This window comes from Cryptomeria japonica, chromosome 6 (genome assembly GCF_030272615.1).
Source record: "Cryptomeria japonica chromosome 6, Sugi_1.0, whole genome shotgun sequence".
Classification (NCBI taxonomy): domain Eukaryota; kingdom Viridiplantae; phylum Streptophyta; class Pinopsida; order Cupressales; family Cupressaceae; genus Cryptomeria; species Cryptomeria japonica.
Window position 1 is genome coordinate 79,931,036 of NC_081410.1, and position 72,089 is coordinate 80,003,124.

Below are 72,089 nucleotides of genomic sequence, written 5' to 3' on the forward strand. Positions count from 1 at the left end.
GAGGGATAGAGAGGGAGAGACATAAATGAATGCAGGGACACATGTCTAGAGATAGAGGGAGAGGAAAGAAGATAGAGGGAGACAAATAGATATAGATATAGAGAGAGGTAGAGGGAGAGATAAAGATAGAGATAGGTAGGAAGATAGAGAGAGGGATATAAAGCAAAAGTGATAGAAAAATATAGAGGAAGAGGGAGAAGGAAAGATAGATGTATATGACAATATAGAGTGTAGAGACTAATAAGGATTCATTGCCAATATGCACATGTTATGTTTGTGATAGGGAGAGAGAAGATAGAAGGGGGAGAGATAATATATAAGAAATGGTATTTAATATAATATCTTAAAATATTTGATATAATAATAAGTATAAATTATGTTATATATTTTAAAAATAAATAAATATAATTGAATAATAATTTTATATAGAAATTAAATATATAACATTTAACTATATAATATTATTATATGAATTTTTTTTTTAAAAATGTAACATATTTATATCATATTATTTTATTTTATAAATTAATTTTAAATTAATATTTTATAAGAATTTTTTAAAACATAATAATTAACAATATGTTATTCTAATTTATTTCATTTTATTTTTTATTAACAATTAATTAATTAATTTTAATTATATAAAAAATAAAATATAAAATAAAAATATAAAAATTAAACCTTAATTATAATATGAGTGTAGTTCCTAAGTTTTCTTCACCAACTATTCAATAGTAAATAAAAAGCAAAATTAAATTAATTAAATACTCCCGTTTGTTTACTGTACATAGTTTAAGGAATATTTTTTAAAACCCTGTATTAATAGCTTAAAATGATGCAAGCGATTTAATATTGTTTTTCTAAAATTATTGGTAAAAGGAAAAAGCAGTAGAAAAATGGTGGGAAAAATCTGTAGTTTAAAATAGTGAAATGATGGACATTTAATATGATGTGGCTATAATGTCATAGTAATTAAAACTTTGATATAAGATTAAATTTTTCAATTTACACAGTTACCAAAACATGTTAATGCTGGAGGTGAAAACATTAATCCCTGCTTAAGGAAGGGACTAAAAACTCTTATTGAATGCAACTAGCAGAGTTAACATGTTGTATTGGTAAATTAGTATACAAAATGTGCAATCATTGACAAAGGCACTAAAATGTTTTACAAAATGCCTCAAAAAGATATCACCGCATGAAACGCTCTCACTGTTGGATGGCCCGGCTTATTGCACATTCCCTGTGTTTCAATATTATCTGCGTCACAAATCTACTTTTAATCCCACATTCGTTTCATTACTTGATTGGGTGACACTAGCCGTTTATATAAAGGAACCTATTTAGTATAAGCACTCATCTTTCCTATTTCATTTTTCACGTTAATATTATTTTTTTATATTAAAAGATATTTATCTAAAAATAACTATTTTTTAACGTTAATAATTTTAATTTTTAAGGGATTATTATTTAATTATTTTAATATTAATATATATAATTTCAAATTAATAATTTTAATTTTAATGGTTATTATTTATATTAAATATGCAATAATAAATATATATTTTAAAATGTTATTTATTTTAATTAAAAAATTTACTGCGTAGTTTATTTTAAAAGAAAAAAGTAAGTTTTATGAAAGTTATGGAAGAATTGATATTACTATAAGGTCGATTATACAATCTTACAAAAATATTATTGGATAATCTTTATGAAAATTATGAATCATATATGGTCAATTATATAGTCTTACAAAAAAAAAATGAAAAAAAAAAAGAACAAAAATAAATAAATATCTAATAATCAATGCATTGATCTTAGTCCATATTTCTTCTAGCGATTTCATTGAATTTACATGTCTACTCAGATAAGAAAATTATGTGGGCAAGAATGTGCAAAGTAAGGCAAGGTTCTTACATATTGTATTTTTTGTTCCAATCTATAGATATTTGGAAGAAAGAGAATTTAAGGTTTTGAAAAGTTTCTATGCTTTTTTATTTGTGAAGTTTAAATTCATACAACTAAATATTTCTTTATCATTCAATTTTAAAATTTAAATATCAATTTTACCATATCTAAGTGTATATATAAGGTTTTGTCTAAGGGGTTGAGCTTAACTAGTTAAAAACACTGGGTTCTCATTGTGGAGACCCAAGTTCAACTCCCAATAGGGACATCTACTGTGTCCCCACTGGTTCATAGCTATTTAGGCTTCGGCCAATTACCTATCAAAAAAAAAAGTGTATATATAAGGTTTTTATTAATCAATTTGTTCTACATTCAAAAAAGATTATTTTGTATGACTTTTAAAATGGTTGGACGATAAGACTATTAATTATCAATTCGTGAGACATATGACCATAAGAAAAATTATTGCACATACCTTTAATAATCACCATCACCTTTAAACAATCTTTATAGAGTTACATTCTTGACCTACTATGTGGTACAAACCTCTATATTTCAAGTAACCCAACTAAATGGACAAGAAAAATAGTGCTTAAGAATTTGTCTTTACAAAGCTAAATTCTTGGATGAGATAAAATTGTTCAAGCTCATTGGCTTCTACATCTTTCCATTTTCTTTATCTTCATTTCTTTATGGGTTATTACCTAGGTTATTCTCATATTTTATGGGATTTGTTTCCCCCCTTCCTACATAGAGTCCGGGCACAATTCTCATGCATTAGTCTTCAAATATTTTTTTCATTTTCATTTCTATTTCATCTTAATTTTATGTTTAAATGTTAACATGTTAATTAATACAAACATTGACCACATAGTTTCATACAAATATTGTTTCTATAGGCTATCATTTTGGAAATCACAACAATTATCCCACTAATCACCATATTCACAATTTATAAAATAAAATTAACTTAAGATTATTACCATCTATGAACAAGATGAAGTCAAAATGTAGGTTTTAAAATACTTGCATGCATGGTAATTACTACATATTTAATATAGTGATTATAAAAAAATTAAAATAGTGATTATACTGACACACACACATCTATATACATATACATACACACACACACATGTGTGTGTGTACATAATATGTATATATATGTGTACATAATATATATACATATACATATACATATACATATACATATACATATATCTGTGTGTGTATATATATGTATATATGTGTGTATATATATGTATATATGTGTGTATATATGTGTGTGTGTATACACACACACACACACACACACACACACACACACACATATATATATACATATACATATACATATACATATACATACATACATATACTTCCTCTTCTTTTTGTCTCAACAGGTAACACCTTCTCTATCTACCATAGAAATTGTCTTCCAAGGGACTATCATCAATGCACTAGTTTGTGACAAATATTGTTCCTAGCAAGGTAAAATGTTTTTACAGTTTTCCGTATATTATGATTAGTAACTCCAACAAAGTGAAATGTTTATATGTTTTTATGATATTGATCATTACTTCTTATGAAAATTTTGCAAATGCTTTTTAGGTTTGTGTACCTTTACAAGAAGTGTTTCACCAACTTTACAACTCCAAATCAATGTCTGAACTCACCAGTAAGATCTCCTCTTGTACTCAGGTACTATTGGCAATTCAAATGCCTAAATCATTTTGCATTCAAATCTCTCCCATGCAAACTACCTTCGCTAGAAAATTTCTTCAACTAGAAGACATATTCTACCAAATCGACAATACCTTCTCTATTCCTCATTCATACCTATTGTCCAAAGATTACCAGTGAATAGATTCACATTTTGTAAAAAGAAATTAGATACTTTTGTTTATGCTTTCATATGTTACCTACCCATTACAAGACTATCAAAGATTAGCAGTGAATAGATTCACATTTTGTTAAAAAGAAATTAGATACTTTTGTTTATGCTTTCAAATGTTACCTAGCCATTACAAGACTATCAAAGATTAGTAGTGAATAGATTCACATTTTGTAAAAAAGAAATTAGATACTTTTATTTATGCTTTCATATGTTACCGACCCATTACAAGACTATCATTTCCACATTTGTTTCGACAATATTGTAAAAAGAAGAGAACTATGGATTTACACCAACCACGTATATATGTGCTTATCCTACATTAATTTCAATCCCAAGGATCACATTTCTTTCACAATTTATAAACATTTCATGATGTTCCCATATTTTACATTCCAATCTTTAGAATTTTATTACGATTGTGAATGGATTGTAACTTGCAATTTTTTAATTCCAAATTGAAAATGATTAATGATTGCCACGAACATTTAAATAACACACATAATAACAATTTAACTTTACAACTTGTTGGACATTTCTAATAATATAAATTGAACAACTTTCAATTTGACCATCTTTACACAATGAATGATTTTTTCCAAACATTTAAAAATTGACACACCTAGCATTCAAAAGTATATTTATCTAATGAGTAGAAGTAAATAATGCCCACATTTGACAACTTCAATTTGTTTAATATGTAATTTCTCCCAAAAACTTCACTTGCCTTCTTGACGTAAAAACACTACAAATGACGCATCTAAGAGCATTCTATTTCTATTCTACATCATGATTTTTACAATTATGGTTGTTAATGGATTCTACTTTTTATGATAACAAAATCACAAGCTCTAAATTGCAATTTGTGAACTCCAAGGCCACAAGAACACAACTATTAAGTTTCACCCGAGAGATTTCCTTTTCAAACGGTAAAATGAAATGTAAGTGATTCAATTTCACCAGTGAGAAGCCTTTTGACTTTGCTAAGGAGATACAGCTTCACAATTATGTTCATTCGTTATACTAACAATGGAGGTCAGAGCTTCAGCTGTGGAGGACGTGAAAGCATTGGGACCTATTATGCAGCGCGCATACACAGAATTCAACCTCTCTGTTGGGATTCCTCCTTCTGTAGACTTTGAGACAGTAGAGATTGCTGAAGAAATTCTGCACCGGATTTTCCTGTCTCCAAAAAGCTGTGGAATTACTGCCTTGGACAAGGCCTCAGGCCGACCAATTGGAGCCGCTTTCCTCCACTTTGTAGGTTAGCCTTTAAAACTTTGCTCCTGGAGTTATTATTCATTTTTCTTAAATGTGAGATGTATTATGTTGTGTTTTAGAGCACCTTGAAGGATTTCAGTTTATCGTTGTGTAGGAGAGAGTCTTCAACAAATTGGACCTGTGTTTGTTGATCCTGCCCATAGCAAAAAAGGAGTAGGGAAGGCAATTATGAGTGCCTTGATAGAGAGGGCAAATGCTACAAATGCTAAATCCATCAGCCTTGTTCAGGTAATATGTCGTTGCTCTCCTATCATCCTGTTTCAATTACAGTTGCAGGACTTGACGATGTTAGGTTTATGAGTGTTTTTAAGATTTCCTAATTACATTCTGAAATTGGATACTTCTTTATTTTTTTCAAATGTAAATTATAAAACCCTATGATCGTCATTAGAATCCAATGCAATTAATGCACAATCAAGCTTAGAACATCTAGAAACCGTCTAAACCAAGTCTCAAGTGACTCGCTCACCATCTTTGTGATCTCCTATCAAGCTTAGATCCACCATCTTTAGAACACCTCTCGGATTAGAAGCCACCATTACTGGAATGTACTAAAATTAAATAAAACCATCACCTAGAGAATCATTCTTACAAACCACAGACAAATTTGAGGGGTGGTGCGCATTCGCAGGGTAGCCACTTGGAGCATACACAGTGGGGTTGAACTGTTAGAATAAGTCATAACAGAATTAGTATATGTGTCAAAGAGTTTTATTCAGAAACAATAAGTACCTGAAGATCTGTCCCACAGATCCTGTTAGCTGTCAAAGAGTCCGTTTACTTCTGTGTGCTGTCTATCAATTTCCAATTACCAGTTAGTCTTCAATTGTTTGCTGTCAGTTTGTTTAGTAGATAATTAAGAAATTTGTTTGTCTCAGCTACTGAATATATATGTATTTCTTGATCAATAAAAGATAGTATTGAATTCCTCTATTTTCTATGTGTTTGTTTATGCTCTGTTCTGTTACTCTGTTTTATGATTTGGTATCAGAGCCCTCTTTGAGGTTTCTAGAGTGCTGGCATATGCTAGACAGTAAAGGTGTCTTGCTGAGCAAAAAAGAGTGTTGAGAGAATAATAAAAGAGCTGCGAGAGAAAATATTTTCAAAGCTGCTAGTGCATGAAGAAGAGAGGCGTTGAAAACATACAATGCAACTTCAAAGTGCTACATAGAAGGGCAGTGCCATTTGGTTGGTAGTTCACCAAAAGGAGTAGTAGAAGGAATTCGGGAAGTTGTGGATGCTGTATGAGCTGCAATGAAATATTCAAAGGCGGCAAACATTAGAGCAAAGCTAATATAGTAAATTTGTTGTTGCTTAGTTTTTTCTTAATATGGCAAATCTCATAGATATTTATCTAATTGAATCAAATAAGTTAGATGCTTCCAATTATGTTAATTGGAAGTTCAAAATGCAGACTTTAACGGAAGGATACAATGTTTAGAGCATTATATATGGTACCGAGGCCAAACCTACAACACCACCTGAGTTCTGAGTGTTCTTAGATATATATGTTCTTCATTGAGAGGTTTGCACATGGAGCTTGATTGCGGTTTTTGGGTTGGATTATTTTTTTTGTTGGCATGAGTTTACTGATGTTATAGATACCTTAAAGGTATGGATGATTGGATAGTTTAGCATTTTCTGTGGTTGCTTTATACAATCATATGGGTTTTCTTAGTTGGATGTGAGCAAGTAGTTATGGTTGTTGTTCTCGGGTTTTTTGAGCATTTGTGTTTGATATTGTTCTTGGAAAAATTTTTGGATTTCAAGATTGTGTTTGGGTAACAGGTTTGAAGTTATATCGGTGTTTCTATAAAGCACGTGAGCACAATAGAGTTGTGGCAGTATTTTGTGGTTTGCATTAGACTCTTGACAACTAGAAGAATGTTGGGATTAAGGGGTCTCAACCTTTGAGTCCTAACATTGATAATTAATTTTATTAATTATTTTGGTGCATATTTAATTATCCTAATTTGATTATCTCCTAATTTGTCATATCTTTTGCATTCTCTTTGAAGAGGTGGCATAGTACATGTTAGGTGGAGTGTTTGGCAAGTTTTCTATCAAGTGTAGGAAAGCAAGTATGGTGTAATCCCTATTTTCAGGAAATGGGTGCCCACTTTAGAGTTCCTATTTTTAGGGGATTGAAGTCAAAGATTTCATATTAAAGATAAAAACAAATTTGACAATCTCCTATCTTTAAAAAAGAGACTTGTGCCGTTTTTTATTTCTGAATGGAAAAAGCAAACAAAGCAGTTTTTTGCTTTTATCTTTTCTTGGAGGCTAAGTTAAGGATTGAAATGTTTTCCTTGAAGATTTACACCAAAGGAAGAGGATAGCTTTGTTTGGATATGCAGGATGAAGTTAGAGCAATTGAAGATGTGCTTTATTCAGTCTTTTTGCTTTGTTGAAGATGGAGTTGCTTTCTTTGGCACCTAGCTTATATATTATTGAAGTATTATACATTGTAGACAGATGACAAGGTGATTATTACAAAGCTACTATTATGCTATAAGATTTTCTCCAGAGAAGAGAAAGATGTAGTCTCCATGTGAAGGCTATGAGCTTGCAAGTAATACATTGGTTTGATGCTTTGGAGTGTGGAGTTTTTTTTGCCTGAAAACGTTTTCTCCACATATATTGTTGTTTCTTCTGTTTTGTCTAATTCTTCTTTCTTTCATGCTTATGTTGTTGAAATTTACATAGATATTTGAGCTGAATTATGTTTCCTCAAAGGTATAATACAATAGGAAATTAACTATGTTTGTTTCCACTTTAAAGGCATAGCAGTATGTTCTTGTGTCATGACATTAAACATTTAATTAAAAGAAACAGAAGATACTGAAGGTTCATATTGATTCTTGGAGGTCTTCCTTGGATGCCCTTTTCCTTTCATTATTCTCAGTTGGAAAGATAACCCTCCTTGATTTAGTAAATTTGGTTTTCAATAGGGAGGGCCCCTAATAAGCAAGTCAGATATTTGGGTTGGATCTATACTAAAATTGAGAAGATCTTAAAGTGGAATAATCAATACTTGTCTTTGGAAGGTAGAGTTCAAACTTGCCAAAAAAAAATCTTATCTGATATGTCTCTGTTTGGTTATTTATTAGCTACCAACTCAACACCATTCGAAAAAGCATTAGAAACTTCTTATGGCCTGATGGGAAAAGCACAAAAAAAATATTGCAGTCAGCTGGAAATGATGCTGTCTTGATAAAAGTAGAGGTGGTCGAGGGTTAAAGGATTTAATATCTCAACGAATTGCCTTTGCTGTCAAATGGATTATTAAGTCCTTTTGTCGGAATAAACCCTGGAAGGTTCTGATCAGAAACAATGTTCAGTAGGCTGTCCCCAAGAAAGCTAAGCATTAGAGGGGACTGCATCCTCAGTATTTTAATTTTGGTGAGTTCTTTGTCACTCCATTTGGTTCTATGGTTTTTAGGAGTATTTGGAAGGTTTGGGAGTTGGTTAGAGGTTGTATTAAAGCTGATATTCAGATAAACCATGTCTCTAAAAAAGTGTGCAGCTTCAAGTTTAGAGGAATCTCCAATTGAAAAATAAGCCTTTGGCGTTGCTTCAAGGCTTGGTTTAGTATAGGGATCTGTGAGTTTAGCCATATCCTTGCTAATAACTAGTTCATAAGCTGGTATAGTATTAGTTCTAAATTTGATCTCCTCCAATCTCAAGGGAGGACATTTTCAACATTGCAAAAAGCTTGTCAAATTTTTCAGTTTCCTCTTCAGCTTAGTTTTAATTCAAAATTTTTTGAGAACCTTGAATGGTGGGATAAGACTGTTATTGAGAAAATTATACAAAAAAGGTTTATCAATCCCTTAACTCCCCCTTGGACCTCATTAGTCGCCTGAATAGCTGCTGGAATCTTTTCCTAAGTCAATCTTAGTGGTCAAAAGTCTTCAGAAATTGTTGGTCTCCTGTGATTGAGGCGAAAAAATCTTGTTTAGGTGGTTATTACCGTTAAGAGGCTTTCTATTGATTTAAATTTTCCTTAGAAATCGTAGTAACTGTGTGTTTGCCGAGAATGTTTGGAATCTTTGCTCTTGTGATATTGGTGGATGGGAAAGGTCTAGCAACTTTTCTTGCCATGAAGATTTGTTTGGTTATGTGGATGGTCTAAATGTTAACTACAGTATTTTTTGGCTTCTTTTTACTACCGAGATTCTTTGATCCTTGTGGAAAATGAGAATGAAGATATTTTCCAGGGAAAGAGGAGGCAGATTATTGAGTCCTCCAGGAGACTAATCCTATATAATATTTCCTATGCAGGTTACTTTTACTGTAGATATATCCAATGAGAAATTCAAATAATTGCTTGACACTGGGCAGACAAATATCAAGCAATCAGAGATCAAATTTGCGAAGTCCTGGTCTCATCCGAAAGAAGGTCATGGAGAATTTGTCAAAATGCACATGGAGTTTCAGAAAGGGCACTGTAACAACTATCATATGATATGTTGCTGAAGACATGGGTTTGAAAGAGAAAACTATCAAGCTTGTACCAGATGTTAAGCTTGAGGTGGTGGGATACAATGATAATTTGTCTGAGATCTGCCTTCCAATCGGCTTCTTTGATTGGGGGACAGAGGTAGTGAGAGCTGGAATATACAAACATGCATCAGTTTTTTGGTTGGAATTTACAACTGTGTAGCTGTTTTTGGCTCTTTGATCTCCGTTGCAGATGCAATGATGTATCTATGTAGCTATGGAACTATGCAACTTTGTAGCTGCTTTGTGATCTCTGTGGCAGACTGTGCCTTGTAGTTGGCTATCTATGGAAAACCTTAAAGTCGCAATGGGACAACGAATGAAATTGGGGAAAGAATGAGAGGAATGGTAGTATTTGGAAGTTTGATACCTTCATGAAAATAGAGGAAAGGACATGCCAACAAGGGAAACTCTACAATTCCGATGATTTACATTGACATAGAAAACTGGAAACATCCTCCCATACTTTGAAACTTCAGGGGACTATACGTAGATGCATGGGTGATGGGGATGAAAACACACAAAATTGGATAAGAGAGATGAAAAAAAAAAAAAAAAGTAGTCACTTTGGTCCATAACATAGATTATTAAAAAGGGGACATGTCAAAATCCAAAATTGAAACCAAGAGGGTTTTTGTTTGTTGATTTTGTCACCAAGAGGGGTTTCATCCTTTGGTCAAAAATGGGCATTAGATGATCAATCTTCAAGAAAAGGGTTTTTGGCAACAAACAAATGGATACTCTTCCTCAAGCTTAACTTTTTTTTAACCTCCTTTTTTCTATTTTTAGCCTTTTAGAAAAAGTCTCTAAAATTTCTTTTTTCTTTATTAATTTTAATATTTCATGTTGGTCCTTTTGTTGGCATTGTGTTGTCATTGATGTCAACCGGTATGAGAGATTGTTGGTATTGTTGTCATTGATGCCAACTGGTTTTGTGGTCATGGGATATCAACTGGCATGTTACAAGATGGAGTTAACTGGTGAGTAAGGACTGGAGACTGCTATGGAATGACAACCATCGAGTGATGTGTTGGTAGTGTATGGTTGCCAACCGCTAAGCATGTGACCAGTAAGAAAGCAAGGAGGATCCATAAAGAACGTGTAGACAACCGGTATGCAGTTGGATGTTTGGATGTGAAACAACAGGTTTCCCACCGGATAAAGATGGTGTCACAGGATGAAGAGAAGACTGACAGAGAATGTGCCCAACCGGATCATATATGCTTGATTGAAGATGTATCTGCTCAAAGTCAGCTAAGGCATATCTATGCAATGCCGGAAGCAGAATGAGTGACTAGGATCTACTCTCACCGGTAAGTGATCAAACTGAGCTTATCTCACAACATGCATGTAATGCATCAAAACCCTTTGAGATAAGACAGTCAGGGAAGTATAAGGCAATTGGTTGAAGGCATGTACCGGATGGCCATAGAGAAATATCAGAAGCCTCCAGTATGTGAAATCAGAGTTGTGCACCGGTCCAACAAGTGAAAGCATGATGAGCTACCGGGACAAAAGAAGAAGAGTAAGAAGTGATGGGTTTGTCACTCTGACAAACCAGTTGAGAGGAGAATCAGTCTAATGAAGATGAAGGTAAGGTTGAGCAGCTGCAAACATGGATGTTACCAGAAAAAAAAAAAGAGTTTGGTGTCATCGGTGTGCATGGTATGTTACCAGTATACAAGTAGGAGATATTGCCAGTATAGATGTCCACCAGTAAAGCTAACAAAGAGAGCAAAGAGTGCAGAAGTGAAAGGCTCCCATCAGATGAAGATGAGCATGCTGTGGATTGACAAGATTGGTGACCGGTTGTTAGATAACCAGCAGGGTTAGAAAACCGGTAGGTAAGCACCAGTAGTGTATGATATTGTAGTACCCCTACCCTAGTCTATTTTTAACCTTGGTCTAATCTTGATTAGTTTATCGTATTATTATGTTATAATCAGATGTTGATTTAACGCATAGCTATTGATGCGGTTTTCTCACTAGTTGTATGCAAGCTGGTAGTGTACCTAATTCGTGGTATTGATATCGGGCTAACGCTTTCATTAAGTTATTATATATGTATGCATGTATGTTCTTTGGTTGCAGGAAATTTCAGGTACAACGCCGCATGAGTGCGAGGTTCTTCTTCACCTGGATTGCAGGTTTGAGTGTACCTCTTTTAATCCTTAGAGTTGGATTAGGTGGTCGTAAGACCCTAGTTGACCTTAGTCGTGCTCAAGTGAGCATCGCCAGTCGTCGTCGGTGACCCCTTCTTGTTTGGGTTGCGAGTCGTCTGTTTGGTTGACTTTCTCAATTTGCGTGCCTGGTGTGTTTGGTTAATTGATTAATTAGTCCTTAGTAATTATCTTGATTAAATTTGCGTTTGTGCATTGAAGATAATGGGTTAAATTAATCTGGCTTCCGTTATGCGATTTCCGTTGTTATGAATTGCCTATTTTAAATTGGAAGTAAATTCGATCAAATGACTGATCTTGAATATTTAATGCATTTTATATATGCTGTCGAAAAAGAAAGTTTTGTTTTTATTATCGCAATAGATTGACTGTATTCTGTTGGATTATTAAATTAGAACGGCTAAATTTGATTAATTGAGAAAATTGATTTTTGGATTTGGAAAGCAAGTCAATTTGTTGTTGTAATTAGAAAAGAATTAATTTGGAGAATTATTTGTAAATAAAAGTTTTTATTCCAAAAATGGAATTTTTGGGGTCAACTCTTCCATATAACCCAAATTTGGGGAAAATTGGAGAGGATGGACAAATTTGGAAAATCTTTGGTTGAAGAGAATTTTGGAAGGAATTTGGGGGTTTTTGGAGAGGGGGCAGTTTTGCTGGATTTGGCAGGTGGGCTCTCCTTCAGCTATGCCAGGATTGCGTGTTAAGGTAGGATCCAACTCTCTCAATTTTAGTTTTTGTTTGAAATGGAAATGGGGGTTTTATCTTGGCTTTGGATTCTCCATTGAATGCCATGCTTTTGATGGATTTAGTAAATTAACCAGCTTGGCTGGAAGTGTTTTGAGGTATTGTTAATTCCTCTTTGTTTTTGGGCATTTGAAACCTTGGGTGGTTGTAAAAGAATGAAAAAAAACCATCAAGAAAACATTATTTTCATATCAAACCGAAATTGTTATTTCAAATTTTTGAGTGGGTCTATTGGCTGTTTTAATCCGAATTGTGTTAAAGAAAATATATATGTTTTTTTATTGAACTGTGCGTTCAACTTAGTTCGGACTGTGCGTATCGTGCTTTTCGGATCTGGGCGTTTGTTTTTATTAATTTGGACTGTGTTTTGGGGTTGGAGGCGGGGAGCAGAGCTCCCCCGCTTCTCCTCCCCTCTCCCCCGCTCGCCCTTGCTTCCCTTTCTCCCCGCGATGCCTGGTTCTCCGTTGGTGGGTGAGGCTGTGGCGGTTGCGGCTCACGGCGGTGGCCGCAGGGTGCCGTGGCACTTGCGGGCACCACCGTGGCGCCGCCCACGAAGCCCCCCAATGCCTGCGGCTAGGGTTAGGGTTAGGGCACGGCCCGCCCTACCCTTTTGCCTAATGCAGTTTTTTTTTTAAATTAGTTTTTTTGAAAACGTTTTTTTTAATGTATTTTTTTTTTATCATTTAAAAAAAAAAAGAAATGCAAATAACATTTGTAAATATCATTTTAATGATTAAGTTTATTTAGTTCTTAATTTTGATTAAGGTGGTATAATAGTTGCAAATGCTAGTTGATTTTGATCAACGTTATAATGGAGTTTATAGGCTAATTGTCATTCATCTTCATTTCGTGACTTTGCCCTTTTAAATTAAGTTCTACAACTGTGAATTTTCGCAAATGAATTGGGTAGATTATATTCTAATTGATGTGGTTAAATATCATCTTAGAACATATCATTTGGCTAATTGAGAAGTAGTGAAATATTTATCGTTGGGTGTCTGAATTGAATCGATGTGCTTTTGGAAATGATTAGCTTCTTTAGATTCTCTTTCTACATTTTTATTTCCGTAATCCGCATAATGTATCTGGAATTGAAATTATGAATCTGTAGAGATTGATTTTAGACCAGTATGTTAACAATGTTTTGTTGGAGATTAAATATCTTATTTTAATTGATTAATGGTTGTCTGAATTTGATTAATATGTATTTGGTTTAAGAACTCTTTATGACTTATATGTCTATTGATGCTTTGAACCTTATGAGTTAGAAAACCAAGATCAACCTATTCCTAGTTGAGGTAGATAACTATAATCTGATTGGATCTTGTAGAAAACTTGATCGATTTTAATGTCTAAATCAATTTGAGAAAATATTGTCTTTTCTGATTATTGCCTTGCGAGTTTAATTTCTATATTCGCCTTTAATCATGAAATGGCATGTTGCTTTGTTTAGTAGGACCCTGTCGTATGGATGATTTGGTGTTCCTGTTTCAGTCCTCGATTCCGAGTTGACTACTGTATTGTGGTAGTGTTGTTGTTGATCATATCCTTGTGTGTGAGTCGAATGATGATTCATGGTTGACCTTAGTTTGTTAGGTCTCTAGTTAGAGTACCGTCAGTAAGTGATTACCCTTGAGTCGTGTTTGACCTGATGATTGTGTCTCTCTTCTTGAACTCCGTTCGTCTGACCATGTGTATTCCTTGGTTTTGAGTTCGTCCGAGTATAGTCTAGTGTCGTATGGGAAAGTGGCTTTCGATTGGGGGCCGCGCCCAAAGTGGCTGCTGGGTAACCCATCGAAAGTGAGTCTAATAAGTGATAACCTAAGTAGATTAGAATGTAATCTCTAAATAAGATAAATGTGCCTCACACATGAGACGAGTGTTGTCATAGATTCGACATGCTGTGAGAAGGCCTGAAATGGCAAACCCTCTTCCTTGTCTTCACAAGAGGATGTGTGGGTCCACATGAGGCTTGGATGGGCCGGAAGCTCAGATTAGGTTGCCAGGGTGACCCAGTGTACGAGGCCGGGACCTATGAAGACTTGCCATGGTATCCATACCAGGTTGTGTGATGACACTTGTCCTTACGTTCGCTAGTGTGCTGTCGTTTTGTCCTGTTAGGAGTACCTTTGTGAGTCGTCCTTTGTCTCTGCCCTTGTGAGTGTCAGTCCCATGTTAGACCTTGGGTGGTGATGGCTCAGTTTTATGGATGCTCTCCTGGACTCTTGTTTTAGCTTTGATTATGTTCCGCTGGATCCTGTTCTTCGCAGGGATCGTTTATGTATTATTGACCGATGTGGTTGTTGGTATATTGCTTATGTATCGCCTTGATGGCTGGATTGAATGGTGTAACCTCTTGTACTCTTAATTTTATTATTTATCAGAGGGGGTCTTGCAGTTGAGCAGACCCGGAGATGTAGCCCTTTAGGGGTGAACTCCGAGATCATTATGGTGTTATGTGATGTATTCTCTTATGTTTCCTTTATTCAGCTTTATCATGTATGATTAACTTATGTTAGAATGGTTAATTGGATAAATGGAATTAACTTTAAATGCTTATATTCAGTTCCTTCTTGAATGCCATGTTGATCGAATGAGTAATTGGTTTAGATGAGATTTATCGTAAATGCATGTATGTAATCGTCTTTTAAAATGCAATAACTTGGGATATGAAAGAATGTAATTTAGAGTAATGGAATATACTCAGTTGTTGTTAAGGAATTTAAATATGCTTGGAAAGATCTCATATGTTTATGATGAAATTCTAGTATGTTAGAATATTAGTTGTATGGCTTGTTAATTTAAATGAAAAGCTTGAATGGAAATTATGAATGGATCTTAATGGATGAATCCTTGCTTGTGATTTATATTTCCATCTTCTGAAAGAAATTATCCTGATTATGAATTATCTCGTTATTAAGATATTCAGTTTATTGGTTTAATTGTGTGAGTTAACTGAATTGTGAAATTGAAGTAATCTCGTTGGGAAACTCTTTAGGTGTTAGTTGAAGTCTTCCGCTATGTAATCTGAATCTTTGTTATCTTGTTGCATCTTATGTGTTGTAACTTTAAAAAAAAAAAAAATTTTTGCACTCTATTCTTGTAATTTTGGCTTATCCCTTCGGGGTTTCCTGGCGGGGCATTACAGATATGGTCGGTGACAGAGTCTTAACTAACACCGGTGACTGAGCTCAATTGGATGGCGACTAAGAGTGACACGTAGGACACAGGTGGCGTACGTGCAGTGGAGGATAAACGGTGTGTCGACGAGGTTGGTGATGAGTCGGTCGACATTAAATGAAGACCCCGACTATCACGGGTCGATTGCAGGGGTTTGCGGCTCAAGACAGATCAGAGGATAGAGATCTGATTTTTTGGCATCACGATCAATGCAATGTGTCTAATTGTAGATTGGATTTGATGAAGGGGACCACGAACTCATTCATTGTGATTGACAAGTGCAAGCCGACATGCAGGTTGTGTTTGTTAAGGATAGCAAACGTGTTTTGGACGCAAGGGGATTGGTGGAGTTGAGTGATCCGTTGCAGGTGGTCAATCTCTGGGACAAGATCTGATTGGATTTGGTACGCCTCGTGGTCGATGAAGAAACCCTAGACATGTGAAGTTTGAATGTCGGTCATGGCGGGAAAGCTCACATATAAATATGCCGACTAAAGACCAAAGAGGATTGATGCTACTAGATGATGTTGCGGGCTGGATAGAAGAGAAAAAGAGTGTGCCAGTGCCTCGTGCAGTCGAAGTGCAAATTGCAAAAGATCACAGCAACTGAGTGTGTGGAAGTGCAACCGGTGAAAGGTTTTAAGAGAGGTTTAACTGGTGAGGTCAAGGTAACCGGTGAACTATCACCAAGTATGATAGTGGTGTGAACAGGTAGCGTGTGTACCGGTAAGAAGGCAGTAGAGAGGAAGGCAACACAGAGTGAACCAATGCAGTGTGAGTAGTTGAGGAGATCCAGCAAGCCAGAGAACAGTGCAGGGATAAACCGGTAAGTGGAGTAACTTGTAGCAGGTGTATGGTCTGACAATTGATCCTACCGACATTGTCAGGATCGGTGAGGTAGCGACAACAGTGTGGAAAGGAGAGCAGAGAGCGAGAGAGTAAGAGGAAGTCAGACATAGAGCAGGTAGAGTGACAGGAAGTGGGTTGAACTGGTAAGGGATCAGTGAAGAGTAAACTGGAAGAAAGAAGAGATTACAGTGGTTATAGAACTCATTTGTAACCAGGTTATTACTTTTGTATTGATTTGATAATGTTCATTGTAGATCACTAAGTTGGTGCTTGGTGCAGGGGTTGGTGCTCCTTTGGGTTGGTGCCCATAAATAGTCAGGTGTTGGTGCTCCTTGGGTTGGTGCCCTAAACTTTGTAATACAGTGCTTATTGTGAGGCTGGATTGGCGCACTAGACTCCAGCAGCATTTCTCACCGAGATTTTTCCCACATTGGGTTTTCCTCGTACATCCGGTGTTATGTGATGTGTATTTGTGTGTGCTTGCATCTTAATGTCTTGCCTTATCTCACCAGTAAGTTTACTTTATATGTTAACTGGTAATCACATTTAGGATTAAAAGGGTTACGTTTGGAAACCACTGATTCACCCCCCCTCTTAGTGGCATCTTGTGTTCTACACCTTTGTCCTAGCAACACTTTCAAAAGAATTTTAAGTTCCCTTTTAAAAACACTTTATTATCTTTTTGATGTACTTTATAATTGAAAAATTAAAATGCAGATTGCCTTTTTATAATATGAAAGTTAATTTGCAAGCAACTTAAATTAAATCATTTTTTTAGTTTGGAAAAAGGGATATGTCAGACAATAACTTGGAATAGAGCCTCCCATTTATGTGAAAATTTTACATCTTATGTCTATTGCTTGGCTGTACGAATTATCACCTGTGGATAGTTTTGAGTTATCCTCAGAAAAATGGCAAATAGATTGCTAAGGAGAAACCGATGTATTGATTAGGAACTTAGGACCACATAGAGGTACTTTTTGTGTCTCCATCACTTGAATATGTATAGGCAAGAACTGTGCATTTAAGATCTGTTCTCAATTGCTTGTTATTGTATTGTTCACTTTAATTTGACATAGACTAGCCTGTACTGATGGACCTAGAGACTGTTGGCAACATAGGCTGGCCTTAAATTTGTTGTTGTGATGTTGAGGGTTGCAAGGACCGAACAAAAATGAAGTTGAATTTTTAGTGATTGTGGGTTAGCAATATGATGTTTACAAATGTGCATTGTGCAACAAATTAGAAATTACTCATCAGCTCTTCTTTAAGTTCAGATGTTAAACATTCTGCCATAATATTCTATTTAAGTGTTCAATACATGCAGTATGATAAAGCACTGTCTTTTTTCAAGAGATATTGTTCGATATGCAAGCATGATCTAACATTGACCATCATGTCCTATGATCAATGGATTGTTGCTTCAGATTGCAGCAAATACAAAGTCTTTCTCTCTATATGCAAAGTTGGGATTTCGTCCCATTGAATGTGTCACCTACTTTCAAGGTTCAATGAATGAGAAATTATGTACTTGGGAAATCAAGAATGAAGGTAAAATTAGACATTATGTATATTTTCACATGAAGAAAAATATGACTACTCTTTCTTTACCTTCAATTTGGCTTTATTTCTTTTCACTATTGACACTGGGTGTAAATCTGCAGAGTTTAAGGTATGGCCTATGGAAGACTCTGATGTGCGCCTTTGTTCAGAGCTTCATAGAAGTGTGTTTGGACATGAGCGAGAGACAGATATACATGAGATGTTCAATGTGTTTCCTGCGGACGCATGGGTAGCAGTGAAAGATGACATATTACAGTATGGTCCCCAATATTTTCTTTTATACTATTTAATTAAAATATAAAAATATTAGATGACAGTATTGTTTTGTTTACAATTTTAGAACTGATTTTTGTTTTCTTTTGGTAAATGAATGAACAGATACTCTGTTCTTAAGAAAACTGTACGAAAATTTGTGTTTTTAAAATTATGTGTCTGACTCTTTATAATTAAGGGTGTGATTATAATTAAGTTGCCTAGAGTGTGCAAAATTGTGATGCATTATTTTGTTCTATAGATTACTTTGGCTTGTCAAAGTCGTGAAAAAAATGCAGAAAATTGAGGTAACTACGTCTTTTATAAGATTGTAATTTTCAGTTTTCTTGGTTCCATCCAAATAGAAAAGTTGAGGACCTGCTATAGATTTGAAAGACAACTCATTTTGTTTTGCGGGTCACAAGATTGCTGAATAGATTAATTTGATATTTGTTTTGAATGTGTTTGGCTTAAAATTGGTTGTTCTAGGGGATGCGTCACCCCGGTTCCCCCCTCTTCCCCCCCCACCCTCCTCCCCGCCAAAAAAAAGCCCCATGTCCCTGGTATGAAGATGTTTCTGGGACTTGGGGAAATGCCTCCTTATAGCTCCATCACCTCCGCCACCTCTGTTGGGGACACCACCAGGTCGCTTTCTACATGGCACATGTCATTGCATAGTGATTGCAACCTTTAACTTCATAAAAGCTAGTTTTTGTTTCATGGGGCACGCATAGACATGTTATATTGCAGATTTGCCTTAAAGATTTCACTTCACCTCAATTTGTATATCAGAGCTGCCCCCCCAACGCCGCTCTGTCGTCGTCCCCGTGCCGTCTCCAAATTTAGGCCTTGGTCCTCCCATGCCCAAAACCTGTCCCCATGTCCCTGCATCCCCTAGTCAGGAAACTCCGTGGAACTATGCTGAAAAAACAAACTTTACTTCAACTTCCTTTTGTCAACAAAAAAATTATTCTGACTTTCTAGAATTATGTTCATCTTCTGTTGTTTCATAAACTTGAAAAACAGAAAAAAGAACAGTTAAAACTTTACACTTCAAAAAATATGACTTTTGCTGTCATTTTAACCTTGAGAAATTTGCTATGATTTTCACCTAATGGAGTACAAGTCAAACTTTTGAGCATCTGAGTTTTAGAATGAGTAAATAATGTAACCAACATTTTTAGGAAACTTTGTTGTGACTTCAGTTTGTGGGTTTGTAACTGCTCTAGTGGGGTATTTAGTAGTTTTTCTATTTTTGGGATGGCACATTTTAATTTTGTTTACTAGAGGGAGTGTGTTGCTGGAATGAGAAAAAAAGAGTTTTGAGGACTGGCCTGGGATAACCATTTTGGAGGTGAATTTGTTGTTGTATTCAAGTTCAGGAATTAAAAGGATTTTTTTTTATTGCTGTTATCTTTTCTGTATTCTGCATTTGTTTCTTTGTCCATTGTGAGTTACAGAGAAATAGGGCAGAGAATACTTGGAGTATTTGCATTATTTGCTATGCTGTCGTTTTGTTGTTCTGTTTAGATCCATTATTAGTGAGAGTAAAGTATTGAAGTTGCAGTAACAGAGGTTGTCTGCATCAGTAAAACAATGGCCTTTTAAAAGCTGGGGTACATTTTTGTACCAACATTTTCCTTTGTAGATTTAGTTCTATGTTATGATTGTCATGCATGGTGTTTTTTTATATATCACTCCAAAGCAAAAGATCATATTTAAAACATTTTCCAGTTATTGGATTCAAAATTGGCCCATTAAAATCATTTGATGTTTTATACAGAGCATATACAACAGGCTTTAGTTTTGAAGGTCATTCGATAGCAATATCGGAGGTGGCATTTGCAGCACTTTTCCAAGGAGTTTGTCATCAAAAGCCTAATCATTCTATGAGTATCTACATCCCTGCACGCATCTATCCATTCTTAATAGAATGGGCACTCAAAGGAGGACTACAGATAATACGGTTTGTAACCTTAATTGATAAAAGAGTAGTTTGTTTGGTAACTGCAAAATTCATGCATTTAAAATTGGAAATTCGTATCCTTACAACCCATTTTTAAACATATAAGTTTCTGTGTGCAAAATTATCAAATAGCCTTTTGTGATCTTTACCAAATTCTCCTACTTAACAATCAGTCTCCTTCATGGTACATCCTAGAGTATACAGTAAATAGAATCCCATGGAATATGATTGAAGCAAAACAAGACCTCAAAGTGGAATAGAAGACAACTTAGTAAATTTTATCACTGAAAATCTTAGTGAGGATTTCTCTGGGTTATATTTCTATACAGGTATTTCATTCTATATTCTTTGACTTTATAAGGTATGTTGACCAATAGACATTATAGGTCTCCAGATGTTTCCTCAACTTTGTTTTCTAATATGGAAGGGTAATGCTAAGGTGGTCATATGTTGTTCATACAAACTCATCGCTGGTTTCAATAGCTTAGGCAACAAGGCTACTCCTAAGTCAAAACCGGTTCAATAGTGAAAGGTAAATTTTTACCTATAAAAATAAGACTCCTATTTACCACTTTTGGACATGGATAAAATGACCTTTGGCTGTTTGAGCTCGAACCATTTGATATTTAAATAGAATGGGCAGCATGTGTCTTGGAAGAAATAATAATAGCTTAGGTTTATTTAGACATTGTAATCTCAATAGAGAGGGACGGTGATTAAGGTAGCAGTGATATTGGGTTCTAAACTAAAATGCTGCATACTTGAATCTGAGAAAGGAATATTCATTCAAGTCATGACAATATTATTTAACATGGAGCTCTGTATTGTTGATGTTAAAATCACAACTGTCAGATTCATAGACAAAGCTTCAATCATGCAGATTCTATGATCTAGATTCATGCTTCAGATTATTCATTTCACTAATGTGCATCGATTGTCAAATTCCCTTCGGAAAAATCTTTAAATTTCAACCATACGATAGCTAAAGTGGAAGGTTCTAACCATTATTGTTTCTCACTTACAATTGAGAGGAGGAAACACAATCTCTTAGTAAGAAGGGAGAAGAATAATTGAACTATTATTGAAGATGATCCCATACCTTCAATCTTCTATCAACTGGACGATTCTCGAAGGATAATTTCTTTAATTTGCTTTCCCTCTTCATTGTTAGGATTTTTTTAAACCATAATAACTACATATAAATGATAAAACCATGAAGTGTATCCAATTGAATCTCATTTGATTTATACAACTATCGATGCAAATCCATAAATAGGATTATATCTGTATAACAGCAATTAACAATGGATAAATATGATTTAAACAACTAATATGAAATCTAACCTGTATACTTTTTAATCTTTGATATACATCCTTAAAATTATACTTCTGCAAACTTAGTGCTATTGTAGAAAATTCCACAAGAAAAAGGGAAGTTCAAGGCTACTTTTGTTAGCACAAGAAAAGATTCCTTAGTGGTAAAGTTGATCCATGAACTCTCAAGGTTATACCTCAAATTAGTCACCAACTTGTGGAACATACATAGGGTGAATTATTGGAGCAATTTAATTAAGATTCATTTGAAAAAGGAACATAAGTTAAAGAGAGATAAAATACCATGAAGAAAGGAATTAATGTGGAGATATCCCTTTCGGTAAAAAATCCATCAAAATGCTAGTCACTCTCACTTAAGTACTTCAAAGTGGCTTCAATTCAATGATCTCAGCAATAGGCTGTCTAAGATCTCTCCCAACAACTAACATTCTCTTGAAGACCAAATGTAACTCTCAAAGACCTCCCTTGCTCTAATGCAGTCACAATTTATGGGTATAAAGCTCACAAATAGCTCACAAAACAATAGATAGAAGATTCTATAAGCTCCATATGTGCTCAATTAAACCTCATACACCTTATTTAAAGATTATCATGCATATAGGAATCTAATACAACCACAAAGAAGGAAGAGAAAGTTAGAAAAAAATGAATCAAGCAAAGGACACACTTGACTACGTGTGATGAGATGAGTACGGTGTTTTTAGATTTGTCACTTCCCATGATGAATTTATCACTTCATCAACATTCTTTGACCTAAAAATTTTGGAAGTCACAACTTTTGAATAAGGGATTGAAATGTGGTGCTATTTTTTTGAAATTTAATTGCTCTACAAGAGAATTCAATCGAAAAATGTTATCATATTCCATTTTTTATTGCAATTGAACATTTATTTTGCCCTTAGAACACAATTGCATTTAAAGGCCAACGGTGACAATTCCAAACCCAAAATGAAATCTCCTTTGCCAAGAAATGCTCTAACATGTCCTCCCAAACCTTCTCAAGAATCAAAGTACGCCATTTTCTGAAAACATGGTATAGAGTAGAAATTATATCTATTTTAGATCAAAAATATCTTTAAGGATATTGCATATTGTTATGGTTTAACATCAAATTGAGAATTTACCATTCATTAGAATTAATTGCCCATAGTTTAAACAATCATGTTTAGGGATTCTTAACCTATAATTGATATCAATGTCACATATTGTCTTGGACAATAGAAAGTAATACTACCAAGTAATGTGGGTACCTTTGATCAAGATGTTCTCTACCAATGAGGTGGGGGCATTATCACTATAATAAGAAGGGTTTTGTTGTGACTTGATCACACATCACCCCATTCCAAATGGGGAACCCCTACTTTTTAGGTCCTCTTGGTCTTTTAGTTTTGGTTCGTTGGGTCTTTTCATGACAGTCTCTTTGGTCACCTTTGTTTGCAAGTGTTTTGGGGTGAATTTGATCAAGTCTGCAAGTTGTTTGAGTGAATTTGGCTAAGTCTAGAACATGTTTTGCCTATTTTAGGGTTTCGCCCTTCAAACTTAGATTTGAGGTCCTTTCCTTAGAGTTTTAGATAAACTGAACATTGCATTGGAATTGAGACCCTTCAAGAAACCTACTAGTGAAATTTGAGCAAATTTTGAGCAACTTTTTATTTTTTAGAAAGTTCCTATTTTTATGGATTTTGCATCCCAGATTGTCTTTTTTTGCAAAAAATCAAACTTACTATTTTTAGCAGTTTCTATTTTTAGTGCCATCCTATCCCGGTTTGCCCTAATTTGGATGTTTTGAAGTACTTACTATTTTTAGTAAGTCTATTTTGGCAGGTTCTTTATATGCAAGGCTCTCAACACTAAAGACTAAACATTCCTGAACATACTTATCTAAATCCGGAAGGTTTGGAAAAAACAAAGTAGGCTATTGATCAAAAAATGGCTAAGGTTTGGAAAAAAAAAGCAGGCTACTGATCCAAAAATAGCGAAGTGTGGAATTCATTCCAGAAGTGGAAAGGCATTGAAAATCCTCCTAAGGCTTGAAAATCACTTTAATACCAATGTGGCATCCCAAGTCTAGAAAAGGGCAAAATTGGCTAAGTCTAGCAAAATCCAAGAGAATCCTTACCTTGGCAGTGAATGGCTTTCAAAAGTAGGTGGGTGCCAGATTGGGGTCATGGAGGATTTTTCCTCCACCCCCAAAATTCCACGACTAGGTAGTTTTGGCGCTCATGTCAAGGAATGGGCACTAGATTGGATCATTTTCCTCCATGACCAAATTTCCTTCTCCATGTCCTTTTACCGTCCAAGCATCAAGAAGAGCGCTAGAACTAGGTGGTGGAGGAATTTTCCTCCACACCACTTTTTCCTTCACTTTATGGATTTAGTGCCCAGGTCAGGCAGTTGGGCGCCAAACTGATGCTCTACCACTGAGCTACTGGCCCCTCTTGGACCAGTCCATCGTCGGTCCGGGTGGCTTATTTCCAACACCAACACCCCCCCTTAAGCCACACCTCTCGTGTGCTTGGGCCTCCTAGCCTGGACCTGGCTCTGATACCATGGACCAGCTAGGACTCGAACCTAGGACCTTCCATACGCTGTTGGAGTGCTTTACCACTGAGCTACTGGCCCCTCTTGGACCAGTCCATCGTCGGTCCGGGTGTGGCTTATTTCCAAGACCAACACCTTCATCATATGGTTTTAATGCCCAAATCAGAGGGAGAGCGCTAGAAAGGGGGTGCCAAAAAAAAAATTCCTACATAGTAGTGAATCATCGCCCAAGGAAAAGGAGGAAAGAAAAATCCCTTCAGGGAAGATATTCAAAACGTCTCTCTCGGGCATGGAAATTCGCCCAATTTCTAGAAATTTTGAGCCAAAGACACAAAATTGGTCAAGTTAATGAATTTTCTCTCTCCTGAGCTCTGGAACTTAAACTTGATAAAATTCCTAAAAAATAGGAAATGTGACAAATTGATGAAAAAGCTTCCTTGGAACAAGATGAACTCAAAATGCACAAAAAATTCTTTTCGGATAAAATTTTCTCTCCAAAAATCTGGATGATCACGATTCCTTTTCAAGTGGAAAAATTGTCAAAATTCTAAGTGGAAAGGAAAATCTTTCAAAGATATTATTTTGAATTTGAAATGGAAAGATTTTCAAAAAATCGTCGAGTTGGCAACATGCAAAGGAATATTCCATGCTTATAACACATAACTTAAGAAATCATGAAAATTTCCATTTTTGAACTAGACGATAACCACGAAACCCATTTGCAGGGAAAATTATTAAGTATGACACATTCTTAATGCAATTGCTAAGTTAAATTCTCGCCGACTTGGTAGCTTGGTGAGGAATTCTATATAAATGATGAAACACAATTCATTTCTCATGTGTGGTTTTGGAGAGTTGAGATTGGAGAGAAGTGATAAAGATTTAGAGGCGAAGAATTTTATATCTTTTCAAAAAGTCCTTGACTGCAGAGGTTTTATTTTATTCCTAATTAGAAATTTATCAATTGGAATATCTCCTTTAGTTGGAATTTCGTCTCCACCATCTTATTTAATTCCATATGTAGATTTTTAAGGTTAATTCACTTTGTTTTGTAGGAATGGCAGAATCAAGCAAGGTTGCGTTACTTCCAGGAAGGCACATATCAAGAACGAGATGAAGGGATTCCTTCTAGAGTCCAAGATTATTTCCAAGTGGAAGGAAATCAACGACACCAACTTGGGAATTTTCCAACTAGGAGCTTTCAGGCATAGGATTTTTGGAACAGCTGGATGCAATCCATCTCCCACTGCTATTAAATTTGTTGAGAGTGGAATTGTCTCAGCTGCAAGCTTCCCTCCAGCCATTCAATGTCTAGAATTGATTTTGGAATGCACAAAGTACTATGATGAAGAAAGAAGAGTGATTTTGACATTGGATGACAAGCTTCTAGCTAACCTGGCCGCTAAGGCTATTGGAGAAACTTTCGGAATTCTGGCTTATCATTCCATGACTTACAAACTCAAGGAAAGAGCAACAATAATGTATGAGGCTGGTGTTGAAAGATGTGCTAAGCTTATTAACAAAACCTAGATGTAAAAGTCAAGACTACATATTTCCAAGATGCCTAAACAGATCACCAGTTTTGACTTCAAGCAAGAGCATGCAAACCGTAATGATGCTGAGTGGGATAATGTGATGTTTGCATTCTTTTATTTTTGAAACCTAGATGTTCTTCTTTATTATTCAAGTTATGAATGCCAATGGAATAGTGGATTGGACAAGATTGATAAGCCATTATGTGCATGAACAATTGAAGAATCTGAAGGAGAAGCGTACCCAATCTTTTTACATGAGCTCGTAGGTGATTTATTCACTGGCAAGGATGGCCAGTTTCGACAACTTACTAGGAAAAGGACCCATGGGATGTGGGACAACATAGCTGAAGGTCCATGAATGCTATCCCCAGATGCATCTATACAACACTAATTCTTTCAAATTGGTGAATGAAACTTTCATAATGTATTTAACCTGACTATTGCAGGGGGAACTTCACATGAGGGTGTTGCTGGAGGCCAAAGCACTAATACATAAATTTGGGGTCTTGTACATTCAGTTCACAACATTTACTTATATCCAGACCCAAGGATTTTCCTTTTAGCCACACAAACTTCCAAGGCATCCATCAGACAAATTGGTGTTACTGGAGCTCACCAAGCAATTGACTGCTTATGATTCAAAAAAAGAAAAGGAAGTTGTCCATTGAATTCCCTATCGTCCTAGGTGACTATGTCGAATTGTGTCCTTCATTGGCAGCTACTGAAAAGTCCTTGGAAGAATTGGCATTCTACCACTTGACATTCCATACGTCCAAATCCTTCTTTGATCCATATAACAAAATCTGGATGGTCACCAAATGAAGTTCAGGCATAAATTTCACTTGGAAGATTTTTGGGAAAATGCCAAGGATAATCTTGAGATCAGGAAAAAAAATGTTTTCCAGATTGCTCCTTGACTTGATTAGAATTAGTGAAATCATTCAGGTGCCATATCAGGTAAAGGAAGATAAGGATGTGATGCAACTATAATTTGAAAAGTCGAACGATACACCTATCTAGGTTCCAGATTGGTTAGAACCTAAAGTTGATGATTTAGAAGTTTTGGCTAGGCCAGTTCTGAAATTTACTAGGCATTGAGTGGATTGACACATCAGTGCGCTGAGGGAAGGAAATGTGCACCTTAGTTACCAATTGATGGGGAATTTGGATTTCGATGGTGACGCTACAAAAGGATCATCGCAAGCCTAGGTGAAGAAGAAGAAGTTTGGCAAGAAGGAGCTGGACATAGTAAAGAAATGAATGTTCCTAAGAAGTCCAAAACCAGGAAGTCGAAAGATGTCCAGCCGGAAATCTTTTCAAAAGTTCAGGTGGAAGAGCCTCAGTAGAAAAGGCTAAGGGTGGAAGAGGCACGATTGTTGGCTAGTTCCTGTAGTATGTGGTAAGTAGAAATGTTTACACAGGAGATTCCACAAAATCAGCCTCAGGATAATGTTCTTGGCAGTGTTCTAGCAAAAGTTTTGCTTAGCGCCAACACTCCTCATAGACCTGTTCCACTAGAAATTCAAAGGCAAGAAATTCATCCCAACATAGAACAACAAGAACAAGATGTCTTCATTGATACAATTCTTGGAGACATGGAGGAAGTTCGTAGGATCAAGGGCACATGAAAATTCATGATCAACCAATTGCTACTTTTGATTGGCTCAAAGAAAGGGCGAGAAGGGATTCAGAGGAAGTGATAGATCCTACACAAGAGTCAGAAAGACTTCTGAGCAGGATGGATAAACCAACCAAAAAGAAGGCAACCCAGAAATTTTCTAAGATCACACATGATGAATCTGGATTCAGAACGTTGCACTTGGTCAAGCCTACGATAGGCAAAGATAGAAATGAGATCACGCCTGATGAATATGTGATCAAAGAAGTTGATTCGGGGCATGCATCAACACACAGGTAGTGGAATATTTTGAAGAATCTTCCTTGGCCATGAAGGAGAAAATGAAGAAGATGAAAGAGAAGTGCAAAAGGTTGAAGAGGGAAAATCAAGTATTGTGCAAATATGTGCGGAGTTTCAAACATCTACCTAGAGAGGAAGAGTCTTTCTTTGTTCTTCCCTCCTCTCTTCCTAAGGAATTCATTGATGGCACAAAAGAAGTTAGGAAGTGAGCTCAATGCTCTAAGGAGTGGGTGGAAGGTGTTTTCACTTCAACAGGAGGATTCATTGAGAACTTGGCTTGCCTTCATTCTAGAAGTCATACAATCCTGAGTAGGCTGCAAGTCACAGATAGTTCATGGGAGGACGTGCACATTTACCAAGCTATTCTATGACTTAGAGAGCTAATGGAGATTCCCAGGCAGACATTGATTGACAAGAAAGTCATCCAAGAGAATGATGTTTATGATTTCCCGCAGTGGTTTTATGTCATCTACATTGGAAAAGAATATTTTGAAAGATTTAGTAGGGAGTCTGCTTCCTTGAGAGACTCAATCAAAAAAGTACAAGGGGAAATCCTAAAGGCAGTTGAGGCACTATTTTCCAAAGGAGTGATTGAAGAAGAGTTGATGATGAACTTCCTTAGGGACAAATTGCATGAATTTTTCTTTGTGGATTCATTTTCCACAACACACTTGGAAAGTGTTTCTTTGTTCTCTAGCATAATGCAAAAGACATAGGAGTTAGCAACGGATTGGAAGAAGCTTTTCTTCAAGTGTGAGGAAGAAATTGCCTTGATGGAATTCAGGATGGAAAGCATGCCAAGTGTTTCCATAGGGGAATTGGAGGTCGTTGTCGCCAGCTTCATTGCATATGCTATTAATGAGCGAGATAATGGTCATCCATTTCTGGACGAGAATCTTTTGACATAATGGTGCATGCATGGATGGAATATTTGTTGGAATCACCGCTGCCGTTACACCAAAAGCTCGAGCTGTCAGTGAATAGGAGAGTGGCCAGAGACAAGGATCCACGAGAGGCAGGAGGAAGCCATGTCACGAATGCCAAGGAGGTGCTGACCGACTAGCCAACAAGCCCCCCCTTAGCACCGGCTGGGGTTCCACAAACTTCTTTTAAGGAGACCACAAGATGACCTCCTAGGATTCGAACCTGTAACCCAGCACTCTGATACCAATGGTTAGAATCACCGCTGTCATTACACCAAAAGATCGAGCTATCAGTGAATAGGAGAGTGGCCAGAGACAAGGATCCACGAGAGGCAAGAGGAATCCATGTCACGAACCCCAAGGAGGTGTTGATCGACTAGCCAACAATATTTGACCAAGTGGTGGTTGGGTCAACACATGTCGAGGTAGTGGAGCATCTTTTTGGATGTAGCCATCACATTCAGGAGATGATGGTGCATTTATGGCATCATGGGCAATTTTGCATTGGGGAATATTTATTGCATTTGTGATGTATTGGGCAAATTTGATGGAAAGTGGTGCGTTTAATGCACAGGTGGATGCCATTTTGGGCATGTAGGAATTAATTGTTAATGGGTATAATGGGCATTTAATGAATATTCCCACCTTCTTGCATCATGTGCGTGGAATATTTCAGGGTAAACCCTAATTAGGGTTTTGCATGTAATCTTGGCCTGAGGCTTATATAAAGAGGTGATCCCCTCATTTGTAAAGGGGGGAGAGATTGTCTAAGATTGTTGCAATAAGCTATTGAAGTAGTAAATTGTAATACATTATTATTTCGATGGTGTATACTTGTCCTGTTTTGTAGCTTGCATGGTCTTTCTTTCCTCACTTAAAGTAGATTTTTTTATGCATTTTAGCGAACAAAGTTTATTGCAGTGTTCTAAGGTGGATCGTTGCTCATGCCTTTTGTTAATAGATAATTGTTATTAACAGTGTAAGGTTGGTCTAAGCCATTATATGTGTGCGTTTAATCTGAATCATTGTGTGGATATTGTTCTGTGATGGTGTTCACTGATGATTTTAAATCCTCTAAACCATAGAAACGAGACTCAGACTCAACGCGGACTCAGCAAGGTTGACCCAATTCGGGACTTGGCAAAAAATTGGCATGACTCGGCAAAAACTTGGCAGGACTCGACAAAAAACCCAATTTCTAGTGAGTCTTGCCTAGAGCAAGCCCTATAGAGTCCCGAGTACCTAAGACTCGGCAAGGGTCACTCGACTCAGGACTCGCCAGGATTCGACGAACTATGCTCTAAACACACTCCTTGAAGATTGCACCCACTTCATGTAGTTGTCTTAACGAGGCAAAGTGAAGCATGGTTGATCTATCTGAAGCATTGCAGTTTGATGAGTTCTTAGGTTTTAGCATAGCTTCCCTAAACCCCCTCTCATTTCACTTTCAACATTTTCAAGTAAAAAATCCTAAAAAGAGATTCCCATTGACAAGTCATTCACGATCAAATTCCTTGAAAGTCATTAAATTGTTTAATCTTCTTTAAGTGTGCGTAAGTCCCCTTGGATTACCGACATATCACATCAAACCAACTGAGTCATGTCCACTGCATAACCAAAAACCTGGAGTCAATTATTTGAACTTATCACAATCTTTGCATACAATTGAACTTTGATCAAGAGAGAGTAAAGTGACTGTTGGGCAACTTTATTCTATGTTAGGCGTAGTCATAAAATGCATGTCAACAGGTTCAAAATCTAATGTCCATTCCTTGGGATGCTGGTCTTAGATTCTAAATTTCAAACAAAAGAAATTATGTGGTTATAGCTTAGCGAACATGTGTAGAGATGATTCTGGCATTCTTCAAGCAAATATACACATATGAGGTGCATGCCTTTAAATAACTATAAACAAATATAGTAAATTTTAAAACTTAAAATAAACATTTTATAGATACTGAAAGATTTTGCTTGGTAATGACTATCTAGGGTGTGGTTTTGTTTCCTTTTTCAAATATTTAAAGAGGCTTTTTTGAAGATCTTTGCAGGGTCTATGCTCTTTTTGGGACCCATGTTTATCCAACACGTTATTGGTACTTTTTTTTATCAAAATAACTATTTAATTGTTAAATCTAGGACACGACAATTTTAAAATTTTGAGTAATATTTTTTTTGGGGTAAAACATGCATCCAACATGTTGGATAGACGTCACCCTCTTGGGGCCTTGGAAGATAAAAGTAAGGTGTGTTTTTTCTTTAGATGAATTATTAAAGCACATTTTTACTAAAGAGAGATCCAAACACATCATGGAACATTAGGAACATTTGGGTTGTCTTGAGATATATTGAGACCAATCTTTAATTTATTTATTTATTGGTAATGAGCACTTTTTAAGGTGTCAAACGCTATTGTTATTCAATTCCACGAGTCCACTAGCCCAACGAAAGCACAAAGCGTGTGAGCATATCTACCACCCAATGGGGATTTGAACCTTGGTGGTGGTTTCACCAAGCAAGTGTTTTAATTGTTGTATTACATGGGTCACCCCATAAGACCAATATTTTTTCTTCTTGGTGTATTTTTATTTTTGAGAAATTGGGTAGTGTAATGCACAAACGATGTTTTATAAGCCAATAAGTGAAGTTTCAAGACTACTTCTTATTTACTATAGTTGATCTCCAATGGAGTCAACCTCATACTTCAATAATAGGTTTAGGACTTGGGAAATAATATATGTAAAGGTGCACCCATTGCCTAATATGACATTGTTATACTATTTGTTAGAATTTTGTAGAAACAATAATCCTACCTAGGACACAATGCTTATCACCTAATCACAAAACTATAGTCAAATTTAATGGAGAAAAATTGTAGAGTAACATACATATAGGCCTTTAGGATGCATAGATCAAGGGGATCATGTCCAAAGTTCATGAGTTAAACTCTCAATCATTCCAATTGGGAGAGGATAGGCCTCTAGGATGCATAGATAAGGAGATCATGTCCAAATTTCATGAGTTAAACCCTCAATCATTCCAATCTCAATCATTCCAATTGGTAGAGGTCATGTCCATAGGTCATGAGTTAAACTCTTAATCACTCGTGATTAGGAAATGAAATAACTCAATTTAATTAAGATATAGGCAACCTTAGCTAAAAAAAGGTTACATCTTATTACTATCAATAAACAATTAATGTAGTAGTGGTGACACTTGTGTACCTCAAGTCTAGGTGAACATATGTCATTATTAGCTACTTATATGAGGCAAATTAATTATTCCCAATATCTTGTGTATACTTATTAAATAGGCACACAAGCACACTTAGGATACAACATATCCAATGTAGAATAAATATTACACCATCATCCCCCATAAATGCAACTTAGGAGAAATGGAAAAAGAGAAATGAGTTCTAACAACAAGGCCATGTTAGGTACCTATGTACAATAAGAAAACCCCACAATAAAAATGATGAGACTAAAGAAGCACCTAAAGAGAGTTTAAGTATCCCCCCAAATGTAATGCTTCCTACATTGGAGAGGGAAGGATGATACATGTTGAAGAAGATTCATGTATGTTGAACCACATTCCTACTCTTGAGATTAATTAAACTAAATAGTGCATGTTGAAGCTTTTACCATTCTTGATAGGAATATAGGGGTAGAAAACTCAAACTATATGATGTCTCAGAAAGTCCTCAAATGTCACCTCACGATGTTGAGATGTGCCACAATCAAATTAGGAGTCCTATGCTTACTTGAAGAATGTGACAATCTACAACCTTGTGGAAATTGATGTAGACCTAAATATGAAGATGAAACACCAACAATAATGAAACTGTGATATTGCTATCAAGATTCAACTGTGTAGTCTTCGAGTCAAACTCATTGACCCATGTTTCATGAGTAGAGGTTCACAAGAACCCATCTCTCATGAGAATGAATGGAACACTTAGCACTCATTGCATCTAGGTGATGCCAACAAAGGTGAAGCATTGGGCCTTCTTAGGTCACCCATCCCAACACTACTCCATCTCAAGTGCACTTTACCATGGAGTTTCCTCCAAAGTTAAGCCCATTTTCAAAACATTCAACAAGTGTTATGCCTTATGAAGCATCCATTATAGAGCCCCTATAGCTCATCAATTGATAAGTAGGAGATATTTTCTACAAGTCAAATTGTGATATTGCTATCAGGATTCAATTATAGCAATATCACAATTTGACTTGTTGTGGAAAATATCTCCTACTAATCAATATTGAAACTGTCATAAAAGAGGATATGAATGTCTACCAAATTTACAAGGAGACTTGCAAAATAATTCAACAAGATTTATCAAGAACTCATCCTAGTGAGATGTCTATGGAATATGGTGTGTGTAGTCCTATTACAAAGAATTATTGGAAGCCATCCATGAAGCAACAATAGACTTAACAAAATCAATAGGAGATGGAATATCATCACATATCTCTAGAATCTTTGTCAATGAAAGGACTTGAAGGTTCAAATGACCATACTTTATCTCCTTTAAAGTGTTCACACTAAATGCTTGAATCTGAACATCAATTGAAGTAACAATAGAAGCAAAATGTTAGAAGACATACAATCTAGACTAATTATTTTCCTCCTCAATTGCAACAATATATTTTCTCTATAAATTTTGGTTGAAGTTAGAATATGGTGTGAACTCAACACTCTTCCTTAATGCTCATCATTCAAAGATATTGTATTAACGTGAATAGGCCCTCTCCCAGAAACACGTCTTATTACCCATCATGATTTGTGTTGTATAACAAGTCTATAATGAAGAAAACATACTCTATGATGAAGCCATGTGATGTGAAGCTCCAAAATCCAGGGGGCATCTCCTTGAATTTGAATTTTGTTGGTTAACATATATGGGAGTACAATTTTCCTTGAGGAATGACCTTGAATTGCCTAGTAAATAGCTACAAAAAAACCAACAATTTGAGATATCACTATTGGATTAGTGGTCTTCTTCTGAATTTTAGAGGTACAACTCCCTTTTATAATAAAATTTGGGTATGATTTTAACTAGAAAGCAAGAAAGGAAAGCAAATTAAAACAAAAAATAAGGAAGGTAACTACATAGAAAAGAGAACAAACACAAATTCATTTCTCGAATGCATAAAGAGCGAGTGTAGAATAAAAGAAGCGATTGCAATTTATCATATGACAACTATTAAAAAAGAAGTATAAATTTATGCTCAGTCAACAGATTGACCATGTTATTCTTTATCTATTTCTCTAATTGAAAAGTTCACAGATTCTTTCCCTTCATACAAAGTGAAAAAAATCATCCTTTTCATTTAGGATTTCCCAGTACCTAGCAAAAAACTGACAATCATAAGAGAGATAGTGTTGCCAACAATTTATCCATAAGATCAAAAGATCACAATTTGTTGATTGTTGTTGTTTATGTCGATGACATTATTTTTAGAGGTAGTAGTGATGCAATGTGGAAAGAGTTCCAAGATACAATGCATAAGGAGTTTGAGATGTCAATGCTTCGTGATTTGTCTTTCTTTCTTGATTTACAATTTCTCAATTAGAATGAGGTATATTCATTTCTTTGACTGAATACATAAAATAATTGTTGAGTAAGTTTAAAATGGAAGAGTGCAAACCAGTAAGTACACTTATTATTACTAGGTGTAAATTGAATAAAGATGATAAATCTACCTTGGCAAATCAGACTTTGTGTAGGTCGATGATTGGTAGTTTTTTGTATGTGACTACATCTAGACCAAATATCATGAAGGCAATAGGTATGGTTGCTAGGTTTCAGGCAATACCTAAGGAAACTCATGTCAAGGCAGTGAAGAGAATATTCAAATATCTAAAGGCTACAATGGGGTTTGGTTTGTGGTATCCCAAGTGTGAGAATTTCAAGTTAACTGCATACACAAATGTAGATTGAGTTGGATGTATAGATGACCAAAATAGCACAAGTAATGGAGCTTTATTTCCTAGTGACAATCTTGTGGCATGGTTGAACAAAAAATAGGATTTAGTATCCCTATCTACAATAGACGCATAATACATTGCAACAGTTTCTTGTTGCACTCAAGTTTTATGGATGAAGAAGAATTGAAATGAGATGAATGCAGAGTTTAATGAGCCCATTTCCATCCTTTGTGACAATAAAAGTGCAGTAAATATTTTGAAGAATTCGTTGATGCATTAAAGGACAAAACACATTGCAATTAAGTATCATTTTATGAGAGAGAAGGTTGCTGACAAAGAGGTGAAGTTGGAGTTTGTTGAGACTAAGAAACAATTAGTAGAGAGCTTTACAAACCCCCTTATTAATGAGGCTTTTGAGTATCTTTGGAGGAAATCGGAAGTAGATGCTCCCTCTTGAATCAAGAGGAAGTGCAATGTGAGGGGGAGTGTTGACCCCCTATCGCAAGCACACTTGGTGGTCTTGTAGAGTTCCAAAATGAAGTTTGGGTAGAAATAGAAAGATCAAATGAGTTGATGAAGTATGGAACTCAGGGGGTGTATTTTTGAATGCTATATCTACAAACAAGATAGAACCCAAAAGGAAGACACGATTGTTCTTTTTCATTAATCTCAAAGGGGGAGAATGGAACTCAAAATGCTTCAAATACGTAGAAGCTTCAGTTGTATCACATAGGGGGAGTTTTGAATGGTTTTGTTTGTTTTGGTGTGTCAATAGCATTTTGTTGTTTTCCATTAATGATAAAGGGGGAGATTTTTAACATATGTTGTCATTGATGTCAAAGATGTGATAGAGGAGTTAACAAATTGTTAGAAGCTCGCTACGAGGTTGAGTAAACATGTAATTGCATAGCCACAACTATCTTAATATCTATGTCTAAGCATTTCGATTCCAAGATGTACAATGTCAGGTTATATGACTAGTTGGTGAATGATTGTAATATCATCTTGCATCCATTACCTAGTGTTGAAGGTGATTTAGAAGTATTTGTGGTATGTTTTTGAGGTCTCTTCCTCAAATAGTGTGTTTATAGAGGTAGCTTTTCATGCTTTGCATTCTGCCAATTTTGAGAATTATGATTTGTGGTTTGAGAGGATAGTATGTCTACACCCATTCTATCAAATTCTATAGTTTCTAGAGTTGATATTTTGCAAACAAAAGTTTGAAGTGACAGAGTGGTCATTGTGCTTATTGATCAACTAGGTTGTTGTTTTGGTTTGATGTGTCAAAGGTTTGTAATGTGTGCTCACTAGAGATAGCATGTGGATGACTATTGGGACCAAATAAGGCTACATTGGGAAAAGCATAGCATGTTCATTCTTCTAGTATAACATGTAGGCTTTTGGACCTAGCCTATTACACAATTGGTGGTGTTTTATACTCATGGCCAACTTGAAAATGCAACAATCTTTTCTTAGGTCTACATATGAATGTAATTCTATTATAGTGCATATATGATGAATACTAAGAGGGGGGGTGAATTAGTATGCCCAAAATCTTAACCAAACTCTTAAGCAATTTTACTGTAGATTGGTATAGTAGTTTAAACAACAAATGGTTAAAACATAGATAAACCAAATGGCAAATAAAGCATTCACCCACAGAAGCACAATCACCATAACACAAGATATTTTGACGTGGAAACCCAAATGGGAAAAACCACGGTGAGTAAAACTCACAAGTCAACTATATGCAGAATAGTAACCAGACCGGTTAAGGTCAGACCGGTTAAGGCCTTACAATGTTCTTCACCAGAATAGATCCTGTTAGGAATCCAGATCTCTGTTAGGAGATAAGTCCTGTTAAAGACTACCCTGTTAAAGGATTTCAGATCCACAACTATGAACCACCTTGTTAGAGGATTTACAATAGGCTTGACTGGGCCTACCCGGTTAAGGGTTTCAGACTTGTCAAAGAGATTAGCAATCAACAAGTGAATGATCTAGAAAGTAGCACATAATGTTTGATTAGATCCTTGACTACTCTTTGTTAATACATTGCAACATTACTTCAATCTTCTATCCTTTTCATGTTCAATCTCTATCGCACGATGCTTCTATAACAACTTCACTCTTCAACACACATACACACTTGTTAAAACCCTAGACATGATGTCCTTAAATAGGAAGCTGATTTCATGTCGGTCCAATGAGATTGGATTACAATTTCCTAGGTTCAAAGCATCTAGACACATTTGGTAACACGACATAGAAACACCGTCAAAGTGTCGGTGGATGATAACTCATCACACTTTACAAGTTTACCGGTTTAACACAGTATACCGATTACAAGTTAACGAACAAAGACTGGTAAACTGGAACATAGTGTTTCGATCAAAAAGATTAACTGCCACTAGGGGTCCTCGTTCCACTTGAGGTCTTCATACCACTTGAGGTCTTCAGTCATGCTTTGACTGGTAAGCATCTTCTGCAAAACATCGATAGTCTTCGATAAACAAAGACTATACATACAATGGCATATAATACTGATGTGAACAATACAACACATATTACCGGTGGAGAATAACTCATACATAAAATAAGTGTGTGTCCATCAATGACAATCACAACTAAATATGCCAACAACCACCTCAACTAAGTACAAACATTATCAAAATGCCAATAATCTCCCTGTTTGGCATTGATGGCAACACTTAGGAAAATTTTGACATCTAAGTGCTTACAAAACAAAAACAGATGTCATAATCAAAATTACTCCCCCTAAGCATATACACTACTCCCTTTACCAAAGTTATAAGCATGTGCAAATTCACTGCTACTCCCCATAAAATTTTCATGACAGAATACTACTCCCCCTTTGCCAACAATGACAAAGTAAAACATGCCTCAAAAATTGACCAAAAACATATTACACAATCATGAAAACAGAGTATATGTCTATGACAATAAGGAATAAAACTTCTCAAAAAGAAATTTAAAGTCTTTCAAGAATGCCTTCATGTCTATGGACTAGGTGTCTAGGAGTGAGGTCGCAATTTTAGTCTGTGTCTTCATCTGAAAGGCTAGCTCCTCCTTGGCATCCATAGTACTCATCTCCTGAGTAACAATGATAGCTTCCATGCTCAGAAAGAACTTCTGAAGAATCTGCAACTTCAAAAGTAACAACATATGTAACTCCTGCAGATCATGATTTCGCTTGTAGATCTCAGAGTCAATCCTGGCTATCTGTTGACTGAAAGTCTTTATTGTTTGCCCATACATAGTGAAGGAATCATAAGGAACTTTGAAAGTCTCCACATACTTCTTTAGTTCCGATTGGAGTTGATCTTTCTTTTTCAGAGCATCCTCGCAAAATAGGTGAGGTTGGCAGATTTTGCTCAAAAGTTTATTACCTTCAGCCATGGCTAGACTAATATCATCTCTTTGATGTATTAGCTTTTCTCTGTCTTCATCCATGTTCTTTACTAATGCAACTTTTAGTGATTTTTCATGCTTCTTCTCTGCAGAAACCTGGGCAACATCTTCTAAATATTACACTTGATCACCTACTATAGTGTAGAGGAGTTTTAGCTGGGCCATGGAAGGATCAGTACTGGGAAGAGTGGAATTGGGGACTAAGCTCGAGAGAGTATCAACAAAAAATTGGATAAAATCCTTTTCTTTCTTCTTCCTCAGTTCCACCAATCGTTCTTGAGCTAGTTGAATGCTTCGGAGTTTCTCATTTTCATCTTCTGACCCGGTGAAACAGGCAAGAGTCAGATCACTGCGACCGATGGGATCAACCTGTTTAGTCTGATCTTGCTCTCTGGTTGCCTTGGGAGTCTATCCTCCTTCTTTTGACTTGATCTCCTCTTGTCTCTTCTTCTCCTACTCTTTTTTCTCCTTAGCCTCCTTGTCGGCCTTCTCTTTTTCTTCTTTCTCCTTCTCCAGTTTTTCTTTCTCTGCCTTCTCCTTCTCTTGTTTCTTTTTCTTTGCCTTTGCCTTCTCCACTTTCTCTTTTTCCTGTTTCTCCTTCTCTTCCTTCTCCTTCTCCTCTTTCACTTTGTCTTGTTTCTCCTTCTCTTCCTTTTCCTTCTTCGCTTTCTCTTTGTGTTGTTTCTCCTTCTCTTCCTTTTCCTTCTCTGCTTTCTCTTTGTCTTGTTTCTCCTTCTCTTCCTTTTCCTTCTCCGCTTTCTCTTTGTCCTGTTTCTCTTTCTTTGTTTTTTCTTCCTTCATTTTCTCCTTATCTGCTTCCTCCAGTTGAGTACCTTTGGCATCTAGTGCATCCACACCAATAGGGTCATTCTGCTCAGTTACTCATTCTCCCTGATCATTGAAGGTTTCATCCGGTTTAGATGTAGATAGGTCAGGCTCTTGCTTAGCCTACCAATTTTCTTTGCATACCTTCTGCATCTTGACAATTGCTTTAGCCCATAGTTGGGTGTCTTTTTCCACTTCAGAGGTTTTGCCTCCGAGTAACTGTAGTCTTCTTCTTCGCATGAAAAAGATGCCTTTGTACCGATTAAGAATCTTAAACAATTATGAATTAGAAGCATCAGGAAAATATTGGGCAAAAATTTATTCCCTAATTTCATGCTCCTTTTCACTGACAATTCACCATTTATTATCCAAATAATTATACAAAGAATTAGGAACAACAGACTTAATATCGGTTGGTGACCGATCATTATCACAAATATTTAATGACCTCTAGCTCTACCTCTTCCTTTTCAATATTGTCGAGATCATCAAAATAATCTTTTAGATCATCAAAAACTTTCCTTCTAATATTCTTCATAATCCTTTGAAAATGTGTCATAGGCTGGTAAGAAGCAACACGTATATTTACTAGTGCAGAGGTTGCAGGAACATTACCGATTGTCTTCATCTTCTAACTTGGTTGCCTTGTCTTCTTCATTTCTACCTCTAGTTCAATGTCTTTTGAATCTAGTGTGTTATTCTTGTTTTTTCTCTTCCTTTCAAATACCTTTGGCGGAATAGCCTCCGGTTTCTCCTTGGCTGGTGACCTCTTGGTCACTTTAGGACTAGTAGCAGATGTAACTAGTGTCAATGCTGATGGCGCAACTTTCCTCTTCTTTTGCTTCGGTACTTCAGTAGGTTTGATCCTCTCTAAGTAAGTACCGGTCCTCTTCTTCTTTGGATCCAGTGGTGAAGCAAGTAGGGTAGATGCATACCCAGTAAGTATATCATTCACCACTTCATAGCCCATAGGCTCAACTTCATCTTGTTTGGGCTCAACCGCTTCCATTATGCAATGATCCACTTTGATTGTGAAACAGATATCATCTTCATACTTTTTAACCAGATCACTTGATATTCTTATTCTCTGGTTCATCTTCAATTTGAACTCATCAAAATACCTGTTCAGAGTCTCCGGATAAGTAGATCCTACTGCATGCAGACTCTCCTTGATTTGTCTTGTGACCAGTAGGTCACTTGACCATTGAACATCACCGACTCCTGGAAAATACCCTTGAAAATAGAAAAACAAACCGACAAGCAGTTGACCGAATTTGAACCTCAGAGACTTGTCCTGTTTGATGGACTTCAGATTCCCCATGAGTTGTTTTTGCATACAGGTACACAAGTCGTACTCTGCATTCTCCTTGATCATCTGATAAGCGGCATGCACCACAACTGTAGGAACATAGTTCATTCTGCTAGCATAGAATACTCTATACCCGATTACCATGCATGCATACTTCACCAAATCATCTCTAATGGTATTAACAGTCATTGCCCTCTTGTCACTCACAGAACCAGTGAGCTCTGTCACTTTGGTTTTTGTGACCTTGCAAAGAACAGGGATTTCTCCAACATTGCAGAAATCGGTCACGACATAGATTGCCTCAGGTGTGATATCATGAGTTCGTTCAAGATACATTTTGTCACCATGAACCTTGCTGAGAATGATTCTTATGTGATCATCTGTGAATTCTTCGAGAAAATACACTGCATTGTGAAATTTATTCTTTTCGATCACACTATAATTTGGTTTAATCATCTTGTCTTTCCCACAGAACAAACTTAACTGAGAGTGAATCACTAGAGACCCTAGGTCTTCCAGTCTACAATCAAGATAACCAGAAACATCCCCTTCGACAGTGACTCCGACGGGAATTTGAGATAGGGCATTATATTTCACCTTCTTCCTAAGGGATTCAGATGACTCCTCAGGTGCATAAGAACTAGAAGAGGCTTTGGATGTAGAAGCCATGTCTAAATAATTTCAAATGATGAGAGTGATTCGTCGAAAAATACCTTTTCATTTCGAACTAGGGTTCGCTGATGTCGAGCACAACACACTTCTCCAAGAGCTTACTTTACCGATCTGACTTCCACACTGATAGCTTGAAATGACTGCAAAATCTTGTGCAAGATTTCTTTCGATCACAAGATGAATCACTCTTGTTGTGCTGCTCAAGCTAGAAAAATTCTTCTTCGAAAAGTGGGTAAGTAAAAATGACGACAAGAGTCACTTTTAAACATGCTTCTACCTACCATAATAAATACATCACCGATAGGGTACAAACCCTAACTTTACCTCTTCATTTCTTTTGTCGGTTGACACCTGTAACCGATACCGATAAAAACACTTTGCCAATATACACCGGGGGTCCAAAAGATTGTTACTGATATGTTCCCCCTTAAGCTTTTTGAAGCTTAATTTGCCGGTTCAGAGGTCTTCACACTAGGTGCAGAAACGGGTACATCTTGTGGCATCTCTTCAAACTTCTTCTTCCAAGTTTTGTTCATATCAGCTGGTGTGGTTTCAACATCGACCTTCCTTTTACCTTCAGTCAAGGTCAACCAGTCTATCTTCCAGTGGATTCTTTTTCAGTCTAAATGTTTTGGCAATATGTCCCAGTTTGTGACAATGATAGCATACCATACTAGGTGCTCTCCATGGTCTAGTGTTCACATTTCCATTCTTCCTCCTGCATGTTGCAGTAGTGTGATTGCTACCACGACAGATCAAACAGGTTGCTCTCCAACTGTCTGCAGCTCCATAACCATTTGACCAGTGGTCATAGGTTCTGTACTGGTTTGGGTTCCGGTTCATAGGAGGTTCTTGGACAACTCCTTTTGGTCTTAGTGCATAGCCTTCGGGGTTGTTCATAACTAATCTGCACTCAAAAGATCTATGCCCAAACTTGTTGCATGCATAACAATGACCATTAAATCTACCAGTTCTAGCCTTGTGGTTATACACATTGTAAGGGAAATTATTATAAGCCTTGCTCCTACATACATTGGCAGTATGTCCTTCCTTATGGCAGTTAAAGCATATAGGTTTGAACTTTGTCTTACCTTTGCTTCGGTTGATCTTAAGTGTTGATTGCTCCTTTGGTGCATCAGTCTTGGTTCCAGAGGTTTCACCTTCCTCATATGCAGAGAAACCAAGTCCAGAGGTATCCTTTGATGGCTTCATTGTTTCTAGCTTTTGGTCCAACTTTGCAACACTCCGGTTGAACTTTGCAAGTATCTCCTTTGTCTCATCAAGTTCCTTGGAAAGAGCATCATTGATCTTCATCAAGGTTTCATTCTGAGAAATGGCTGCATTGAGTTCTGCTTGCATTTCTTCTTTCTCTTCCTTACCCTGTTGCAGATAAGCGGTAATGGTACCAATTTCTTGGTTTAACTTAAAGATCTCACGCTCCTTGTCCTTCACTAGATCTTTAGCTTTTCTTCTGTTTTCTAGCTCCTAACTCATTTTGATAGTCAGTCCTTCCAGCTCCCTCCTTAGGTTAGTTTTGGACTCATTCAGTTTCTCCACTTCTTGGACTAGGGCATCCATGTCTACTTCATCAGAAGAGTTGTTCTCAGTAATTTCCATCATTTGCTCAACAAGCTCTCTTCTTTTGGCTAAAGAGGCTTTATACTTGATCTTAAGTTCATCACAGGCTCTCTTAGATTCAACCAAATGGTGAGTGAGTTCCCTCATGCTGTATTCCCCCATATCTCCTTTCAAGTGGTTATACTTAGAAAAAGGTTGGCTCTGATACCAATTGATGAATACTAAGAGGGGGGGGTGAATTAGTATGCCCAAAATCTTAACCAAACTCTTAAGCAATTTTACTGCAGACCAATATAGTATTTTAAACAACAAACCAGTTAAAACACAGATAAACCAAATGGAAAATAAAGCACTCACCCACAGAAGCACAATCACCATAACATAAGATATTTTGACGTGGAAACCCAAATGGGAAAAACCACGGTGAGTAAAACTCACACGTCAACTATCTGCAGAATAGTAACCAGACCGGTTAAGGTCAGACCAGTTAAGGCCTTACAATGTTCTTCACCAGAACAGATCTTGTTAGGAATCCAGATCTCTGTTAGGAAATAAGTCCTGTTAAAGACTACCCTATTAAAGGATTTTAGATCCACAATTGTGAACCACCTTGTTAGAGGATTTACAATAGGCTTGACTGGGCCTACCCGGTTAAGGGTTTCAGACTTATCGAAGAGATTAGTAATCAACAAGTGAATGATCTAGAAAGTAGCACATAATGCTTGATTAGATCCTTGACTGTTCTCTGTTAATGCATTGCAGCATTACTTCAGTTTTCTATCCTTTGCATGTTCAATCCCTATCGCACGATGCTTCTATAACAACTTCACTCTTCAACACACATACACACTTGTTAAAACCCTAGACATGATGTCCTTAAATAGGAAGCTGATTTCATGTCGGTCCAATGAAATTGGATTGCAATTTCCTAGGTTCAAAGCATCTAGACACATTTGGTAACACGACACGGAAACACCGTCAAAGTGTCGGTGGATGATAACTCATCACACTTTACAAGTTTACCAGTTGAATCACCACATTGGTGTCGGTGGATGATAACTCATCACACTTTACAATTTTACCAGTTTAACACAGTATACCGATTACTGGTTAACGAACAAAGACTAGTAAATTGGAACATAGTGATCCAATGAAAAAGATTAACTACCGCTAGGAGTTCCGCTTGAGGTCTTCATATTGCTTGATGTCTTCATACCACTTGAGGTCTTCATACCGCTTGAGGTCTTCGATCATGCTTTGACTAGTAAGCATCTTCTGCAAAATACCGATAGTCTTCTATAAACAAAGACTATACATACAATGGCATATAATACCGGTGTGAACAATACAACACATATTACCGGTGGAGAATAACTCATACATAAAATAAGTGTGTGTCCATCAATGACATTCACAACTAAACATGCCAACAACCACCTCAACTAAGTACAAACATTATCAAAATGCCAACAATATATATAGTTGATCTAGGATCTATCCTGGAATGTTGGGAAGCTATGTTATATGGGTATCAATGTAATTATCTAATATGTGCTAGATGTGTGAGTATGAGGGTGATTCTATGTGAGTTGCATTCCAATCATTGTGTGATTTCATTAGAAGATCATATATAGTGTGGGAGAGTGTTTTGAAGGTTGATTAATTCAAGTGCAAGTTGGGTATTCAGCTTGAAGGTCCACAATTCATGTGTTTCTATTCCAGTGGGATTGGTGTCTCATCTGCTGATTAGGTGTTTAGATCATGGAGTAAGGGATTGGTGTCTCCTATAAGTTGGTGCTTGCAAATGTAATTGAGGATTGATGTCTTCTGTAGGTTGGTGCTTACTTATATTGTAAATGGTTTATTATTTTGTGAGGTTGGATTTGGGCAGTAGATACAAGCAACTATTCTCATCGTGGTTTTTCCCATTCTGGGTTTCCACATTAATTGAGTGTTCATTGTGTGGATGTGTTGATTAATTGCTTTATCTTTAAGGAAAGATTAGTAAATACTGATTTGATTACTTGGGGTTTATATCTAGAGAATTTGTTAAGGAAAATTAATGTTTAATAATATTGAAATTGGTATATACAAATGTACACCCCCGCCTCCCTCAGTCTATTGTGTGCCCTTCACATTGTTCCTAATATTTCAAGTTATACTCTTCCTAACGTTAACAAGATGTAGCCATTCAATTATTACACCCTAGCCACAAAACCTTGGAAGTTTAGGGACCCAATTAATGGTTAAGAACACTTGGAGGGGACCACCAAGTTGGTTGCAATTGGCTATGTTCAATTACAGAAGAAACCTAGTAATTAATAAATAAAACTCGTTACACATTTGACATAGACTTTGAAGAGTGCCAACATAATGTTTAAGTCCTTGGGAATTGTAGTGAATGGAGACTCCATATTTGGGTGTAGCATTTCAAGGTTCCAACAATTCAACACAATTTATCATCATTAGTTCCTATTTGTAACACAATCTTAGCATTTAAAATCCCATAATTGACATTTTGAATAGCTAAAAAAAATTATAGATGAAAATTGCCAAATTTTACACAAATTACCTAATTTTAGAAATTTCTTGTCTTCGTAAAGGAATAATTCACAATATCAAAGTATCATGGTTGATTAGGGGTTCTTGACTTAGATGTAAGGTCTTTTGAGTTTTTTTTTTCTTATGTATTGAGGCCTAAACATGCACATATCATAAGAGAATAAGTAGTAGGGCTCTTTAAAACATGCTTTGTTTCAACCTCTAAATGTATAATAATAAATGCAATTAAAATTTTGAACAAGAGGGAAGATAGATGAATTCTATGCATGCCATTAACATTGATTTTGTATCGGGGGATTGTTTTCTCTTAAAGCATCTATGAATATCTTTACAATATTATTTAGGTTCGCTAAAGTTAAAAAGTTCATTCACCTTGTATCTCACTCATGATAGTTTAATTGGATCTATGTTTCTCTTAAAATATAGCAAGGGTGCTATGCACTAATTAAGGCACTTTACCTAGTACCTAAGCGCCTAGGGGTACTTTAGTAAATTTTTTAAATGTATCCCTAAACTATTCTAAAAAATAGGCCCTTGTTTTTAAATATAGCTATGCCCTCTTACTCTTGGGATCCCCTTCTTGTGTAATGCACATTTTTTTCATTATATTGTTATAGAACTCACATAATCTTACTTGGAATGCTTGTGCTAATCACCTAGTTTTTTTATGTGTACCATAATTATTCTATATTCTAACCCATGTGACGGTAATCATACTCTAACATATAGTTTTGTAAAAAAAATTAATTGATCATAATTAACAATATTATATTATACTATTTACCTATAATAGATGTTTCTTCACATGTATATAGATTATCTTTCAATGATATGTCAATTTATGGTGTTCTAGAATTACCACACATTGGTTAGAATATAATAGATGTTTTTTTACATGCATATATATTATCTTTCAACGATATATCAATATATGGTTTTCTATGATTGCCTTACTTTTATAGTGATCTTGATGGTGAAAATGGTAGTGTAGTCCATATACGAGGTTACATCTTTCAAACCTAATGGAGTAGTTTCATACACTTTGATGAACAATTTATAAAATAGATAAAATAACTTTTACTTGACATTTCATTTGAATCAAGTAGATTAGTAAGCAAATAATGGTTGGGTGTTAAAATGTATTTGCAGACAATGTTGGGTAATGGCTATTGGACAACATCAAACACCTCTTCCAGGGTCCATATGGTTGCCAAATATTTTAGGCTGACTTGATACTATTTGTGTATCCATTATTTTTATACCATGTAGAGAAGGAGAATATTATGTTCTTAGGTACATATAAAAATTCATAGTGAACTATATGAGATGATTTAAAAAAAAAAATTATATACCTATGACATGATAAGATTTTTCGAAACAAAGTAACGATGTATGCAATAAATTTTACTAATATAAAAAGTATTTTAGGAAAATATGTTGTTTGAATTACCAAATAACTTTTCTATGAAAAAAGTAGATTCTTTACAATAAAATAGGAATATTTTAAATATCTGTAAATTTCACATATGCACCTCTACATAACATGAAACTATCCACATATTTCTATATGAAACTTAGGTTATATTATTACAAAATCTTCATTTACAAAATATATTGTCTTAACTATTTGTTTGAAGTAATAGTTAATAGTCTTCTTCCATAGATTTATGTCGAGACATCTTTGTAATACTTATTATTTTAATATGTACTAAATTGACAAAAATAATATATAAATTAATTATAAAATATTTATTTATCTTAAATATTTTAGAGTTTTTTCCCTCAAAATTTTTATCTCATATTTTATGGTTTGTGAAAATCTTATATATTTTTCAAATAGTATACATTCAATTAAAATGTGAATATTTTTCAATCCTAAACTTAATCCAACATAAGAGGATAAAAATGCAACCTTATTTCTCAAATTCATTACGGGAACAAAAATGCAATTTTCTTTCATAAATTCATTACTATGTACATGTATTGAGTTGAAAGGTAATATATGGTCTAGGAAATAATACATACTATTTTTCATATGAATTATGGTTTCACAACTTCTAAAATACTTTCAAGTCAATCTTCCTTGACTAATTTTTCTTGAGTATTGTTCACAAGAACTCATTTATCATAACTATGAATTGTCCACTTAACACTCATTATATATAGGTAATGCTCCTAGGGGTGATGAATCAAGACTTACCAAAACCACACTTTAACAAGTTGTTTCCTCACATTCAATACCATCTAACTTGTTATTTTACAAAGTGATTGTGGTGGAAAATTCATAGCTAGATATATTTGAGTCAAAGTAGTATTGGGATGGTTTGCCTTGGAATTCCCTTCAGTTGACCCTTATTAGCATCATCTAGATGCAATGAGTGTTAAAAAAAAATCATGATCATATGACATGATTTCTTGTGTATAATTTCTCAAGAAATATGGGTTCATAATGTTTGATTCAAAATTTTCATGGCAAATGGTGTTTATCCCTTGGGATCCTAGATGTAATATGTTCTAAGAGAGCTATTTGGAATCATGATATTTGAGTCCTTGTAAGCCGTTACTTATTTAATATGGTTTGGTGAAGATTGAATCAAAAGGACATAGTTAGATCCCAATGTATTATCACATAAAAAAGTATAAATGATAAAATGTAAATATGTCTAGGGTACCTTTTGGGTAGGTAAAGTTGAAATTGCATACTTCACAATCTTCAACTTATGTTACATGCTCTTTTGGTGTCCATTCCCTTAGTTATGTTTAGGTGTCATTTCCCCATTTCATATCCATAATACATGTCATTGATATGTTATACAAAGATGGAAAGGATTATTTTCTTCTCCTCTATCAAGTCTTGAAAGATGGAAGCCTGATTCCTCAAGGACACTAGAACCATATAGGCATTTTTCTTTGGATGCTAGGTCCACATAAGTTCTCTTGTCCAAGTTCAAATTTGAACTTTAGAACCCATGACCATTGGAACCTAAAATGTTACTACATTATCTAATTGGTTTTTGCTCAAAATATCACTAAAAAACCATCAATACTTCAATTTTTGAATCTCTTACACACTTGTGTTTTCACAATTCTACTATTTCTTAAGTGCCTTGTCCATACACTTTATTGTTGTAGGTTTTTGAGCTCCATTATTAAAGAATAGATTTTATACTTCCTCATTGTCATACACTCCACTTTAATCACTAAAATTCTTCCCACCTTTCACCATTTTCATGGCCTAGTTTTTCTCCACCACTCCTTATGTATTCTCCTCTTATTTTTTTCTCACGTGGTTCCCTAACTTCTTTTACAATAGAAATCCTCTCCCAATCCCTTGTTGAAACTCTAAATATTCACCTCATCCTTAATATACCTTAGTATGCATCTTAGGAATCTCTTTCCATCTTCTAATCTTTCCTCCATATTGTAATGTTAGAAATCACATTCCTTTATAATTTCACAATATGTTTTGGCATCTATTCCCGTAATATGTTTTATGGATCATTTTATCCTTATCCTAAGTATTTTTTTCTTTACTAGATTGCTAAATTTTCTTATTAGATTCTAATTCTTTTCTTTGACTTGAGAGCAAATGCTAAATTTTATGCGATATCTTCAAAACACAAACTCGAAGCATGGATGTCCACACAATGTGCTAACATCCATAAGTTTTAAAATAAATAAATATTAGTTTCATACCTGGCTACTCGTTGCCTATTGTAACATCTATCTAGCCAAAGAATGCCTCTTGCATTGAATATGACCTTTTAGCTTCCAAGAAACCTTTTTGGAAACCCTTCCTTTTTGGAAATGCATCTCCCTATCCCTCCAACAACAACAAGAACTTGTTGTTGTTGAAACTTCATGTAATTGTACCTTTTATGTCTCCAATCCAATGCTCTCTATTTATTCTTATACTCTTGGTTGGTAATATCACAAAACAATTTTTTTTCTCTATTTTAATACTACATATTGTGATGTACCTTCTTGTAGTCTAGTAATTTTATATCATGTTTTAATTCTATATACACCTAGGCTAAGTGAACACACTCTATTTTCCTATTTTTCTACTTAACCACTAGTGGAGGTCTAAACACCAAAATATGAGCTTGACCATTCTAGTAAAGCTCCAAGTATTCCCAACCATTTCCCCTTTTATTTAGGTATAAATGGATTTAAAATATGGTAGATATTCTAGGTTTTGTAACTTTTGTAGATGATAGTGTAGACTAGGATGATAACACATTGCATGAATGCCCATGCATCATGCTAGCATCCTAGATAATGAGCTTGATCTCCTAATCACAAGTTCCTCTCTATCTACTCTTTATAGTTTTGAATCTAGTTTTTCTATTTTGTGATCCAGTACCTTGTATTTGAGCATTTTTCAATCAAGCTCTATATGTTAGCTTGATAAAAGATATTATTTTGCAAGTCAAAAAATATATGGATAATCTAGTATGATTTTGTTCTTTCTATTGAGAAGAATAACAAAAAAATTCCTTTCAAAATTAGTTTGATCTTAGTGTAAGGTTTGAAAATATTAAATTAGAAAATAATGCATTTCTTAGCTAAACACCTTTCCTACATTACACTTTGACGAACACAATCTTTATCATAAATCCAACAATATTAATTTTTTTTTCTTTAAAGCTTTAATGCCTTTGCCAAAGTATTTTCTAAATATGACTTTGATATGCTAGATGAGGTATTAGATAGCTTCATTTGTATCAATCTATAATATTCTCCTCTTCCATTTATTTGCCATCAAACATTTCTTCTCCAAAGTTAATTAATACTATATAAATTTTGACATCTACAAGAGATTTAAAAAACCAAAAATTATTGTACATGACATATTGGATTTACCTTAGACTTCTTATTTTACTATATTGTGTTGGCTATCTTTGATAATCCTTCACCTTATTTCCATGCTCATATTACTCAATATATAGTGTAATGGGATTGTGACTACTAACTTCCATGTCTAATCCCATACATATAACACACATTGCAACAAATAAGTCACTCTTATTCTTGTTTCTCTTCTTCTGTTAGCTCCTACTATTCCATTAGTTCCTCATCTTCCAATTAAGAATACTGGAGTATGATCTTATTGAGTAGATTCAACCCACCCAAGCCAAAATATCTATTTGGGAGTTGGTACAAACTTACGATTATGGCATGTTTCAACAAGCTTTACTAAATATTCTAGATTCATCGTGTATTAATCCCAACAAAGTTGTTACTTTATTAGAATGTATCTATACCAATACTACCAATATTCATTTCAACAATGAGCTTCCTTCTAATGAGGTTAAAAAAAATGCATTTAATCTTATCATCGTTGGAATAAACTTGCTTAGAATAAAACATGCCCTAATTGATAATAGTTTTGGTCTCAACATTTTGTGCGTGGATATTTTGAATAGTATTAAAATTGATACATCTTGAAAAACTCCTACAAGTCTTTCTATTAAAGGGTTGTATAACATTAGTCACAAAATTGTATGAACCATAACATTTCCCATCAAGGTAGACTGTATAATATCACCTATAGTGGTTCACGTGATGTTAGGGAATCTTTCTTGTAACCTCCTCTTAGGTAGGCCATGGATTCATGCTATAGGTGCAATTATGTCTACCCTACACCAATTTACTATATTTGTTCATAATAGTAAAACATTTAGTACAAAATCCAGTTTTGACCCCTTACAATGATATCAACAAGTTAAATTGGGCCAGTAAAATATTTTTGTATACCAAATATACTCTTCTTAATCTCATTAATCACCACTTGTTCATAATGACATGCATTTCCGTTCCTCTTCTATTACATGTCCTGGTGATGATTGGGGATCCTTGTACTTCACTCCCTCTTTTATAGGTGAATACAAAATTGAACTCTCTCATTCCAACATCTCTAAACTACATTATATGCTATCTAAATCATAATATTATATTCCTTCTAATTCTTTATCTTTTGAGTCATGTGATTACACCATACATTGATCATGCAACTAATAAGGAAGCTCCGTAAGAAATGACTCATCTTCTATTTCTCAATAAAATGAAATACAAATTCATTAATTACGACGCTCTAGCCTCATGGGATTTTCAAAACTTGCAAGGTAAAACTACTACTCAACTTTGAAATGAAGGAGATAGTCTTCCCAACTTCAAATGGTCACTCAACTTTGAATGATCAACTCAACTTTTAATGATCCACTCAACTCTGGATGATGAAACAACTAGCCCAAGCCCCAATTTATAGTATTTGTCTATCTCTTGGAAATTCCATGCCCCCATTAGATAGGAAATACATGGCCAACAAGAAAAGAAACACATAGCCCGAACAAGACCAAACATTGCAAGTCTCTTCAACTTCCAAATTTGGGTGCTTAAGAGAGAGATCCCTCCATTTGCTTTGTAACTCTTCAAATTCCCCAAGTGGGTTCCTTGAAAAGTGACCCTTAATTTATGTTTTGTGGCCACCACATTGACATGTGTTAACAAGTCTTTTCCACTCCTGAAAAATACATTTACCATTTGATATAGGCCATAAATAAAAAAACTTATCTCCTATCTTCTCTTGTATGATTTCCAAGGTATGTAGAGACACATAATAGACTACATTTAGCCCTTTCTGAAAATAGAATTATTAACTAAACTTAACCAAATCAAATAAATATTTTTGGTTGATGTAAGACTTCTCTTACAACCTAGATGCTCTTGCATCAAACACTCAAGGTAGGAAAATTTTGTGAGCTTGGTCTCAGAAAATGAAGTTGGATGGTAGAGCCACCTTTCAAATTGCAAAAAATCTTCAACAAACCCCATGATCACTATAACAAGTACCTCAAATTTCTTCTTTCTCCTCTTCCAACACCTAGCTGAAACAAGAATCGTTCCCTCTGATAAAAGTTTTCTACACCTCTTCCTCAAGTGGAATGTGTTCCACCATAATCCAACTTCCTCTAAATGTTGCCCCACTCAACATTCCTAATCATCTCACCACTCAAAATTCCTCTTCTTTTCTTCGTGGGTTGTAAGACACCCAAGTTCAACCACCTCCATAATTACAACCTCTTTCTTTCCTTCTTTCATGCCTTCCCAAAGACACGTCTATATTGCAACATACTCATCACACTCTTAATGTATTCATATAGACATCCTATTGCAACTTCATATTTTTCTACAACTCTTTCTTTACTTTCCTCCTCTACTATTCACAAAGACTTGCCTCTTCTACAATCTCTTTCTTCTTCTCAGTTTCAGCTTCCAAGAATATATCGACTCTTCTAATCTCCTCTTTCAAGATGACATAACCATGTTCATTAACATGCTCATCAAACAAGGGACCCTCAAAGTCCATCATCTTCATCTCTGCTAAGAAAAGTATGACCCTTTATGAAACAATAGAAAGAACTTATGAAGCATCTATGTAAACCCCACTTTTCATCATATATTTCTAAAACCTCTTGAATACTATCTTGTGCATTATTAGGAATGCTTTCTGCTACTACTTATCAAGTTGTCATTAGTTTTACATCCAAAGTCATTCTATAGACTCTAGTCGGTTACTACTACCAAAATGTTCAATCGGTATGAACAGAACAGTCAGTTAAAGAAGAAAGTATTCACAGATCCCAATATGCACCGAGCTGTCTATAGAGTATCATCCCATGTCTATTGAGTAGAAATAATGATACACCAAGTTGATATACACCGAGTGAAACGTGTTACCAGATTCATTAAACTTGGACACACATATGAAAATGTGTTACAAAATCGAGGAACATAGAACCACTATCACATTGGAAATTGCACTTCAAGATTTTGTATGATTTCAAAGTCATCTAACCAATGAAATATTTTATATAGTTATTCATTCGATAAATCATGTTTGTAAGATCGAAGCAATGAATCAGATCACCGACATAAGAGATCTATTTATACAACATGGATTGAGATCAGATATATACATGTAGTGTGACAGACAGAGATATACAGAGGTGTATGAAGCAAGACATGTGTGATACATGAGAAAGCACTAAGTGTTATGACCGTTACAGAGACACAGAGGTCACCGAGAAAGATTTCAGAGAATAGTCAAAGAACAAAGTAAACAGAAGGGTTTACCGAGTTACTTTATGGGTTACCGAGGTATGCTATAAGCAAGGTAATCTTATTTTGAGCACATAGAATCTGCTATAACATTCCAAATGTAAAGTTGCAGATATTTGTAAAGATTTTATTGAAATATTTTGAAGTTGTAAGAGAAACCTTTAATAGGGTAAAATACTCTAACCAAGTCTATAAATTGTAAAGCCTCTAACTAGGTACAACATTTAGTTTAAGTGTTGTAAAATCCTTTAGCAAGGTAGATCTAACAGATCTTGATACTCCTAATAGGGTAAGCTATTAGAAATAGCTAAACATCTAGCTCTAACCAAGCACTCTTTATTATTGCAGTAGTGAAGTTGTGGGTGTCATCCCCACCGCAGTTTCTCTCTAACCAAGAGTTTTTGCGTAACCAAAATATATGTGTTATGGAGTGAATCATGTATGATTGTTATTTATTTGTTTTAGCTTTATGTTATGTTGCAGCAGGTTTTGGTTTATGCATAACAATAAAGATATTGTTGTTAAAAGGATTTGAAGTACTGATTCACCCCTCCCCTCTCAGTACATTAGCTTTCCATATTGGGCCTAACAATTGGTATCAGAGCTTGAATCTTTGAAAAAGGTTTAACAACCTAAGAGAAGGATCTTATCAATGAAAGGTTATAAACAATCTCGGAAAATTGTGTATCTGCAAGAAGAGTTGGATCATGCTAATCAAGTGATTGCAGACATGCAAAGACAAATGCAAAAACCATTGAAAGTAAGAAGAAGATTATCTGATGATTTGTAGGACTCTCAAGAGTTAGTGGAACAAATTGAGACATCATCTGAGAACAGTATATCTGAAGAGACTGAAGAAATGATTAGAGAATTGAAAGAAAAGAACAAAGCATTGGCTGATCGGCTAAAAGCAATGAAAAGAGGACATGAACATTTCAGCACACAGATGGCTAAGAATCTTGATGCATTGAGGATAGCTGAGGATAAAGTAAGAGATCTAGAAAGAGAAAAACAACAACTTGAAGCATTAGTATCTGAAAAGAATGATGAAATCATAAGGTTGACTGGGATTCAACAAAATCTATTAGATTGATTAGGTTATGCACATCATGAAGCAAATCTAAAAGATGATGAGAATCAAGCATTGAAACTTGAAATATCAAGGTTGACCAATGAACTTGAAACAGAAAAGAAATCCAAGGAAACACTAAAGAAGAGCTATGAAGCATCAAAGATGTTGGATGAGCAACTGAACACAAGAAGACCCAACAAAGAAGCAGGACTTGGTTACAAAGGAAAAGACTCTACCGAGAAGGGAATTCATACAACCGAGAGAGGAGAATCATCAAAGCAAGCTGAAAACACGAAGCACATCAAAAGAAAGAAGCCTATTTGCAACTACTGTGGAAATCAAGGTCATACTGCTAACACGTGCCAAATCAGAAAAGGTAAGCAACCGAATGTCACTAAGTCTAATGGTTATTGTTACAATTGCAATATATATGGTCACACATTTAACCAATGTAGGACAAAGTCTGTTAACAATTATCAGAAGGCAAAATTTAAAGGGTTTTGTAAAAACTACAATAGATATGGACATAGTACCGAGAAGTGTTGGCTTAAGCAAAATAACTATATGTGGTCTACACACCGAGCAAATACTGGAGGTTACTGAACTCACATAGATCCTTACCGACAATATTATGCAGTACCATGGGATTACAATACAAGGATATGGTGTGAATGTTGTGGAAGATATGGACATATAAGTGCCAACTCCTTTATAAGGTTTGGAATGAACAACCGAAGATCATGGAGAAATCCTGGTATGGCATGTTTTCATTATCACAAAGTTGGACACTTGGCTAGATATTGTAGAGATCAACCTAGAGGAGACATTGAAAAAATAAAAGAAAAATTATAGATGATTTGGAAAAGGAAGTAAATTGTGTCAAATGAAGAAAGCACCTTACCTGCCGAGTTAGGTGCACCTTTTCCAAATTAATTGATAAAGGTATGAAGGGACTGTATTCTCTCAAAGGTCAAATCTTAACAGTTCCTATTTTGTTATGGACTTAATTCAAAATCTGCATAGCTAAGATGTATTCGTAAGTTTGAAATTCTATCAAAGTCTTTTGGAGCACTATACAGGAAGACTGTCAAGTCGGTGAATATAGGAAGCCTGTCAAGTCGGTAAATGAAGGAAGTCTGGCTACTCGGTTAAAGTGCAAAAAGGAAAGAAAGTTTAGTGGAATCAAGTGCATTTAATGTTTTTAACCTAACCTGCATGAAGCCCGATAAGGTATATTGTGTACTTAAAGCATTTACGCGGTCATTTTTCACTCACCAAGTTTTCAAGAAAGCAGAGCAAAGCAAATCAAAGGCGATCAAACCACCTCCAAAGCAAAATTAAGGTATTTACATCAATCTCAACGCATTGTTAAGCTGGTTTACCAATCATATCAAGTTGTTATTATCTGCTAAGTGTGAAGCGTCTGCCGTTTGAAAATCTTCAAACCCTAAGGATATTTTGTTAATTCTTATCTGAAATCTACAATGGCACCTAAGATCCAGAATCCTGTTGTTGTTGAGAAAATCGAAAAGCCCTCACTAAAATACTCTTTAACTCCCAAAATTGCATATGAACCGGATGACAAAACCGCATTTTCACTCATCCTGGATAGAGTTAAATTAGTCGAGGATGTGAGATTCTTCACCAAATGTCGAGTTGAAGAGCTAGGTCACGTTGAAATCAAAGACACATATGATGAATTGTGCATCGATGGTAAAATGGATAGCAAGTATGAGCACATTAAGATCAAGGGATTGACTGAAGCCCTAACCTATCCCCGTATATTCAAACCCCAATGGGTCAAGTTTGTTCTTAGCAGAGTTCATGATGACTTCATGTGGCTAGAAGAGCAACTGTTTAAGATCACCAAGGAGATCATTCATTTGATCATCGGTTACCCTATTTATGATCATGCTCGAGCTCAAAAAATGATATCATAGAAGGAATTGATTAGTTTAACTGGAGTAGAATCAGATTGCAGAGGACTGAAATTGAACAATGTCACTGATGCGGAACTAAAGTTTGCCATTAGAGTAATAGGTTACTGTTTCTTCCAATCAGCAAGGGAAAACAGTGTACCCTGTGTAGCAGTAGAATTAGCATATAAAATTGTGAAGAAAGGCATGAAAATTGATTTATGTGAGGTGTTGCTGAAAAACCTGTTTGAGAATCTGAACATCATAAGGAAGCCAAAGAAGAACAATTTAGCCAATACACTAAAGTTTGGATCACTGTTAATATGCATGTTTTTCTATTTTGAAAAATTCTTTCCATCAGTCGGTAAAGTTGTTTGGGAGTTACACCAATCAATCACCCATCAGATCAATGACTTCATCAAGAAGCTAGGTGATAATTTTAATGATATTATGGATGATTATTTCAGCAAGTTTCAAGAAATAATGCATAACAGGTATCGGATTCCACCCAAGCTAGTGGAGAAATACAAAGATGACATATGTTTTGAAGTGGACATTGATTACTGTTATGTGAATGTTGTGGAACCAAGAACTCAATCTTTGCCACCTATGGGTTACGAGATTGATTTTGACATCACACAATAGCAAATTGATGCATTTCTTACATTACCAAGGCATGCTACCGAGCTGAGGTATGGAACATATGAAGAAGTGAAGGAAAAAGTAAAAATGAGCATTGTAGTACCCAAAGCTACAAGGAAGGTAACAAAGATGATAAAGGCATTAACAAAGAAATTTGGAGAAGACTCTTCCTCCACACCTGTCAAATGCACTATAGCCATTACCGAAGAGGAATCTGAAGCCCAAGAGGTAGCTATAACACTGAGCACCGAATTGCCTAAGGGAAAAGTGCTGAAAAGAAAGAAACAAGATACGTCAAAGGCCTCACCGACTCCTCCTGCAAAGTGACCTAACACACGAGCATCTGTAGCATCATCGAGTAAGAAAACAAAGAGTGTTGCTGCACCCAAGGTAACAAAAACTTATAGAAATCTACTCGGAGACTCATTTTGGCAAAAGAGTCTAGTGACACCGAATCTGAAGATGCAAGCAAATTTCCGATTATCAAGAGAAAGAAGGTAAATGTACATAGTGTTGAAAATTTTTGTGCTAATTTGAAGCAATATGGTGGATTTGGATCATTCGGATATGTTAAGTATGAATCCAGAAATGATGCCGAAAAGAGACAAATAGAAGAAGCTGTCATCTGCACACTTCCGAAATTCCGATTGGTCCCATTGGAAGTATCTAATTCTCTTCCAAAAGAATTGTATGTGCATATTGATAATAAGTGGAAATATGCAATGGACTCAGAAAAATAGATTAGAGAAAGAAGTCTAGTACATCTCTTTCTAGACATGTCGGTAGATGAAATCAAAGAAAATCTGACAAACTACCACAAAAACTTCCTAGTCAAGCAAAACGCTTTAAAATTGATGAATGGACTTTATCTGGAAGTAGAGAAAGAGACCAAGGAAAAATGGCAGGAAATCTTTAGAATCAAGGATGCTGGTGAGCAAGCTATAGTTGAAATAGTTGATGTCACCGAGCAAGATCCTGATGTCACCGAGCAAGACCCTGCGGACATCATACAAGTAGATGAAGATATCATGGATACAGAGGCACCAGAATAGGAAATGATAGAAGGGAATGCTAATGCCCAACTTGTATCCATCGAGTCAGTTTTGGAACAAGTTCAACCCTATCCTCTAGTCAATCAACCTATCTCAACTGAAGCCCCTCAGGATACGAAACAAGGCATCAAAGGTCACAAGTCTACAGCAGGAGAAGGTACTTCTCAAGAATAGACCTCACAAGCACCTTCTAGCACTAAAAATGTTGCAACCGAGACACCAAAGGACACTACAGAGGCTAAAGAAACCGACCAAAGTGTTGTCTCTACCGAGCAAGCTACCGAGGGTCATCAAGCCTCACAAGCCATTGTCTTAGTTCAATCGGTGAAAGGTAAAGAAAAGAAGATGAAAAAGCATAGTTTCAAAGTAGATTTGTCGAAACAAATAGTGTTGCCCAATGTTGATATATCCAAATTAAAGGGGCAAGCACTCATTGATTTCAGTGCACCATGCAAAGCCAAAGCCGAACAAGAGAAGCAAATGGCTATTCAAAAGAAAAATAAAGTACTTCAGAAGGTGAAAGAACTCTTAACTGACATGCTACCTGAAGCTACAATGCCATCCATGTACAACTGGATGAACTCCTAACCAAGATAGAGACATCTAGAGTAGATGCATCAGAATATTTGAGTAAATTAAAAGACAAGGAGCTCACTGCAAAAATGATTGAAGTACAGAAAGCTATTGCCATTGGCAAAGTTAAACTTGTCAAATTTATTGCTAAGTTGACCCCTCAACTCAAGCACATTGTTTATTTATTTCAGAAAATCTATACATTCTCTTTATTTATTAAAGATATCAAGAATAAAACTGAAGTGATTGAGAAAGAGATCACCGATCTCTCTAATAAGTTGACCACTAAGCGTAATTCCATTCAGAATTTTTATATCAAGCTACAACAGCTCATGGCTCAACAATTGGAACTAAGGAACGAAGAACACAAGATAAGGATGGACATAATGACACTTCAAACATTATTTCTTCCTCATCTTTCCTCCATCCAAGAGCAGATTAACAAGGCTACATCCCTATCCACTCAACAAGAGGGAAGCACATTAGATGGACTCATTTCACTATTAGCTGACAATACAGCTCAGAATTCACTCATGGACAGTGTTAAGGATGCCCTCTCTACCGCTCTCACCGATGCCCGGACAAAGTATAAATCCATTTTTGACTAGTTGCCACCACCGAATGGTAACTAAATTTTGATGTTTGTCAAAAAGGGGGAGTGATATAGTATCAAAGCATCAAAGTATCAAAAAAAGGAGTGTAGTATACAGGGGGAGTATATACTGAGAAAAACAGAGTATTCAAAATAGAGTCAATTTTGACAGAGTAGTGAACCAAGCAGTTATCATAGAACATTGATCACCGAGCATGCAAAATCAAAATTTTGTAAGTATATAGATTTTTGAGTTATGACTTTGAAAGTAGTTTTGTCAAACATCTCAACTAATGTCAAAAGGGAGATTATTACTACTTATCAAATTGTCATTAGTTTTACATCCAAAGTCATTCTATATACTCTAGTCGGTTACTACTACCGAAATATTCAGTCGGTATGAACATAACAGTTGGTTAAAGAAGAAAGTATTCACAGAGCCCAATATGCATCGAGCTGTCTACCAAGTATCATCCCATTTCTACCAAGCAGAAATAATGATACACCAAGTTGATATACACCGAGTGAAACGTGTTACTAGATTCATTGAACCTAGACACACATATGAAAACGTGTTACAAGATCAAGGAACATAGAACCGTTATCACATTGGAAATTGCACTTCAAGATTTTGTATGATTTCGAGGTCATCTAACCAATGAAATATTTTATATAGTTATTCATTCGATAAATCATGTTTGTAAGATCGAAGCAATGAATCAGATCACCGACATAAGAGATCTATTTATACAACATGGATTGAGATCAGATATATACATGTAGTGTGACAGACAGAGATATACAGAGGTGTATGAAGCAAGACATGTGTGATACATGAGAAAGCACTAAGTGTTATGACTGTTACAGAGACACAGAGGTCACCGAGAAGGATTTCAGAGAACAGTCAAAGAACAAAGTAAATAGAAGGGTTTACTGAGTTACTTTATGGGTTACCGAGGTATGCTATAAGCAAGGTAATCTTATTTTGAGCACATAGAATCTGCTATAACATTCCAGATGTAAAGTTGCAGATATTTGTAAAGATTTTATTGAAATATTTTAAAGTTGTAAGAGAAACCTTTAACAGGGTAAAATACTCTAACCAAGTCTATAAATTGTAAAGCCTCTAACTAGGTACAACATTTAGTTTAAGTGTTGTAAAATCCTTTAGCAAGGTAGATCTAACAGATCTTGGTACTCCTAACAGGGTAAGCTATGAGAAATAGCTAAACATGTAGCTCTAACCAAGCACTCTTTATTATTGCAGTAGTGAAGTTGTGGGTGTCATCCCCACCGCAGTTTCTCTCTAACCAAGAGTTTCTGCATAACCAAAATATATGTGTTATGGAGTGAATCATGTATGATTGTTATTTATTTGTTTTAGCTTTATGTTATGTTGCAGCAGGTTTTGGTTTATGCATAACAGTAAAGATATTGTTGTTAAAAGGATTTGAAGTACTGATTCACCCCTCCCCTCTCAGTACATTAGCTTTCCATATTGGGCCTAACACTTTCATGTGCTATATTGAATATTCTTATATCTTGAATGATTTCATTGTTATTAAGAATAGAAAGAGAAAAAATGGATTGAGTGCATTTGATGCAAATATTGATTTAAATCAATTCCTCTTGAAGTATATTGAGAATTAACATCCTTAACAATAGTTTCAACAATCATGGGATCATTATCAAATTAAATGATTTCATTGTCCTTTGCAGCAATTGACTTGGTCACTTCATCATTTTTTGATGATAACCCTGCATTTTTATGTTTACCAACTAAAGAACTTTCTTCCACAACTTGTGATAGTGATGTAACGACTCCCTCTCCAAATAGAAAATCATTATTGTATACTTTCAAAAACCAACCATGATTGAAAACAACATGAGGCTGAGTATCTTCATTTTATTTTTTATTATCAGTAGTTTCTGCATGACAACCCATACCATCTTGTCTAATTTCTATGCACTTTTCAGGTTCATTCTCCATTTTTTTCTCATTGATTTCTATATCAAATTTCTCATTTCTTTTCATATTTTTATAATAATTTTTAAATGTAAAATTATCTGCTTTAACATTATCATTGAAGAAAAATAAAATGAATTCATATTATTTGGTACAAAAGAATTGACAATATTTGAAGATTCAAAAAGAGGGTTACATTTGACCCTAAATGCTCCACAAGATTTTGTTTGCACACACATTACAATGAATCTACTCCCTTCATCTTCATGCCCTTTATCTTCTTTCTTGGTTCTTCAATTTCTATATTTGCTATAATTGTCTTCATTAGTTCATCAATAACCTCAACAATGAATGATTCTAGCTCTAGGGGTGACAAAGGTTTAAGTGTAGCTTTATTTCCACCTTCTTTGTTGACTGCATCATCGAAGGATTATCCACAAGTATCAATTGCTAAAGGGAAAGATTCTATTATATTTTTTATTGCATGTGAGGATGATGATTTTTTGAAAAAGAATATGAAGGAAAATAATCTTCTTAATCACTTGAAATATCATAATCATCCATATTTTATTCATACATAATTATGTTTCATCTCTATGATATTTGACTCCTAGATCACTTGCTTTATCACCTAGTAAATGCTCTTGACAAAAATAGAGTGTGAAATATCCAACTAGAAGATTTTTTGTTTGCATATGCTGAAAAATTTATGGTTTGATGATAACATTCACGGAAATGAGACCTTATGTCTATGAGGGTAGACTAATATTTAAAATCTCCATTACAAAATGTTGGAACATGAATAGGTTCAACTACAGTCCCAATAAGAGAGATGAACACTTGAATTAATGTTCCTGTGTTGCAAAAACATTGATATTATGAAGTGTGTCTGAATGAACTATTGTCCTAAATTGTAACCCCTTACAATTTTACAATCCTCTTTTCCCTGGCTTTAGTGTGCCTTCTTTTGGGTCATTTTCAGCCTATTTTGGCCCTATCTCATGCAAGTTGTCATCATATGCTCATGTGATGACCTTGTTGCAAATGTGTTGATTGATGGTTGTCATTGATATCGACATATTTTTTTGAGATTGGTCTCTTATGTTGGTGATCTAGAAGATGCATTCTCAGAATCTTTGGTGCTTTGCAAGATGTGTTACAATTGGTTGAGTTGATGGTGATTTGTATTTCTCTTCTTATTGGATATGATATTGATCAATTATATACATGAGTATCTTGATTCCATTCTTTTTGTTGCTAAGTTGGGTAGTGCTATTTTGGGTCCAGTTTGATCTAGAATTTGATGATGTGTAATGATTTTTTGAGTCATGATGTGGGTTTAGTATTTGTAATGGATGTAATGTGTTGATTTGACCAATGATGTGGATTGTGGTATGGTCTACTTCCCATTCCTTCCCACCACTAGAATGTTTAGTGCTAACCTATTTTGGGATCTCTGTTTGATCGGCTTAAAAGATTATGTTGTTTGGAGATAGTATAAGTGAGAGGTTGAATCAAAATGAAATACAGTGGTAGATGAAGAAGAAATATGATGTATGGAATTTGTGCGAGATTTGGTTGATGTTGATATGTGAAGTGTGTTGTTGCTGAGCGACATTGGAAGTTGTTCTGGCATTGAAGATTATGTGGTGGATTCTCTTTTCATTCTTCTTTCTTTAGTACTGAGTCTTTCTAGGCAATGAGCCCTCTGGTAGTGAGCCTTTCTAAGTAGTGAGCCCTCCAACAGTGAGCCTTTCTAGCAATGAGCCACCCTTTTGTAATAATCACCTTAACTGGTGTCACCTTAACCAATGTTATATATTGAGAACTAACATTCTCTGTGGTTTTTCCCTTCTTGGGTTTTCTATGTCATATTTGTTGTTCATTGTGTCACCTGCTTTGTGTATGTCCTTTCATGTTATATCTGCATTAATTAATTTTGTTGGTTATTTTAGATGTGTGAAAGAACTGAAGAAAAAGTTTAAGTTGTCAACTGATTCCCCCCCTCTTAGTTTCCCATATATTTAACAATTGGTATCAGAGCTTTGGTTCCTTGGAAAAGAGCTTAACCGTTTGATGTAGATCGTGATCCAATGACACATAAATTATTTATTCCTATCTTTGAAGGATCTGACTACAAATTTTAGAAAGTGAAGATGAGAAGTTACCTAATCTCCTTGGGTTACAACACTTGGAAAGTAGTGGAAACTAAGTATGTACAACCAACAAATGGTCTTACCATTTCAGATGAGATTGAAGTCTATGAAGAAAATGAAAAAGTGAGGTATGCTATCTTTAGCACTTTATCAAAGACTAAATGAACAAAGTTTTTTTTATTGACTATTGCTCATGAGGTTTGGGAAAAGTTGAAAGATATCTATGAAGGAAATGACAGAGTTATCAAAGAAGCTGATAGCTAAGCGCATATATGAGAACTTGAAAATGGAAGAAGGAGAAGATATAACAAGCTATTTTTCAGAAGGTTGATAGTGTAGTAAATGAAATCAAAGAACTTGGTGGAACTTTGACAGATGAAGACATAATTGAGAAGATTCTGATGTCTCTACCGGAAAGCTATAGTGATAAGATTTTTTCTATTGAAGAAACTTATGATCCGAAGAAGTTTACTAGGGAAAAACTACATGGGCACCTTGTCTACGTTTGAGATAAGAAATTTTGGAAAAGACAAAGCTAAATATGAGACTGCCTTTAAATCCGCTGATGAAGATCTAGAAGATGAAAGCCTGGATGAGATCGAAGAAAACTTTGTAAGAAGACTAAACAAGGGCACCGACAAATTTAAAGGTATGTTACCTCTTAAATGCTTTAGATATGGAAAGATTGGTCATATAGTTACTAGATGTTTGGAAAAAGGATCAAGACAAAAATTTAGGAAGAATAAAGGGAAGTTTAACAAGAAAGCCTATTATGTTAGAGATGATGCTAGTATTTTAGGTGATGACTATGAAAATGGTGATTGTTTGTTTTTGGATGAAAAGGATGCACTTAAGATTATTGTTATTGCCTTACATGCTAGAAGAGACATAAATGAATGGTTGATTGATAGCGGATGCTCTAATCATATGATTGGTGATAAGACTAAGTTCATAAAACTTGAGAAATATGATGGAGGTTCTGTTAGGTTCGGAGATGATTAGACAACACAAATTGTGAGAATTGGCTCTGTTACTTTTGATGGAAAACATAATACTAACAATGTTTACTATGTGAAGGTTTTGCATCATAATCTCTTGAGTGTTGGACAAATGTGTGAAAATGGCTACAATGTTGTTTTTTAGGATGAGTGTTATGAGATTCAGAAGGGATCTAGAACTGTTATTGCACCAGGAAAAAAGATTGGTGGAAATATGTATCAGCTAGAAGGAGCTACAAGACACTGTTTGTTATCTCAAATCAATGATAGTTGGCTCTGGAATTGGAGGATGTGTCATATCAACTTTGATTATTTGGTCAAGATTAGTTCATCAAGTGTAGTGAGAGATTTTTCAAGGCTGACCAAACTGGATAACAATATTTGCAAGGAATGTCAAGTGGAAAAATAGACAAAAGGAAAATTTAAAGGAAAAGAACAATCATCCACCAGATTGTTGGACTTAGTGCACACATAATTATGTCATCCAAATAGAACAAAGAGTGTACAAGGTGAGAGGTATCCCATATTGTTAATTGATGATTATTCTAGAATGTCATGGGTTGCATTTTTAAGAAAAATTCATAAGAATTAGAAAAATTCAAGATATTCAAAGCAAGAGTTGAAAATAAAGTTGATAAAAAGATCAAGTGTTTGAGATCTAATAGAGGAGGATAATTTATCTCTCATGAGTTTGACAATTTATGTGAGGAACATGGTGTTAGAAGACAATTGTCTGCCCCTAGAACACCATAGTAGAATGGTGTAGTGGAAAGGATGAATCAAACTATACAAGAGGTAGCTAGAATAATGATCAAAGGAGCAAAACTACCAAAATTTTATTGGAGAGAAGAAATTCACATAGCAGTTTACACTCTTAATGAAATTCTATACTCGAAGAGATATGAAAAAATATCATATGAACTATGGCATGGTAGAACTTCGATAGTGAAATATTTCAAGGTATTTGGAAGAAAATGTTATATTAAAAAAGATGAGGACAATATTGGAAAATTAGACACCTAAATAGATGAAGGCATATTCTTAGGATATTCTACAAAAAGCAAGGCATACTGGTGTTACAACAAAAGACTGAACAAGATTGTTGAAAGTGCAAATGTGAAAGTTGATGAAGACATTTATAAAAATTCTAATAAATTGGTAGGTTATGAATCTGATGAGCCCGATGACAAAAAAAGGGAAGAGGAAACCAAAGAAGAAGAGAGAAAAAAGGAAACTCAGGATACTCTGACATCTACATCTAAAACTCCAAGGTATGTGCAAAAGAATCATTCAGTAGATCAGATTATTGAAAATAATAATAGAGGAATCATCACAAGAAGAAAAGCAGATCAAGAATAAGTTTTGTTATGTTTACCATCTAAGAGTGAACCAACAATTGTAGAAGAAGCTTGCAATGATCAAAGTTGGATAAAGGCAATGAGAGAAGAGTTAGATCAGATTGAGAAAAATCAGACATGGGAACTAGTTCATAAACCAGAAGACAAGAATGTAATTGGAACAAAATGGGTATTCAGAAACAAGTTGGATGAGGATGGAAAAGTGGTGAGAAATAAAGAAAGGTTGGTTTGCAAAGGTTACACAAAGGTTGAAGGCATTGACTTTGAGGAAACATATGCACCTGTTGCTTGGATGGAGGTAATCAATATGTTTAGATTTCTTTTGCAGCTTTTATGGACTTCAGGGTTTATCAAATGGATGTGAAATCAACATTTTTGAATGGAGAATTGAAAGAAGAAGTTTACATTGAACAACTGGAAGGATTTAAGTTGAAAGATGATTTGAACATTTTTTGCAGATTAAAGAAGGTTTTGTATTGATTAAAATAGGCTCCTAGAGCTTGGTATGGAAGGCTAGACAAGTATTTGATTGATCACGGTTTTCAAAAGGGATCTATTGAGGTGATTTTCTCATAGAAAATAGGGAGAGAAGGGCTCTCTGCAACTAGGGCACAATTTTTGAGGGTGTCGTTGGTTGCAGGCCTCCTCCGCGTGTGAGGGCTCCCTGGCTTCGCTGGGTAGTCCTCGAGCAATAACTGTTGGCCTATTGCAATTAATGGAGGCCGACAAGGATGTCCAAAGAAAGGCTAAACCGCCCATTCTCCATGCCAGTGAGAACGAGCACGTGAGACGAAAGACCTTCAACTAGGCGGTGGAGGGCAAGCAAATTTTATTCCTAGTTGATGCAAGATTTGAGATTGCGCTGCAAAATGAAGATGATGCCCATCTCGCGTGAGAAGAAGGTGAGGTTTCCCCCTCCAAGCACATCATCATTAAACCCAATGGTTCAATGCTCTCTGCTACTTCTTTTGAGATTTTGAGGCTTAGGGACTCGACTATTTTTTTTGCCGCTTTTTATGTAAATAATGTACCATCTCATCAATACATGAACACATGGTTGCAAGATGTGTGGGTCAATAAGCTAGGGTTTCATTTTTAATTTTATAGAATGATTCAAAAGGGTCTATTCTTAATTTTTTTTTATAACAAAGAAAGCCAAAGCAAGATTGTCAACAAACAGTTCTGGTCGGTGGGGAATTCATCTTTTAGGGTTGTACGTTGGGATCCTGAGGCTTGTAACAATGAAATTCTTGCCCTTTCTTGTCCAAAATGGATAACCATTAAAATTATTCCCCCTTTTCTCTGGTCTTGTATAGATAGAATTGCCAAACCCTTGGGAAAAATTGTAAAAATTGACTCCTCCCCCTTGGTTCTTCCACATCTCAATGCTAGGTTACTCATAGCCCTCAAACCGGGTATTGTATACCCCACCAAAATTTCTATCTACCTTGATAATAAAACCTTTTGTTGTCCAATTGAGTACATGGGTGGCATAGATGTCTGTCATTATTGTAAAGTAAGTGGTCACTTTAGAAGCAAATGCCCTTTATTGAATAAAAAATCTAGCAGGGTCAAAAATCCCTCTTCCGGTCCTCCACCCTTTGAGCCCTAGGCTACTCCCTCTGAACCTCCTCTGACTGTCCTGCTCAAGATCTTTCCCCCACTCCCCCCCATTTTACTTTATCCCCCCACCACCGACTACCCCTCACCCATCCGTCCCCCCCCCCCCCCTCCCCCCCTTACTCCTTGACCCCCTCGATGGCTATCTCTATCATGAACTACAGTAATGTTATTAAAGATGCCCTTTCCACCGCCCATCCCCCACCTTTCAACACCTCTGAATTTGTTGATAACCCCAAACTTCACCCAGGTCTGAGATCCCAAAATGCTCAACAACTTGTGTTGGAAAAATTGAGAAGAGCTACTGAAGCTAGGAAGGTTCTTGAGCAAGACCTTCATAAGCAGAAGTTGGAAATTGAAGCCTCCTTGTGGCAGATACTTGGCCTAGAGGACATGGATAGGGGTGCTCCACTTATAATAGATACCATTAGCAGGGCCTCTAACCAGGGCCTTGAATTGTCTGCATGTAGGGATCGTACTAAAATTAAAACTAATGAGATTTCTACCCTAGATGTGAAAACTGGTGGACCTAACTGTACTGTGGATGAGATCTTAGTAGATCCTCTAGGTGCATCCAATGGCTCAAAGGCCTCTGGGCGAGATCCTGGTAGTAGTACCTATTGTACTTATAGCACCCCTATTGATGCCTAGAATGCAGAGCAAATTGTTACATAAGACAAGGGGATCAACATGGACCCCTTCACTCCTGGATACTCTAATTTTGAACAAGGCTTGACAGATACACAGGAAGGGTTTAATATGGTCAAACACAGGAAGTCTAGAAGGAAGAGATCCCCTAAGAATAGTAAAGATAGTGCCTCTAGGAAGGAATCCCATGGCCCCAAACAAATATCTAAGGCAAGGAAAAAGAGAGGTAGACCCTGCTCCTCTATTGCATTTGATGCTAGCAATATCACAAATAAAGAGGAGTGGCCTAAATGTTTTGAAGGATTTAAATACAAAACAGACCCTACCCAACAAAGTGAGTCGTGCTGAAAAAAATCTCTTGGAACATCAGGGGCCTTGAGGCTCCTGATAGGAAATATATCATCAAAAGATTCCTTAATGGACATAAGGACATGGATTACCTCCTTCTTCAAGAGATAAAAGTTGTTGTCTTCGCCCTCCAAATAGGTCTTAAATGTATTTGGAGGGAGGCTACATCCTTTCATACTAATCATACCAAGGGTAAAGGTGGTACAACAATATTACTTAGTCCTAGATGGGCTAGCAAAGTGATCAACTAGGGGCAATCCCCCTATACCAAGGCTATCTGGGTTTCTATTTAGCTGGAAGACCAAAAGTTTGGAATTTGTTCTGTGTATGCCCCTAATGACTATAGAGAGAGGGGGAACTGTGGAAATGGCTAGCAGGACTGGAAGACATCCCTTGTATTGTGGGGGGGGACTTCAATATGATTGAATCTGCTAATGATAAGAAAGGAGGTAACAAGTTTGAATGGAAGGGTATGGAAAGGTTGCAATGGGACATAATGATCAATAAACTACATCTTGTTGACCCTATTGCTGGAAGGAAAGGCCAAATGAACACCATATGGTTCATCTGGTGTAATTACCAGCAGTTGAATAAGAGAATCTATTGCAAGTTGGACATACTTTACTTCAATAAAAACCACTTTGGTATTGGTAAAGGAGCTAATGGAGATCACTACTCTGTCTCCCCATACACACTGTCAGACCACCACCCCATACTAATGGGAATAGACCTCTCCCCCTCTGGTCACCCCCCCTCTTCAAGACCTCCTTCCTTCACCTTAAACACTAGGCTCTTGGAGGATGAGGATCTCTGCTTTGCCCTGGCCTTCATCAGAATTTTTAATATGAAAGAGTAGAAATGACTCTCTAATATTGATAAATGGAACCAGAACATTAAAAGCTAGACCACCCTCTGCCAAACAGTAGGAAAAAAGAAAGCCAAGGATGCCAAATGGGTTGAAAGGATGCTTCAGGAAGATCTTTGTAATGCAAAGATGAATCTTCAGAACTCACCTAATGATGAAAGCCTTACTAACGCCCTGGTGTCAATCAAAAACCACCTTAGGAAGATCCAGAATGAGAAAATTAGAGGGTTGAAAACCAAGACCAAATTAAATTGGTTGGACTCAGGAGACAAGGTCTCAAAATTTTTCTTCCAATTGCTTAGGGTCAAAGAGGCAAAAGAGAACATCAATTCTATCTAGGATAACAATACCCAGATTATAGACTCAGAGGAGATCCTAAAGTGCTTCACCCGGTTCTACCAAAATTTATTCACTGTAGAAGAGTTAAATGATGAACATAGGGTTGCTAGGGTGCTCATTAAGGAATTGATCCCACCTAAGATTAATGTGGAAGATTAGGAGTTTGTAGGGAAACCCATCTCAAAAGAGGAAATTGAAAATGCCATCTCCTCAATGGGAATGATAGATCCCCTGGACCGGATGGCTTTCTGGTGGAATTTTACAAGAAGAACATTAGGTGGATTGTTGGTGACCTCCACAACCTATATTTGGAAGCTATCAATAAAGGAACCCTGGGCAAAGAAATCAACCAAGGGGTCATCAAGCTCATCCCTAAGGAGGGGGATAAGACATTGCTAAAGAATTGGAGGCCTATCACACTACTAAATGTCTTTAATAAGATATTGGCCAAAGTGGTGGCTAATAGGCTGATTAAAATCCTCCCAAAGATAATCAGCCCCACCCAAACAAGATTTGTTAAAGGCAGATATATCTTAGAAAATTTGCTAACCTGCTGGGAATCTCTCGAGTGGGCTAAGGCCTCAGGACAAAATGGGGCCATGTTGTTGATTGACTTTGAAAAGGCATATGATAAGATAGAGTGGATCTTCATAATTCAGATGTTAGTAAGTTTGGGGTTTCCGGAGACATTCTGTAGGATAGTTCAAACATTACTCTGTGACGCCAATGCTGTTGTTGATGTAAATGGAAACAGATCTTGTAATATTGTTCTTTCCAGGTCAATAAGATAGGGCTGCCCACTTTCCCCGACCTTATTTGTGTTGGCTGATGATGCTATGCACTATGTTCTTAAGGATTTCAATATAACCCCCAGGGTCAAAGGTATCTCTCTCCCTAATAAAGAGGAAATCATCAATGTTCAGTTTGCTAATGATACAACTATTCTATTAACCTTAGAAGAGGAGAATTTATCCTCTTTGTTGTACAATATTGAAATATTTTGTAAGGCCTTAGGCAGGAAAATTGCTCTCCATAAATCTACCTTGCTAGGATGGACTGATTCCCCTCCTAACTGGATGACAAAATTTGACTTGAAATGGGGAGGACCGAACATGATCACTAGATATCTGGGTATTCCTTTCTCTGTCTCCTCAAATCTGAAAGAAATATGGGAGTGGTTCAAGAATAAGGTGGATAAAAAACTCACCAAATGGAACAGGAACTTCCTCTCCCTAGTCAAAAAATCTTGTCATCATATAACATCAATTGCTCCTCAGCCTGGCCATTCAGTAATTACCAGTTCAATTATCTTCAAAAAAAAATCAGGAAATTTCTATGGTCGGATGGGAAGGGGAATAGGAAGCAACATGTTGTAAAATGGGAGTGGTGTGTTAGATCTAAGATGCAGGGGGTATGGGCCTCAAGGACCTCAAAATTCAGGGCATTGCCCTAGCTGCCAAGTGTATTTTTAAAGCCCTTAATGGCAATGAACCTTGGAAAGTTCTGATCAGACATAATATACAATGCTCCACCCCTAAACAGGAAAAGAATTGGAATAACTTGCCCATGTGGGACCTGATTGCTAGTAATTTCAAGATCTCTCCTACAGGATTAGAAGTCTTCATGTCTATATGGAGGGCTTGGAACCATGTCATACAATTCATCAGTAACAGGGGCATTGTTGATAATAAGGGTTCTCTCAACTTGGGCAGATCTATGTGGTGGAATACTTTACATAATGGAAAGCAGTTGGCCCGCGTTCAAGGATTCTCTGCTTTGAAGTGGCACAACTTAGGACTGGTTACTTTTGAACACATATTGAAAGATGGTTCCCTGATCTCTTGGGATTCCCTTAGCTTGGAATTCAACTTCCCCATTTCCCAAGCTAGAACCTACAATGTCCTCAAGACTGCACTCGAACCCATCCTCTCCTCACCCACCCCTTCTTTTCTCTCCCCAATCTCCTCCCTCTGTTGGGGTGATGGCTCTCCCCTCCCTCTAATGAAGGCCAAACTGATCCACTCTTCCCTTGCTAACTCTGAAGATATCCTAGCCCATCTCAACAATATCTAGAACCTCACCCAGGATTCTAAAATGTGGCACTCTAATCTCGAGATTCTGGTCTGCACCGAATGAACCAAAAAATAAGTTATTTGCTTGGAAAATTTTACTTCACAAGCTCCCTATTAAGGACAATAATGACAACCCCCTATTGTGTTAATTGTGTCATCTTCCTGAGTCTGTGCTACATATTTTTTTTTAAAGTCATTTCGCCAAAGAGGTGTGGAAATTGTTTGGTTTTTCAGTTGATAATAAATGTCTTTCTATTGATGAGGTGATACTTGGTTATATTAAAGGTGGCAAGAAATGTGCTAATCTCTTTTGTTCTGTTCTCTCTTTGGAAATTCTTTGGATCATTTGGAAATCTAGGAGTGATGATGTGTTTATTGGAAAGGGTAGATACCTAATCGAGTCTCTTAGGAGACTCATTCGTTACCTTGTTGCTATGCAGGTCACTGTGGTTCTACGACTTGATGAGGATAAATTTGACAGATGGCTGAATGATGGAACAACACATGTCTTCATCCGAGAACTATCCCATGGGTTCACTTGGGACCAAATGTGAAGCAACAAGTCACACTTTGAGTAGGCGCTAATGAGATTTATGCAAGAGTTGGAGGCAAGACAACAGAGAGAGGATTTCATTAAGATGGAACTAGAGGGATTGCCTACCCACCCCTATAGAGACCAGTTCACCGAAGGAAATGTACTAGTGTGGTGTGAGGGAGAGCTAGGATGGACTACGTGGCTCCCTCCCTTGGGAGATAATATTGATCCTGACTCCTCCTTCCTCTTTAGTTAGTTGACAACATGTTTCCTCTATGATATATTTTGTATATGGGACATCCAACTCTGTAATTTTGTGATTCAGCCAC

General features: G+C 35.9%; 1 protein-coding gene across 2 annotated transcripts; it reads left to right on the forward strand.

The window, feature by feature from the left end:
- The first annotated feature begins 4,662 nt into the window (after positions 1-4,662).
- Positions 4,663-46,317, forward strand: LOC131072869 (uncharacterized). 2 transcript variants are annotated; one of them, XM_058009156.2, is made up of 6 exons: positions 4,665-5,066; positions 5,178-5,311; positions 17,970-18,093; positions 18,207-18,360; positions 20,141-20,323; positions 46,034-46,317. In XM_058009156.2, the coding sequence occupies exons 1-6, from the start codon at positions 4,832-4,834 to the stop codon at positions 46,110-46,112; spliced, it is 909 nt and encodes a 302-aa protein (XP_057865139.1). In that variant the 5' UTR covers positions 4,665-4,831; the 3' UTR covers positions 46,113-46,317. The 2 variants fall into 2 exon arrangements, with proteins under 2 accessions (XP_057865141.1, XP_057865139.1); XM_058009158.2 differs by lacking the exon at positions 20,141-20,323 and having other exon boundaries at positions 4,663-5,066.
- The last annotated feature ends 25,772 nt before the right edge of the window (positions 46,318-72,089 follow it).

Bases quoted from the DNA above. Each gene is read 5' to 3' on its own strand.
- LOC131072869 (XM_058009156.2), top strand. From the start codon at position 4,832: ATGGAGGTCAGAGCTTCAGCTGTGGAGGACGTGAAAGCATTGGGACCT. The intron at 5,067-5,177 runs GTTAGCCTTTAA...ATCGTTGTGTAG, and splicing joins CGCTTTCCTCCACTTTGTAG to GAGAGAGTCTTCAACAAATT. The intron at 18,094-18,206 runs GTAAAATTAGAC...GTAAATCTGCAG, and splicing joins TTGGGAAATCAAGAATGAAG to AGTTTAAGGTATGGCCTATG.